This window comes from Aegilops tauschii, chromosome 7 (genome assembly GCF_002575655.3).
Source record: "Aegilops tauschii subsp. strangulata cultivar AL8/78 chromosome 7, Aet v6.0, whole genome shotgun sequence".
Classification (NCBI taxonomy): domain Eukaryota; kingdom Viridiplantae; phylum Streptophyta; class Magnoliopsida; order Poales; family Poaceae; genus Aegilops; species Aegilops tauschii.
In genome coordinates this window covers 647,906,213-647,978,301 of record NC_053041.3, presented here as the reverse complement: position 1 = coordinate 647,978,301, position 72,089 = coordinate 647,906,213, and the positions used below count along the sequence as shown (strand labels likewise).

Genomic DNA, 72,089 nt, shown 5'->3' with positions numbered 1-72,089 from the left:
TCCCCCATCAATGCATTTCACTCTTCCGTGCAACGCACGGGCACCTTACTATAGATTAGTACGACCAAAAATTGAACTAACATTATATATAGTACGATAAATGATGATCCATGTCACCTAAAATTATAGGAGTATCATTGAAAACTATGTTTAAATACGAATCCAACGATATTGTTTTTGTTGACATGCACTAACATTTTGTCAGTTAAATCTTCAGTCAAATTCAATGGGGGATAAACCACGACCGATGTAGTCGTACTAGTGTAGAGGGCGGCGCTGCACGGGAGTCTCACCCTGCTCGTGGCGCGGCAGTAAAGCCGTCATATCACAAAACCCAACCACTCCCAGTAATAAGTGGCCTGGTAAAATAAACGGACAAGCAACCATCACATCCCTCCGTCTTTTTTGCATTTCATCTCTCTACATTTACTTTCTCCGGTTCATCTCGCACACTCGATCCCTAGCTACTACTCCTAGTATCCCTAGCTACTACTCCTAGGGCCAGTTCTTTTGGCGGCTTCCCCAGCTTTTCCCATAAGACTAGTCACAGTGGAGAGTAACATTAAGGCGCCTCACTCATTTATTTGGGCTTCTAAACTACTACTAGTAGTACTACCTCCGTCCTGGTTTATTCCTCACCATTGTAATTTGTGCTAAATTTTGACCAAATATTTAGCTGATAAAATGTTAGTGCATGTGACATGCACTAACATTTCATTAGTTATATTTATGATCAAAATTTGACACCGATTACAATGGGGACCAATAAACCAGGACGAAGGTAGTAGTTATGGGATTACTAATCTAGAAGCCTAAAAGAACTGGCCCCTGGTACTCCTACTAGTAGTAGTACTCAAGTTGGAATTCAAATTGCATGGCACAACTTGTTAGGCAAAAAATTCGATACAGGGTGTAGGAAGCGGTTTGGGAATTTGCATGCCTTTCCGACAAGTGAGATACTCCGTACAAAGTACGACAGAGAAATAACCACAGAGAAGGAAGCTAAAAGTAAAGAATCAAACGAGCATTTTTGCATTTGTTTTGCATTGAATCGTTTCACAAGCTTGACTAGTGCTGTTTTTCTACTTTTACAAAAATCGCATCGTAATGTTAAAACGTGCATTTGCACGTACATAAGTAATAGTAGTACTCCCTCCGTCTAGGTGTATAAGTCTTCCCTCCTTCTTGGTCATGGTGCACAATCAAAGATGACTTATTGACCTGGACGGAGGGAGTAGCACAGTCTGCAAGCATATATAGAGAGAGACGTGTAGTGCGATAGTATATTGTAAAGTTTGTGCCATATGCAGGTACTTGCAAAATGCGTACGAATACACAAGGTTTCCAAACTTTCCCTTTTACATACTTAATTAAGGACGCTAATAATTCCTGAACATTCGGGATTTGTCATTTGCATCCCAAAACTAATGAGATCGCCTTACGAAACAAAAATTATACTCCTACTAAAAGCCATGGCGCTCGCAGGAGCGCTTGCGGCGTGCCACGAGTGCCCTGGTGCGCGGCCGTTTCCCAGCGTGCCGACACAACGCCTCTTCCTCAGCCTCGCAATTCGCGAGGTGCTGATTGGCGGCTTGCCGGCGAGCGAGCACGATCTCACCGTTGTGGTGATCCGGCGCTAACAGGTACTCCTCCTCGCTGGAAGCGTGCACCCGGTCCACGTACCGCCAAGCATAGATGAGGCGCTTGGGCCCGACTGCACTCTGAACATCGACACGGGCGTCCTCCGCCACCCTCATGGCCCTCGCACGAGCCTTCTGCGAAAGAGCCAATTGCCTGACTCTCTCGGACGCGACATAGGCCTCCCAGGCAGCTTGTTCCGCGGTGCACTTCTCTTCCTCGGCCTTCTTCTCCGCCTCTATTTTGGCGCGCCCTGTTGGAGGCAAAGCCTCCCACAAGACGACATCCATTTCTTTCCAAAGCTCCTCAAGGCTGGGGGGGGCGGGCTCGGTGGGCGGCGGGGCGTTCTCCTCGTAGCGGGGAGCCGACGCGTCCTCCGACGCACGTGCTGGCGAGATTGGGAACGCCTACGTGTCCACCTCGACGCGTCACGGCGAGGAGCGGAACGCCGACGCGTCCTCCTCGACTAGTGGCGGCGAGGATGGAACGGCGACGCATCCACCTCGACGCGTCGTGGCGAGGAGCGGAACACCGACGCGTCCTCCTCGACTAGTGGCGGCGAGGAACGGAACGGCGACGCGTGACCGTCCGCGCGGTGCAGCGAGGGGCGCCTAGGGCTTGGGAGGGGCGATGCCATGGTGGTAGACGTGAGAGGGAAGGGGAGGAGATAGCGATGAACGTGAACGTGAAGGGGGAGGAGATAGCGATGTTGTGGGAGGCGCTGTATTTATAGCGAGCAATGGCACACCTACGTAAGATATGGACTGAGCTGCACTGACTTAACTGCAGGTCCTGTTGCGTCACTGACATGTGGGCCAGACCCCTGTTGGGCCCATATGTCATTGACCCAATGCACCTACTGTTAAGTAACAACTACGTGGGCATATTTGTTGGAGTAAATTACGGGGGAGGGAAGGGGAGGAAATATTGCTGGTCACAATGGATTGGACGAGCGCAGGGGGAGGAGAGTCATGCATGCAGATTTTTTCCACACGGGGTGGAGTGGTGGGACCGCAGGAGGGAGAAGGAGAGTCTGGCAGGCATATTGTTTCCACACATGGAGAGGAAAAGATTTGGAGACGAACGGGCTTCCTGCAGGTATGGGGAACGGTGCATAATAAGTCCCATCTTGCATGCCGGGCTAGGTATAGTCTCAAGTCATTAAAAACATACACGCCCCACACATGTTCATATTTCAAGGTGCACTAAATTATTGCATGCGATGATTAAGGCTGGCCATAATGGTGGTATCTTAGCTGGTATCATGCACACAGGAATAGCAAACATGCTGATGTGGCAAAGAATTAAATAAGAGAGGGGGGTTAGAGTAACTAGTGTTCATGCATGCATTGGTAAACACATTTTTTTGTGAAGAACTACAAAAACTATTCCACCGCCTCTATTTTGCTAAGAGTAGGTGAAATTTTTGAATCAAGCCCTTTAAACTAGAAGGGAGGTATTAGTACTCTAATAGCTAACCTTGGCCCTATTTGGATCCATGTGTTAGAGTTAGTTTGGGTTAGTTTGAACTGAACTAACCCAAAAAAAATCTAACCCACCCAAGAGGTGCTTATTTGGGTTGCTCCCTCCGTCTAGGTGTGTAAGTCATCTTACGTTGTGCACCGCGACCAAGGCGGAGAGGAAAACAAGAAAACAATGTCTCTTTGCTAATTAATAGCATTGCATGCAATGCACTAACCACTGCATGTCATGTTTGGCAGTCTCAAGCCATTGAAAGCATGCACGGCCCACATCTCTTATTGGTTGATATGTCACAAAACAAGAAACGAGGAGGGAGTTAATGTACGGTGCCTAAGTGTTTTGAGATTATTTGCTTTTCGTAAGGTGACTTACACACCTAGACGGAGGGAGTAGTTCTTCTCGGGACACTAAAAACACATTTTTCTCTCGCTCTCCCCGTAGCCGATCCCTCCCCACTTCCTCGAAGCTTCTCGTCCTCTCCCTCCCTCCCTCCCTCTCGCACCGCCCATGAAGGCACCTCACCGTATCCGCGCTCCATCTAACCCTGTCATCCAAACACCTCTTTCGCTAGAGTTACTTCAGGGTTAGTTCAGGATTAGAATCTTTAACTCATCTAACTCATCTAATAGTAGTTCTTATACTCATTATAACCAGTATTGTAGATATTGATATTTTTAGTATAAATTTGGTCAAACAGTTTGCAAACGGTTGACGGAAGTAAAAAGGACCAGAGGGAGTATCTTGCATGCGGAGTAGGCAAAAACAATTGCTCATTTATAGCCGGTCGAAGTCTCAAAGGGCGCGACCGCGCGAGGGAGGCGAAGGCCATGGGAGGCGTGACGGTTGACGAGTGAAGTTACCCACGCGCCGCCATGGCGTGCGAACAGGTAGTAGCTATACCGTCAGGCCTATGATATGGGTCTAGTAGACATGACATCTAGTGGGCCCCGCATAGTTCTCGAGAACTCTTCGGGGGCTTGCAGCCGTTTATCCACCGGGCAAGCCAGCAACCCCACGCCGTTCGCACACCCTACTCGTCCCCATCTTCTACTAGTACAGTACCTTACAACAGTTCGCTCCCAGTCGTCCCGTCCCAAATCTCCATGATCGGCGATGAGTACAACGTTAGAACCATCACCGGCGATGATTTCGACGTCATCTACACCCGTTCTTCCGCAACGGTGAAAGAATGCCTTGCTCGCTTCAAACGCATGTTCGAAAACTCAAATGATGAGTGGGTCGTTGGGCTAGATGTTGAGTACACCACAACGAGAAGAAACTAAAGGTGGCAGAGAAGAAGAAGCCCACCGTGATCCAGGTTTGCGTGCATGACTTATGCTTGGTCTACCACATATGCCATGCCGACGTTGAGTGCGAGGAATTTAAGAAGTTCCTCAAGGGCGGCCGAGTCAAATTCGTTACTGTAGACTTTAGGAACAACAAGGAAATCCTGGGTCGAATAGGCCTCGTTGTAGGCCAGCCCTTCGATCTCCAGAAGGCAAGCCTGGTGTCCTCCGCTCAGCCTTCAATGCTGACCCTGGCAGCAGCCATGATTGATTGTTCGTACGCTAAACTGAAGAAACCTCACCACGAGTTTCATCATGCATGGGAGTCGAAGACATTAGATGAAGATCACATCCTGTACACAGCAATGGATGCCTACCTTTGTTTAAATATCTACAAGGGTTGGATGAAGAAGCAGAGCCCAGTGTCCGGTTCAAGCAAAGAAGCGTCGGCGGAGAGGAAGAGGAAGAGGAAGAGGGACGAGGACGAAGTCGAGGACGTGGACTCAGACTCCGAGTAGGTGGCAGTGCCGTCGCTCATGCTGGTTCTACTGAAGTGTCAAGCGGACTAGTTGCTTAGTTTATTTTCAAGGGTGTGTTGTGCTGAGGCCCCAGCAGAACTATGTTTATGTTCTTTCTGGTTATTTGAACTCTTTAGAACGTATAGTAGTACTAGCACTATGTCTTACTACTGTTCTTCTTGCAGTTGGTACTACTGCTCGTATCTTCGTGTTCCTACTGTAGTTAATACGTTCGTACTAGTAGTATAATTTGGGTCAGCCGATTTGTCAAAGAAGTTCGACGGAGTGAAGGAAGAAGACGGCAGGGTGCCCATGATCTATCTTATGAGTGTTGGGTGTGGAATGCAGTTCGCCGGAAAAAAATGGATCATGCCCGGGGTTAAACAAATGGCGGGGGTGGGGGGAGCATGGCGGTGGCAGGCGGTTCAGGGGAGGGCGCTGCGGCGGCGGCAGGCGGTAGGCGTGTGGCGGGCTGAGAAGATGAACCGTGCATCTGTTTCGGAGGTTGAAGAAGCCCTTCTAGCCATCCATGTTGCATCAAATGGCTCACAAGAGTAGACTGACCCAAATTGCTCCTTCAGATTGCAGGATCCACGTGGCATTCAAGGTCTCGAAGGTAGATTCCGCGTCCGCACCCGGTTTGCGGGCTTGACGCACGCGCGACCAGCTTCCGCCTCGACAGCCACCATGCGCGCCTCCTCCGCGCGGGCGGAGACCACAATGACACGCTAGTTCCTCCTCGCCGGCGTGCTGGAGCACGTGCTCGTCCTCCTCTTTGTACGCTGCGTGCATAGACGCGTCTCCACCAGCTGCTCGCGTGCTTGGCAGCGCGGCAGCATCGCGAGGAGGGACTGCAGACGAGTGAGCGAGCGAGCCTTCGGCTTGGCGGCGACACGGCGGTGATGGGCGAGAAATTGTTGGCCGGGGAAGGCGGGCGCCGGCATGCGCAACGGCGGCGGCGGCGTATTGATGAGTGCGTCTATGGGAGCTTAGTTTAGTTTTATATAGGGTTGGTCAAACTTAAAAGAAAACCGTACTAGTACACGTAAACATTAGACTTAGGCAGCGCTTTTATTAGTTACCACAGCCACGATATGGAATCCTGTGCAAGCGCGTGAACCGCGGCCGTGCGGTCGATCGAACGGTGCGTCACCATGTCGCGCTCGAAGGACATCCACCGAACCTTTTTGTGTGTGTGAAAACAATCCCCGAATATTACTCAACTTTTTTCCGGGAAAAGTTCTTGACGCTACAATATTTCCATATATTTGAATTTAGCTCTAGTTCGTGTTTATTTGGATTTGGACGTTTTAGGTGCGCCCTAGTTTTTTTTTAATACTGATTTTGGGGCTGTTTGGTTCCCAGCCACCGTTTGCCAAGCCAAAATTTGGCAGCCACAGTTTAGTTGGCATGTGTTTGGTTTTTGCCACACTTTGGCTTGCCACACTTTATTGCCCCTATGGCCCACTTGTCATAGAGACAATTTTTTGCCAACTTCTGCCAAAGTTTGGCGTCCAAAGTGTGTGTGACTGAGAGAGAACATGTGTATGTGTCCATATGTGTGTTGTGGCGGAAGGGCAATGTGGAGACGGTGTGCGTGTGATAGAGACATAGAGAGGTGTGAATGTGCAAATGATCATGCATGAGTGAGACATAGACAGATGCCGATACGTTGTGTATACATGAGAGAACGGTCTTCTATTTTACTTGTGTGTGTGTGTGTGAGAGAGAGAGAGAGACAGAGGAGCATCCGTAACACAACAACCATCTCTCTCGATTCGCCCGTCCCTCGCACGATCGCATGTAACACATGCATCAATGCACACATTTTGACACCCTCACCCGGCCCCTGCCCACCTCAAGGCCCGCACATCGCTCTCTATCTCGCACGCACAATATCTTCGTGAATACCCTGTTTAGCAAGTAGCTTTCCGTCACATACACACACATTTCTCTCCTTAGGTTTGTTTTCTCTCAATATCTGACACACACACACACACACATACACACAGCACACAACACACACACACCCCCTCCCCCGAGCACACAATTCATCCCCATCCAAGGTTATATGGCGACCACTCTCGCTTGTGCTTCTCTGCACCCCAGCATGCACAACACCTCAATCTTCAAAGAGGGCATTGAGGAGATCGAAGACGGCAACCACACTGCGCTAGAGAATGCGGGGCCATTTGGAAGCAGGATGATGTGACGATGGCTGACTGACTCCTCCCCCACCCTCTCTCTCTCGCACAAAATTACCAATCCCTCTCTCCCCCGCACAAATTTATCAATCCCTCAACCCACGAGATCCTTCCCCTCTCGTCCATGTTTTTCCAGCTCTCTCATCAAACCTGTTGTCTCTTCTCCTTCCACATGTACAGAATCCAGATACACACGCATCTCATGTATATTACATGTCTCCATCTTTCTCATAGACCTAACTTCTTCCTCTCTCTTTCTCTCTCTATCTCCCTCTCTCTGTTTCGTTAGGTTTGTCTCCTACTCTCTCGTCCACATACATACAATCTTTCCCGCCCTATCTGCTCCATCTTCGCAAGCTCTCTCTGCATGTTTCATTCACACATTGGGATATGTTCAAAATGTTGCTTTTATAATGGCCGATGTAGAGTTATTGTTGGTTTTGTTGCATCCTACAAAGTAATAACTATGAAATGCATTTTGATTGTCATTTGACTGGGATTATGCGAGTTTGAGCATGTTGTGATGTACTATAGACCTCGTATACATCTTGGAATTCGACAATGATTGTAACTATTGAATTGTATAGACCATTACATTCGAAGTCAGTAGCCTAATATATCTATTTCACAATTTCAACAAATGATTAATTCACTACATACTAAGAAAACAAATGTGTACACCCTCCATTTTTATTTAAGTCTGCGTATTAGCATTGGTCAAAGTCAAGTTTTGTAAACTCTCAGAAAGTTTATAACAAAAAATATTAACATATATGCTTCCTCTTGAGCACTGCGTTGGTTTTTCCCTTGAAGAGGAAAGGGTGATGCGGTAAAGTAGCGTAAGTATTTGCCTGAGTTTTTGAGAACCAAGGTATCAATCCAGTAGGAGACCACGCTCAAGTCCCTCGCACCTACACAAACAAATAAGAACCTTGCAACCAACGCAATAAAGGGGTTGTCAATCCCTTCATGGTCACTTACGAGAGTGAGATCTGATAGATATGATAAGATAATATTTTTGGTATTTTTATGATAAAGAGAAACAAAGATGCAAAGTAAAATAAAAGGCAATAGAAATAGCAAAGTGTTGGAAGATTAATATGATGGAAAATAGACCCGGGGGCCATAGGTTTCACTAGTGGCTTCTCTCAAGAGCATAAGTATTACGGTGGGTGAACAAATTACTATCGAGCAATTGATAGAATTGAGCATAGTTATGAGAATATCTAGGTATGATCATGTATATAGGCATCACGTCCGTGACAAGTAGACCGACTCCTGCCTGCATCTACTACTATTACTCCACACATCGACCGCTATCCAGCATGCATATAGAGTATTAAATTCATAAGAACAGAGTAACGCTTTAAGCAAGATGACATGATGTAGAGGGATAAACTCATGCAATATGATATAAACCCCATCTTGTTATCCTCGATGGTAACAACACAATACGTGCCTTGCTGCCCCTGCTCTCACTGGGAAAGGACACCGCAAGATTGAACCCAACGCTAAGCACTTCTCCCATTGCAAGAAAGATCAATCTAGTAGGCCAAACCAAACTGATAATACGAAGAGACTTGCAAAGATAACCACTCATACATAAAAGAATTCAGAGAAGATTCAAATATTGTTCATAGATAAACTTGATCATAAACCCACAATTCATCGGTCCCGACAAACACACCGCAAAAGAAGATTACATCGAATAGATCTCCACGAGAATCGTGGAGAACTTTGTATTGAGATCCAAAGAGAGAGAAGAAGCCATCTAGCTAATAACTATGGACCTGAAGGTCTGAGGTAAACTACTCACACATCATCGGAGAGGCTATGGTGCTGATGTAGAAGCCCTCCATGATGGTTTGGGGGTACGTAGGTATATATAGGAGGAAGAAGTATGTCGGTGGAGTAACGTGGGCCCCACGAGGGTGGAGGGCGCGCTTGGCGGGTAGGCGCCCCCCTGCCTCGTGCTCTCCTTGTTGCTTTCTTGACGTGGACTCCAAGTCCTCTGGATCACGTGTGTTCCGAAAATCACGTTCCCGAAGGTTTCATTCCGTTTGGACTCCGTTTGATATTCTTTTTCTGCGAAACACTAAAATAGGCAAAAAACAACAATTTGGGCTAGGCTTCCGGTTAATAGGTTAGTCCCAAAAATAATGTAGAAGTGTATAATAAAGCCCATTAAACATCCAAAACAGAAAAATTATAGATACGTTGGAGACGTATCAAGCATCCCCAAGCTTAATTCCTGCTCGTCCTCGAGTAGGTAAATGATAAAAACAGAATTTTTGATGTGGAATGCTACTTGGCATAATTTTCAATGTAATTCTCTTAATTGTGGTATGAATGTTCAGATCCGAAAGATTCAAGACAAAAGTTTAATATTGACATAAAAATAATAATACTTCAAGCATACTAATTAAGCAATTATGTCTTCTCAAAATAACATGGCCAAAGAAAGTTATCCCTACAAAATCATATAGTCTGGCTATGCTCTATCTTCATCACACAAAATATTTAAATCATGCACAACCCGATGACAAGCCAAGCAATTGTTTCATACTTTTGATGTTCTCAAACTTTTTCAATCTTCACGAAAATACATGAGCGTGAGCCATTGACATAGCACTATATGTGGAATAGAATGGTGGTTGTGGAGAAGACAAAAAGGGAGAAGATAGTCTCACATCAACTAGGCGTATCAACGGGCTATGGAGATGCCCATCAATAGATATCAATGTGAGTGACTAGGGATTGCCATGCAACGGATGCACTAGAGCTATAAGTATATGAAAGCTCAACAAAGCAAACTAAGTGGGTGTGCATCCAACTCGCTTGCTCACGAAGACCTAGGGCATTTTGAGGAAGCCCATCATTGGAATATACAAGCCAAGTTCTATAATGAAAATTTCCCACTAGTATATGAAAGTGACAACATAAGAGACTCTCTATCATGAAGATCATGGTGCTACTTTGAAGCACAAGTGTGGTAAAAGGATAGTAGCATTGTCCCTTCTCTCTTTTTCTCTCATTTTTTTATTTGGGCCTTTTTTTATGGCCTCTTCTTTTTTTTAGTCCGGAGTCTCATCCCGACTTCTAGGGGAATCATAGTCTCCGTCATCCTTTCCTCAATTGGGACAATGCTCTAATAATGATGATCATCACACTTTTATTTTCTTACAACTCAAGAATTACAACTCAATACTTAGAACAACAATATGACTCTATGTGAATGCCTCCGACGGAATACCATGATATGCAATGAATCAAGAGTGACATGTATGAAAGAATTATGAACGGTGGCTTTGCCACAAATACGATGTCAACTACATGATCATGCAAAGCAATATGAGAATGATGGAGCGTGTCATAATAAACGGAACGGTGGTAAGTTGCATGGCAATATATGTCGGAATGGCTATGGAAATGCCATGATAGGTAGGTATGGTGGCTGTTTCGAGGAAGGTATATGGTGGGTATGATACCGGCGAAAGGTGCGCGGTATTAGAGAGGCTAGCAATGGTGGAAGGATGAGAGTGCGTATAATCCATGGACTCAACATTAGTCATAAAGAACTCATATACTTGTTGCAAAAATCTACAAGTTATCGAAACAAAGTATTACGCGCATGCTCCTAAGGGGGTAGATTGGTAGGAAAGACCATCGCTCGTCCCCGACCGCCACTCATAAGGAAGACAATCAATAACTAAATCATGCTCCGACTTCATCACATAACGGTTCACCATACGTGCATGCTACGGAATCACAAACTTTAACATAAGTATTTCTCAAATTCACAACTACTCAACTAGCATGACTCTAATATTACCATCTTCATATCTCAAAACAATTATCAAGCATCAAACTTCTCATAGTATTCAACACACTCATAAGATTTTTTTTTACTAATCTTGAATGCCTATCATAATTAAAGCAAATTACCACGCTGTTTCTTAGGACTCTCAAAATAATCTAAGTGAAGCATTAGAGAACAATAGTTTCTATAAAACAAATCCACCACCGTGCTCTAAAAGATATAAGTGAAGCACTAGAGCAAAAACTATATAGCTCAAAAGATATAAGTGAAGCACATAGAGTATTCTATCAAATTCCGAATCAAGTGTGTCTCTCTCAAAAGGTGTGTACAGCAAGGATGATTGTGGCAAACTAACAAATAAAGACTCAAATAATACAAGACGCTCCAAGCAAAACACATATAATGTGGTGAATAAAAATATTGCTCCAAGTAAATTTACCGATGGATGAGGACGAAAGAGGGGATGCCTTCCGGAGCATCCCCAAGCTTTGGCTTTTAGGTGTCCTTAGATTATCTTGGGGTGCCATGGGCATCCCCAAGCTTAGGCTCTTGCCACTCCTTGTTCCATACTCCACCAAATCTTTACCCAAAACTTGAAAACTTCACAACACAAAACTTAACAGAAAATCTCGCGAGCTCCGTTAGCGAAAGAAAACAAAACACCACTTCAAGGTACTGTAATGAACTCATTATTTATTTATATTGGTGTTAAACCTACTGTATTCCAACTTCTCTATGGTTTATAAACTATTTTACTAGCCATAGATTCATCAAAATAAGCAAACAACACACGAAAAACAGAATCTGTCAAAACAGAACAGTCTGTAGTAGTCTGTAACTAACGCAAACTTCTGGAACTCAAAAAATTCAGCCAAAATAGGAAGACCTAAATAATTTGTGTATTGATCTGCTTCAATTGGAATCAATATTTTATCACGTTCTGGTAATTTTGAACAATTGTTTTCGTGAACAGAAAGTTTCTGGAATTTTCAGCAAGATCAAATAACTATCATCCAAGAAGATCCTATAGGTTTAACTTGTCACAAACACTAATTAAAACATAAAAAAAATATAACCTGAGGCTAGATCAAATATTTATTCCTAAATAGAAGCAAAAAGCAAAAAAACTAAAAATAAAATTGGGTTGCCTCCCAACAAGCGCTATCGTTTAACGCCCCTGGCTAGGCATAAAAGCAAGGATCGATCTAGGTATTGCCATCTTTGGTAGGCAATCCATAAGTAGCTCTCATAATAGATTCATAAGGTAATTTAATTTTCTTTCTAGGGAAGTGTTTCATGCCTTTCCTTAATGGAAATTGGAATCTAATATTCCCTTCCTTCATATCAATGATTGCACCTTTCATACCTACCCTTCAAATTTCCTGGGTGCTATTGTTCCCGTAAAAGTAATTGGTTATAGCCTCCATTGTCCAACAGAATATCAGCTTGTAATTGTGCGTCGCTCCTGTATCGCGCTTTTCTTGGGTAGGTATTTCATCTGCAACCAGTATTGTGGCAAATGATGGATAGCAAGATGCCCATGCGTTGCACGCATCAAGATGCATTTGTATGAGTAGTTTATCTTGTGGGAGAAAAGGATGAACGAGGGAATGCCTTATTTGCAAATGCGGAGAGGGGTGTGGGTATCGTTTTGCAAAATTGCCACAGTTTCCTTCCTATCCGTCGGATATAAATCGGATGGCCTGTATTGTAGGATGGCAGGAACACCATCATCACCAACTCTGTTTTTTATAAGAATAGGGAAAAAGTAGAGTAAAAATAGAGAGTAGAGAAGTAGAGATAAATATTAAATATAAAATAAATATAATAGTAGAGAAGAGAGTAGGGATACCAGAGACGTCGGGAAAGGATTGCGCGCGCGCGGGAAAAAGCAGTCTTGCGTGCGCTAGTTTTGGCGCGCGGCGTCCGGCGCGCTTTATAAAATCCAACGCCCTCCCACCGCTCTGTGCCTTGCCACCGCTCTCTCCCCGCTTTGTGCCTCGCCACCGCTCTCTCCCCGCTCTTTCTCGCCTCGCCGTCGCTGCGCCACCATGCCGCCGCGTGGCCGGGAAACTTGGGGATACCGCGGCGCCCGCGCGCGCCCCTCCGACGGCTTCTCCGCCAAGATCCGGTTCCGCGGGATGCGCCTCGGCCTCGGCAATTTTGACACGGACAACGAGGCCGCCCCCGCGTACGACGCGGCGGCGTGGCGCCTCCGGTGCCCTCATAGAACATTGAACTTCCCCAACGTGCCGACGCAGGAGCGGGCACAGGAGCTCGCGCCTCTGCCACGGCTTATCACCGACGAGGATCGTCACGTGTACCGGAGGCGGGAGCACCGTCTCGGCATCGCCGAGATGGACGAGGAAGCCATGGCGCTATGGCGCCAACGCTTCCCGCAGGACATCATCAACGAGCGCGAGTTCTACGAGCAAAGGAGGGCGGAGAGGGATAAGAGGAGGGCGGAGCGAGCCGCCTATCGTGAGGACAAGCGTAGGCGAAAAGCGGACGCTCAATTCAACATGAGGCTAGGAGCAGCGTCGCCCTAGGAGCAGCGTCGCCCTCGCAACATGAGACGACGATCGGTATCTTCACGCCTACAGTCAGACGTCGGCGGAGGACATCACCGAGGAGGAGTCGGACGACGAGGAGTAGTTGAATAATCTATTTTTTTATCTATCTATGCTGAGAACTATCCTCTACTCTCTATCTCTACTTCTCGATCTCAGCACTGTAAACGTTTTTTTAAAGCGCCGCGCATTGCGATTCTGTTGGAGATGCTCTAACATGGCAGACGAGTGCTTTAATGTTGCCCACAAGATGCGCGAGTATTACTAGTAGTATATTTTTCTTGCCATGTTGAGATTTTAAAACCACGAGTGCGAACATGCAGAGGAGCAATGAAAACCAAACATGAGATATTGGGGACATCTTCAAGGAGCGTGTCAAGTTAAAGAGGAGCTGCACCGAACCTGTAAAACGAGCTTTGGTAAGTAACACCCTTTCAATTACTTCCGTTTAGCCTCGTGTTCTTCGATGTGTATATGTTGTAGTTTCTGTTTCTCTTAAGCCTCGTGTACTTCGATGTGTCATAAAAAGAGTCTTAATCGTCCTAATGCTTTAGTTTTTAGCTTGATGTAGGAAGTGGGTGGTCTCACCTTGTAGTCTGTTTTTATATTATTTTTTTCCTTTTGAATTCACTTCTCCCAGTTCTGTTTATCTGGCTTCTACTAAATGGATCTGGGTTGCTCTGAGTAATTATCTAAAAAATAAGTAACTTCATGTCAGGATGCAGTTCCTGCGAGGAGGGAAGTATGGTCAACCTTGAGATCATGTTTCTAGAATGAGGATGGATTACACACAAGGTGCCAGTTCGCTAATGATGCTGGATTAGACACAAGGTGCAAATTCCCAGATGATGTTGGATTACACACAAGCCAGGTGGAGTCGTCAGTTGTTTGTGTCCTCGTGGCTCTAGTAAAGGCTAAAAGAAAGCATGCAGCAGCCCTTGAGAATGTAGCTGAGTTCCTGAAGAAGCGAAAAGAGCAATCAGATGCTCTCTTCACCCATGCCAAAGAAGAGATGGAAGAAGCCAGAAATAAGCTAGCAGACGCAGAGCAGGCTAGGCGTCTCCTGCTATCTAAAACTGTTGTCAATACAAAATTTCCTTCATAGTAGCTAGGTTCAAATGTTTATCCAGTCAGCATGCCTGTTGTGATGTCCGTGCATCTACTGATGTGGCACAAAATATTTTTTTTGGGGTCATATAATAACAATAATTACTTTCCAAACAATAACAGACGAAGCATTGGACATGGTATAGTTCACGCGCAAGCCCGACATTCCAAGTTCAACTTCCACATCAAACACATGTTCAGAGATATCTCCACATTCATACATAATGTCCACAACCATGATTCACTTGAAAGCCAAAAAATTGAGTAGAGTTATGAATAAAGAAAAACCTCTAGTTCCTGCTACCAGTGCGAGCACAACAAGTCAAGACCATGCGAATTAATTATATTTTGGTCACTTTTTGTGTTCTAAAATGCGGGCCGGCTCGCGGAAGGACGTGTTGCTGGCACATGCGCGGATTCAATGAAGGCAGGCGGGGCAGTCGGTTGCATGCGGCTAGGAGGCGTGTTCAGCCGGGCCTGCAGTGAGTGGGGCCCTCTTGGCCGGCGCGCCGGTTCAATGCCTGCGCTATGAGAGGTTGCGTCCGTGTCAGAGCAATCACTCCCTCCAGTCCTTTTTTGTTTGTGTATAACAAAATCTCGTTTTCCATTCACATTATAATTCGTGGACAAACTTTGACCCAAAAAACGATGGGGACTAGTAAACCAGAACGGAGGTAGTAGTTTTTTTAATCAAAGAAGGGTTTCCCCCTTCCGATTTTCATTACTGAAAACCAACATCTAAATCTAAACATAGTATTTGCCCTAGAACTACTAGGTTCAACATCTCGCAACATAAACCCATACAACCATACGCCAAGGAGGTACATAGTACAATGAATTCCATTTTCGCTCCATACCAATCGTTCTAAAAACTACTTAGTACTTATAACGCGCCATTGAAAATCGGAACTCTTAACCCTGCTAAAAAAATGATATTTTAAACGTGGCTACTCGATCTGTGGCAACTGGCGAGCCACCGCCTCCAAGTCGTTCACCTGTGGTCCCGACCATCAACTCCTATGGGTCAAATTATCACGCGAGCCGACTATTCCTACAAAGGATACCCGCGAATGCAGCAATCGTGCACCTATGGTTTTAGGGTTTATTTGTTAACGTTGCCTTTACATAACACTCATGTGTGCGAGACAGTGAGAGACCAACTGCGTGCGTGCGCCTCTTCTCTTAGTATATGTACTCCACCGTTTTTCTGGTGTCCAAAAAATTATAATAACTACTAGCAATGTGCCAATGCGTTGCCACACGATCAGAGTAGATTAATACATATTCACCGTTTTGATAGAAAAAAAGTATAGTTTTGAAATACGTATATCACTAAAAAAATGTTATGTTTCACTCAAAATATATTCCTTTGGCGGTTTTGATGAGATAAGGGAGTAATGTTATTGGTTTCAAGATTCGAGAAGTGGTATATGTCTAATTTCTACTCTTACTAGCAAGATGCCCGTGCGTTGCATGGAACATCAAGATCTTGTGGGAGAAAAGGATGAACGAGGGAAGGCCTTATTCTACAAATGTGGAGAGGAGTGCGGGTAAATTGCCATAGTTTTGTTCCTATCCGTCAGATATAAATCGGACGGCCTATATTGCAGGATGGCAGGCCCACCATCATCACCAACTCTGTTTTTTATCCCTACTCTTATAAAAAGCATAGTCGGTGATGATCGTGTGTCTGCCATCCTGCAATATAGGTCGTCCAATCTATATCTGACTGATAGGAAGGAAACTATTGCAATTTTGCAAAAAGATACCTACACCCCTCTCCACACTTGCAAATAAGGCCTTCCCTTGTTCATCCTTTTCTCCCACAAGATAAACTACTCATACAAATGCATCTTCATGTTCCATGCAACGCATGGGCATCTTGCTAGTTGTTGCAAAAAGCCCACGTGTGTGAGAGAGAGGGAGAGAGGAGGAGGACGGAGTGCATGTGTGACAAAGACACAAAGAGTGTGTGTGCGAGAGGTATCAGCTTAAAATGAGGCGATAGTGTGTGTGTGTGCACGATCGAGATGGCGTGTCTCAAGAAGGGAAGAAAAATCTACATAGATACAAGGAGCGGGAGAGAGACATGTATGCGATAGTGGAAGCACGAGTGTGCGGGTGTATAAACCTATCTAGAGGCTAGTCAATAAATGTTTGTGAGAGAAATACGAGTCGGGGGTGCGAAAGCGAGAGTTTTGTGTGTGAGAGAGAGAAGGTAGTCGGGAAGGGGAGTGGAAGCAGGAGTTGTGTGAGAGAGAGAGAGAGGGGGGGAGTTTGTCTGGTCAGTAAACAAATGAATAATGCCAGTCTGGGATGGAGACGAAAAGGAGACCGCAACAAATGTTGTGTCTACAGGGGAGAGAGAGAGAGAGAGAGTAATTTTAGTGGTATGATTCATATCTAGAGACATATAGGGTGTGTGAGAGAATCACATAGAGAGAAACACAAAGTGAAAGACGAGTGGAGACTGTGTGTGTGGCGGTGAAAAAGAAAGCTTAGGTACCTAGTGATACGAGAGAATGGTAGAGACGTGAGAGATAATGAATACCGTGTAATGTAAATGATAGGGAGAGTGTGACACTTCTCAAGGGAGACGTCGAGAGACCATGTTTGCGAGGATAGGAGAAACATGAAGTGAGCGTGCGGGTGAGCTGGAGAAAAGAGAGTGATAGCTACATGAAGGAGCATGCATGCGAGAGAGATGGCCATGAGAGGAGTGAACATAAAAGGGATTCAAATATTTGAATTTGAGGTGATGATACATGTAATCCATACTCGAACCAAAATTGATCTATCAAACACGCATACTCATATGAATTCACGCGCATCTATGTTATTTAATATGTAGATATTACTGATCCATACATTTTAGTAGAACATAATTTGGTTTAATTTTTTGAATTCAACCTTATGATTTTGAGATCATTGTATTTGTAAATCATATTATACATATAAAGGAGTAGAATTCTTTGTTGTGCTTTTGAAAGTATATATAAAAAAATGATGTATATAGAATTTTATTCCAATCGAAAATGGATCCCGCCCGAAAAAGAAGAATACAAACGGGATTCGAATTGAGTTGGCACGGTAAACGTGCACTCTGCAAAATTTGAACGAAGCGGGGAAAGTCGCAGTAACCGCCCGAAACCAAAATATGCGAGATGGAAATTACTACTGCCTATCCATGCCACGCAAAGCCTATCTGCTCGATTTCTATAGGTTTCGATAGGGGTAGGTTTGTAATTTCACTCAAACATGACATAACCGCCTCTCACCCGGATTCATACACGGTGGGCGCCAAAACACAGTGTGTCCTCGGCCGAAATCGACTCCCTCCCCGATTCATACATGGTGGGCGCCAAAAACAAACTCTCATCAGCAAATATTCGGTGTATGCGAGACTACCGTCCTATCCCCAACCGACTAATATTGCTGTGATGTAGAAAATTTGAAACGGGGGCTAGGTTTGTAAATTTCCTTGCATTTGAGACAAGCGCGCCCTGAAGACATGGTTCCCCCCTTCCTCTCCACCCCAGCCTCCTCCGTCCGCCACCCCATCCACCGCCGTCCTCCTCCGCCATGTCGGAGCTGATACCCCGACACCGCCGTCCATTACAAGAGATCGACCTTTCTCATCCACGGCTTCATACCGGGATCCTTGCATCCCGTCCTCTCGTTTCATCCCCGTCGTCGTCCACCTTGGCGGCGCCGCTCCTACGAACGTCTCGTCCACCGCGCCCCGCCGCCACCGTCTACCCTCCTAGATCTGCTTCCACGCCGCCGACAGCCATCGCTACCGCAGCACCGTCAAACTCTCAGCAGATGCATACACGGTGCCGCACCAGTGGCGGTACTCTTTCGTATCTGCTCAACTTATTTGTCGCAGCAAGAAAATAGATCGCCACTGTTTTACTCTGATTTCTTGTCCATCACTTACTTGCTAGTTGAGAGCAAACATTGGTTGCGAAGTTGCCTTTGTCCGGTTTGCACCTTCAGATCCGCCATGGCACGCTCAACACTATACTCCCAATGCTTATGGTTTTCCCCTTTTATATTCCACACTAGTTAAATCACAGTAGACTAAATTTCAAAATTGGGTCAGTCGATTTTCCAGAGCTCGCTGGAGTTCGCCGGTGCGAACGAAGGGGCTCGGGTGGGGACTTTGGTTGTGTGGGGGGTGGGGGTGGGGTGGTGGAGGAACACAGGCGGTGGGGGCCGATGGTCCGACCGGCGGCCCGTGCGGTGTTCTGTATGGGAAGAATCAGAGACGAGGAAGAAGAAGGGTTAGGAGACGTAGGGTCTTCATCCAACCGCCTGAAATGGTCGACTGACCCAAATGCAGAAATGCCTTTATATTCAGTACCATCATCGTACCTGCTTAGCACTGCTCCTGAATCCATCAAGCTAAACAACGTGCCACTCATAATTCCAAACTTGTTGCTCAAGTACGAAACTAATATGATGCTGATATTACTAAAATAGATAACATTTAATTGGTCAGCTAATGTTCCTACTTTACTTTCGAAAAAGCACGTGCACCACATATAGAGAGACAGCAGGGAGTTGCTTTCTTAATGCGCTCTAGTTCGTCATGTGTGGGCAGTGCGCAACGAACATTTTATTATCCAAAATCTGCTTGCTCTTCTTTAGCATGTTCCTCTTCCGTTCTTCTTTAATAAGTACTCTCTCCGTTCCTAAATACAAGTCTGTGTATAGATTCCACCATGGACTACATATGGAGCAAAATGATTGAATCTACACTCTAAAATGTATCTGGATACATCTGTATGTGATCCATAGTGGAAATCTCTACCAAGACTTATATTTTGGAACGGAGGGAGTATGATACTAGTATAGTATGTTCTTTGTAGTGAATATGAGCAGGGACATTTGCAGTGTAGAGGTCTATACGGTCGGTTGGTATGGATACTTTGAACTCGTCGGGCCTCTTTGATTCGTAGGATTTTGTAAACATGGGAATAGGATTTGTAGTGGCCTGCCCACTTGAATCCTATAAGAATAGCACGGAAATGCGGGGAGCTGTGTCGCCTTTGAGAGTTACACTGATATTAACAGTACCGCACCTTTAGTTGAAGAGAGCTGGCATCCGAAGCCTTTCTAGCCGTACCGGCAATACTAGCACATATATTCCAGCAAGTTCCACTTTGCTGATTTTACTCTGATGCTTACGGTTTTCTCGTTATATCTACACTATGATCTGTGTAGCTAATTTGTGTCGCACTAGCAGCAGTCCACTCTTGAAGCTAAATACCGCAATGACTTAAAAAATTGGCACCAAGGCATTGAGTGCCATTCTGGATGCAATGAAACTCATACGCTCACCACCTGTTGATTCTTGTTTAGAATATGATCCTAATGACTATTCTAACCTCGAGGAGTCAAAGGCAGATGGCCTGTCCTGTTCACCCATCAAGGTGCATGTTCTAATTTGGCAAGGTTTTATTGATTGCGCGTATCTTGCATATGTTGTCTTGCATTTCTTCTACTTTTTTGCACCGCCATCTGCTTAGTTTACTCATCATATATGTCGAGATGCCATCCCATCCATTATCAATACATATACCATCTGTCATCATACGATGTTTTTCCACTCAAATGCTGTCCTTGTGCATCAGACATCAAAAAGGAAGAGGGTGATTGCTGAACCTGAAGGAGCACCAGCAAAGTCCTTGAAAAACGTGGTTGTGCCGGAGAAATCAGACAGCACCCCACTTATATTGGCTGTACAACCAGTGACACAAAACGTAGGACCGACTCCAGCAGACTGTACCCATACTTCACTGGCCACACCACTAGCCGCACCACACAGGACCTGCACTCCAGCAAATGGTATGTCGATTTTAGTTGCCATAGCACCAGCCGTACCACAGAAAAATCCCACTCCAGCAAAAAGTACAGCAAGTCCACCGGCCGAAGACCTATCCCAACTGCAGAGACGGCCAATTCTTGCAGATTGGAACCCCATTCTAGTTATTCCCAGTTTAAAAGACAATGCTTTCAATGTTGTTAGGGACGACGTGCATATATTCCCATCATGGGAAGATTATAGTGAAGACAAACACCATTTTCACATCTTCATGTCCGACTTACGTGTAAGTGCTATTATTCATGATGATTATTTTCATGTTTTCTGCTGATTGAACACATCAATGATTTACATTACATTGTTGTAAGTAGGCGAGGGTCAATCTGGATAGTCATGACGAGCAAAGCTTGCTTGCGCATTTCAAGGAAGCATTGCAGCAGTATTGGTGTTACCTAAGGAAATCACACTTTGATGGCAAGTCTATAAACGAATTTCTGGTGAAGTCTCTTGTGCTAAATTTAGAAGACATTGAATGGAAAAACCTTTTTATGCACTGGTCTCGTTCCGAGGATGAGGTACTGTCTATGATATCGCATGACAATTTGAACTTCTACTTTTTCGCATGTGCCTTATGGATCTTTTTTGCAGGAAATCTGCTCGAAAAAGAAATCCGGTTTGAAAAGAACGACAGGATATCGCAAATATGCTGCCCGCTGCTTTGCTCTTGTTAGTACTTGTTGTCCTGTATCACTGTACTTGCATACATACCTGGTTCATTATGTGACAGCAGTATGCATGATAGCTTGCTTATCAATTGTTCGCTCCAAATTATCTGATCTGTATGAATGGTTACATTAGTGTAGAATATATCCAATGCCAATGATTTTTTTAGCTCTGCATTGTTCTTGTAAGTACCTGCTGTCCTTTATCAGTGTACTTATATTGACAGGTAGTTGTTCATCTACCATCACTCTGCAGCTTATTTTCCTTTGCCCTCCATTTTCTACACATAAGATCTATATTTACTCTTACTATAAGGTTGGATAACACCGACAGAACTGAAGAAGTTTAGCTCTGCGTTGCTCTTGGCTGTACCTTTTGCCTGTATCACTATACTTACATTTATAGCTACTTGGTTATATAGCATCACTCTTCATGTTATCTTAAATATTCTCCATTTTTTCTTATATTGTCATATCTATATTTACTCTTAACAAAATGTAGAATAAAGGCAATGCTTATGAAGAAGATTATGTGGTAAACTTCTTGAATTGCCCCCCCCCCATCAGCATGGGCAAGGGCTTTATAGAGCCTGCCTTCACCAATAATGTAAGTTTGTCCTTCTCAAGCCTTCAAACTTTGTTGTGTATATTTGGTTAGGCATGACTGCAACAGCTGTTTATTTTTGGTGTTTGCATTAAATTGCATGTTTAAAGTTTACTATGTAGTTCATAAACAAAATTTTTTCCTTATCAATTTAAGTTTTCAGTTGTACAACCAAGTTCCTTCTTCATACCATGTAAATTAAACTATACAGAGCAAGTGATCTTCTTTTGCACTGCATGTATGCTTCTGTTCTTGATCCGTAATCCAGTGGTGTGGTGAACCTACCCACTATAGCAATGTCATATTCTGCAATGTCTTAACTATGAACAATGTCATATCAGTCTACTATTATTTAAACCGTCTCTTTATTTTCCAATCTGAAATGGGATAAATTGACAACACACTAACAATTGATACTTATGAGTTCTTGATCTGTAATCGAGTGGGGTCGTGAAGCTGCCAACTCCTTCACAATGTCATTTCCTGCCATGTCTTAACCTGAACAATACCATATTGTGTTAATGCAATTTTAAACTGTGTCACTTTATTCGTCAGTAAGAAATGTGATGAATTGTCAGCACTGATACTTTTATGTGCAAAACATGTCATCTGTCTGCTTGTTTATCTTTCAGAGTGAGGAGGATATAAGTGTTAAACAAGCACAGTCTCATCAGCTTGCTCAGCTGCTTGTGCTGCAGCTCCCCAGCAGGGCTAACCTTTCTTGAACTCTATTGAAGTGCTGTCGGTTTTGTATATTATTTTGTCGGCGTGTTGAGTTGCACCGGTGGCGATCTTTGATACCCCGTGTATGTAATCTGTTATCTGCTTGTGCTTTATTATCATAGTGGCAAACTTTGATGCCCAGTGGATGTAATATGCCGTAATGTCTTTATTGTATAGTCTAGGTTTTTTCTTATTCACGATGCTGCAGTTATTTTACTGTATATATATCATGTCTTCGCAGTAAACCGGCCAAACCGTAAAATTACGGTACATAATCGGGCCGTCATGCAATCACGATGTATGATCCGCATCATGGGCCCCGTCATCTTGATCTGTTAGAAGGCCTAAATGTAAACTGGCCCACTAGTAGAGTTAGTCCTTTAATAGGCCGAGTAAACCGCCGGCCCTCTTTTCGCAAGAAAACTCAATGGGCTTTTAGGAGGCTGAGAAGTAGGTTGTGCGTGAAACATGCCGAACAGCTCACGGGCCGGCAGAAGCCCGAAATGGACCCCGGCCCATGATTGTGCCAATCAAATCACGGGCTTTTAATAGGCCAAAATTGTCTCGATCCTTGTTTGGCCCAATCAGATTATCAGCTGCAAGCAGGCCGGATGCAAACCGGGCCGTAGTTAGGCTCAACTATATGACGGACTTTTAACAGGCCGAAATTAATATAGGGCCGAAATGTTAAACGGGCCCTTAATAGGCCGAAACTAATATCAGGCCGAACTACTAAATGAGCCTTTATCAAGTGGGCCCAAAAGCATAGCGTCCAGTTGACGGGCCGAATCTGATATGGGCCATAATTTAGCCCAAAGCCTCTTAAAGGGCCAGACCTTATCTGGGCCGTAATTTGGCCCAGAGCATGGTAGGCCTTTAACAGGCTGGATCTCATATGGGCCATAGTTAGGCCCGGAACGTGGCAGGACATTACTGGACCACGTCAAATATGGGTCGGCATTTGGCCCAAAACATGGCAGCCAGTTAATGGGCCGGCCTACTAGGATCCTCAAAATCTTGTGGGCCTACAGCTGGGCCGGCCCATTAATGTCGGCGAAATCTCGTGGGCCTTTAGCTGGACCGGCCCATTATGGTCCACAAAAATCTTGTGGGCCTTCACCTGGGCCGGCCCATTATGGCCCGCAAAAATCTTTCGGGCCTTTACCTGGGCCGGCCCATTATGGCCCGCAAAAATCTTGTGGGCCTTTAGCTGGGCCGGCCCATTATGGTCCGCAAAATCTCGTGGGCCTTTAGCTGGGCCAGCCCATTATGGTTGGCAAAATCTTGCGGGCCTTTAGTTGGGCCGGCCCATTAAAACTTTATGGGCCACTTTTGGGCCGGTTCACGTGTCAACATATCATAGGCGCATCTCGTCCATTGGATGAGTGACACATGTGCCAACGCGGAGCTGACACGTGTTTCCGTCAGCCAATCAGAATTTTACACGTGGAAAATCCCCATTGGTCCAGGCTGTTAACGGGTTATCGGATCCAAAACCTGACCCGATAGCTTAACGGTGTTCCGTTACGGTGGATGCCACATGTCGGTCACCCTTGACAAAAGCACTTCTGTGACGCGCGATTAATCGTCATGGAAGTGGACACTTCCCTGATGATAATTTTGGTAATGTCATGGAACACTTCTACGACAGCACAGGTATGACTATCTTGATTCTGTCATAAAATTGTCATGAATGTATATGCATGACAGAAAACGTGACCTACTATGACAAACAAGTATCATCACGGAAGTGTATTTTTTTTGTAGTGACTCGAAAGGGAGAATACGGTGAGTCACTTGGTGACCCCCCGGAGCTTTGTCTTTGGCACCGCTCTAACGGAGATTAGCACTCTCACGAATGTGAACCTTGGGATAAATCCGTGTCCCCAAATCACTTGTGGTTATCTCATACCCACACCCTTTACTTTCCGCAATTCATACTTGCTCATATTGATATATCTTGTGCTTGTTGAATTGCTTAGTTGTTCCTACATTTCCATATCTTGTGATATAGTTTGTGCTTGCTAGTTTCCTTGAGTGCCTATCTTGTTTAGCATAGGTTGTTGGTGCACTTAGTTGAGCCTAGCATTTTTAGGATTTGTGCTTGAAAAGTATCCATCTATATCTATACTTATACAAATTACAGACTCTCAAGAAATTACCACATTAATTAGATTTTACAAGCCGTTAATCTCGTGGGACCGAATTATTACGGTGGAGATCTACCCATGTCTATACGTACTTCTGTATCTCTTATTACGGTGGAGATCTGCCAATGTCCTCACGTCTATCTCTTTGAACGAAAAAAAAGATCTCCATCTCTTTGAATGAAAAAAACAAAAAAAAACAATATATCTCTCCCCTCCACGGACTCTTCCTATCTAGAGACTCCCAACAAACCTCCATGTTGATCCACTTTGAAAAACAGAATTTGCACAACACGGGATAGCCTCTCCTCTTTGAAAAAAAACCTGTGACATATCGACCAAGAGGTTACCTCTAATTTCCACTTCCGAATAAACAGAAGCCTTGCAAATGCAGGTTCCTTCTCTTCGCTGCTCCATCTCCTCGAGCCTATTGTCGAGTGACCCAACGTGTGGCTCTTCCTCCACATCACCACATCGTCTCGCCGCTATCGTAATCTTCAAAGTTATATCCAGAATCTGGAGGCTGCAGTTTCTTAAGAAAAGGTCATGATCCAATCCGTCCTCAACGCAACCCCTTCTTTCACTGAATCCAAATTTCCACTAGATCTTTTCAACATCAAGTAGTGAGCACGCTGCAGTACAGATCATCCTTTTTAGGGCAATGAACTAATCAGATGTGAGAGTGCGGCGACTGAGTCTTGAGGCACTTCTGCAATTCTGCAGTGTCATCGTTTGCCAGGCTGCAATTGAGTGGAGGAAGTGCCTCGGATATAGCAGCTTACCATGTTTGAGTTCAGAGGAAAGTAATTCTTTTAATCCTGCTCTATTCTCCATCTGTTGAATTCATTGAAAAGCCCAGTAGATTGGTTTGATCTTTACTGTCTCATCAAGTACAATTTGGTTTAGTAGAGTAGAGATTGACGCTCTTGACCCGATTATGCACTCTAAAGAGTGCAAGATGGTCTACGTTGCCTTCATTGGCAGCACATAATTCAAACAATAGCTCTCCATTCACCATATCAAATCAAAAGGCGACCATACAATCAAATTTATTATATCTAGCAGGCATAATTGTAGATGTTTCTACATGACCGACACAATCAGTTGTATTTTCTATGCAGATATATGATTTTTCTTCTAAGTACACCCCAAATCACCAATTATTTTCATTGTGTGCATCTGATTATTTTTCCTTCCAGCATTTAGCCAAGGTATGATGTGACTACAATATTACTTCACGTACCAACTTCACATGTTGAAGATCATGACTAACACAGTAACCTATCAAATGTCCATGCTTTGTGTCTTTGTATAATTTGATTGTTAATCTTTTCCTGATCCAAACATTAATTAAACAGTACATGAGCTGAACTGTTTGTGTCTTTGTATAATTTGATTGTTAATCTTTTCCTGATCCAAACATTAATTAAACAGTACATGAGCTGAACTGAACTTCTAAGCTTTGTAATTTATCTAAACACAATAGTACAATAGTAGTTTTATCAGGTAAGGCTAAGGAAAAAAACAACTCGGTCATGATTGTTTTTCTACTTAATTGATATACGTTATTTGAATTTTTATTTTCCCCAGATTCTCTCCAGTATAAAACAAATGTGCCACCACAAAAGTTGATCATTGAGCTACCATTGGCGGTCTGTAGAGTTATCGCCTAAGTCTGTCGGAACTTACAGGTGAAATCATCAGCTGTGCCGCATCCAAGGTCCATATTCAAGACCCATAGAACGAGATGTAAGCAACAGTTTTCCGTCGTAAGATGGATGCACAGATAAGCAACTAAACATATGTTGATGCATAATATTTCATAGGTGTCGCCATAGTTGTTCAAGTCATACAATATCACTAGACGCTTTATTTCCATGGTCCTTTATTCCTTTCTCTCCTCCACCCCCTATCAAGAAGATGTCACGATGATATACAACGGCACACACAAGACATATACTACACTGGGCCACCAAGGACAAGCATATGACTTGGTGATGTTGGACGCAGGATGAACTACATGTTCGTGTTTAAAAAAATAATGGGTCTGTAGTGAGCTTTCTTTGTCTTTGTATCACATATATAAATATAAGTAGAAGCACTTGTATGATGAAACATCCTTTCCAAATGAGGTTTTATTTTTATTTTTTGGATCACATATGCATGTCTATGATGACTATTAATACAAGGCCAAGGTTCAACATTTATTCAGTAGGTTTTAAGTTCAATTATTATGTTGTACCAATTGCGGACTGCCCAAAATTTCAGGATGGAAATGACAGGGCCCTATGAAATCTCCCCGATTTAACCAGTAATTATATTATAATTCTAGAAGAAGAAATGTAGTGAATAATTTAATCAACTATTTTTTAACACAGTTGAAATACTACCTTTTACTATGCAGGTAGACAAGGAAAAAATTGACATCAAATATGCAGTACAATACTATCTAAAAATAAGTGTATAAATACAATTCTTAGATGTACATATTGATATTTGAATATGTGTTGCAATTGCATCTGATGCGATCTGCTTTTATTATAGGGGTTTTGCCTTGATGTTTGACGTAACCTACCCATAAGTTGTGGTGTTCTCTTACTTTGCAGTTTCTCAAGTTGTGATATCATTTCATTCTAATTTATTTGTTGCGTCATTACTTAATTGGCGATTATTTACTCACTTGACTAAGATACATTCTTTACCAACTTCTTTCCTCTCAATTATTTAAAAGAATATAGAGTTTCAAGAAAGATAATTTACTTTTTCTCTTACTATTTTTGTAGAAAACAACAAAACTTATGACTAAAGTACCAAAAAATAGGACAACATGATATTTTTAAATAATACTCCCTACATGTCACATATAAGTAATATTTTGCATATCCCTTTGGTGAAACTTACTACACTTTTAGAACGTATATTATTATAATTATTCTTGATAGCATATGTGTAATTTTGTCTAAAAAATTCTTCTAGAATGTTATATATTATTTTATTTAATACACATATAACAATGGAAATTAGTGCCCATGGACTAACAAATGATAACTGTTTGAATACTTTGCACAGACATAGAAAAAGTTACACGCCCAAAGGCCAAAATAAAAGAAAACTAATTACAAGGGGTTGAAACATACAGGCCCACCTGATGGTTTTGAAATGAGGAAAACAAATGTAATCTTAAGGTGACAATTCATGCATGAAATGGTTTCTTGGGTTCATTATTTTTATTCATTTATGAAAATAGAAACGATATAAAGATATGATGGCACTCTATCTCAAAACATATATTTGTTGGTGCCAATTTTGATTATGGTAAATCCAACGTACCCAGAACTTATTGGCAAAAATACATTCCTTTATTAATTGTTTCATATCCTTTAGATTCAAATGATATGTCACAGCAATACAACATATCATGTAGGTTCGAATGATATATCACAACAATATAGTTGTACACAACACATCCCCATCTTCTGTAATATGGTTCTAACATAATGTTATGTAATTATGCCGTGCGAATGCACGGGTTGACGACTAGTTTGTTTAATTCCAAAATAGGATAAAGCCAAATCCGTAAAAGTTATAAAACGCCTATTCACCCCCCCCCCCTAGTCGTCATCTTGATCCTTTCACTTGGTATCAGAGCTTTGGTCTCTCCTTGCTAGGCTTCACCGCCTAGAGAGTAAAGATGTCGACTAGTGGTTTAGTGCATGATGACACTTTTGTTTTAGTGGCACAAACTATCACTTGTGGAAAATTCGCATGCTTTGTCATTTCCTGACCATGGGTCCAAATTTTGCGCGAATTGTTCTTGTAGGGTCTTCTCCATGGAAGGATGGACTTTTTCCAACTATTGAGGAAAATGATGATATGCTTTGTGGGTATGGTGCTAAAAATGCCATAATCCGGTCTATATCCCTCGAAGTGTTTGAGTCAATCATGACTTGTGTGACGGCTCATGAGATGTGGACCAAACTTGAAGAAATATATAGTGGGTCCAATCTTGGTGAGGTTCATCATATTTTGGAGGAGTCAATTGAGGAGTTCTCCACATCTACAAATCATGAAGAACTCCATATTGCTTCTTCCTCCGTGTGTTTGGACATTTCTACTTCTTCCACCTCACCATCATATGGCATGTCCCAAGGTAATGACATGGTGAGTGGAAATATCATTTGTGATGATGTTGTGCTAAGCATTGATGATCTTTCATGTATACATGCTAGTGTTGTAGCTTCTATGGACTTGAGCATATCTAGCAAAAATGACATACATATCGTTTAGAGATTCCTTGAATACTTTTTGTTACGATATGCTTGATACTCCTTGTTGCCATGATCCCTATGCTTCTATTTCCTCTAGTTGTTCTTTGACTAACCATGTAGAGGAAAAAAGAGAAAGTAGTGCACACAACACTAATGGAGACATGGCTAGAAGAGCAAAGAAGGAAATCACCATGTTGGAGAGGAAATGCTATGTGTGTCAAGAGGATGGTCATGAATCTCCTACTCTTGTTTATGAAGAATCTTCCTCTCCAAAAGAATCATCAACAATCTCCAATGTTTATATGTGCCTCATGGCAAGAAGTAACACTGAGGTATCATCTACTCTGTGTAATGATATTGATGAGAGTGATGATGAATGTGAAAGGGATGTGAGTCAAGAAATATATAAAATTGGTAATTCTCTTTGTGGGGTAAATAAGGACACTTATGAGATGTTTAAAGATCTTAGTACTCGTTTTGAAAAGTGTTATGATTTACTTCACGAAGAGCAAGAACAAAATGAAAAATTTGATTGTAACCTTCTTGATGCACTAGAAACTCTTAGAGACTTAGAATCATCTAAAGAAGAGATTGAAGTTGCTCATGATCAACTTAAAGAGGATTTTGAGCACCTTGACCTTAGCCACAAGAATGCCAAAGGAGAGCTGATACGTCTCCAACGTATCTATAATTTTTGATTGTTCCATGCTGTTATATTATCATTCTTGGATGTTTTACAATCATTTAATAGTCATTTTATATCATTTTTGGTACTAACCTATTGACACAGTGCCCAGTGCCAGTTGTTGTTTTCTGCATGTTTTTTACATCGCAGGAAATCAATACCAAACGGAGTCCAAACGCAACAAAACTTTTTGTGGATTTTTTTGGACCAGAAAACATCCAGTGGGCCAAAGAAGTACCGAAGAGGGGGCCTGAGGTGAGCACAAGACACATGGGCGCGCCTGGAGGCCGAGGCGCGCCCTGGTGGGTTGTGCCCACCTCGGTGGCCTCCCGCACCGCCTCTTTGCTCTATAAATACCCCAATATTCTAGAAACCCTAGGGGAGTCGACGAAAATCATTTCTAGCCGCCGCAAGTTCTAGAAACACTAGATCCAATCTAGACACCATCACGGAGGGGTTCATCATGCCCATTGGTGCCTCTCCGATGATGCGTGAGTAGTTCTTTGTAGACCTACAGGTCTGTAGTTAGTAGCTAGATGGCTTCCTCTCTCTCTTTTGATTCTCAATACAATGGTCTCTTGGAGATCCATATGATGTAACTCTTTTTGCGGTGTGTTTGTTGAGATCCGATGAACTTTGAGTTTATGGTCAGATCTATCTTTTTATCCATGAAAGTTATTTGAGTCTTCTTTGAATCTCTTATATGCAAGATTTCTTATAGCCTCATATTTCTTCTCCGATATTTGGGTGTTGTTTTGCCAACTTGATATATTTATCTTGCAATGGGAAGAGGTGCTTTGTGATGGGTTCGATCTTACGGTGCTTGATCCCAGTGACAGAAGGGGAACCGATACGTATGTATCATTGCCATTAAGGATAACAAGATGGGGTCTATTTGTACAAAAATAGATCTTGTCTACATCATGCCATCGTTCTTATTGCATTACTCCGTTTTTTCATGAACTTAATACACTAGATGCATGCTGGATAGCGGTCGATGTGTGGAGTAATAGTAGTAGATGCAGGCAGGAGTCGGTCTACTAATCTTTGACATCATGCCTATATAATGATCATTGCCTGGATATCGTCATGATTATTTGAAGTTCTATCAATTGCCCAACAGTAATTCGTTTACCCACCGTTTGCTATTTTCCTTGAGAGAAGCCACTAGTGAATCTACGGCCCCCGGGTCACTTCTTTATTATATTTGCCTTTGTGATCTATTTTTATTTGCTTTTATTTTCAGATCTATTAAACCAAAAATACAAAAATACCTTGCTACACTTTATTTTATTTGGCGATCTATCTATCAATCTATTACAACTTTGTCCCATCTACTTGCCAATTTCTGGCGCCGTTGCCCGAAAGGGATTGACAACCCCTTTAACACGTCGGGTTGCGAGTATTTGTTATTTGTGTGCAGGTGTTGTTCACGTAGTGTTGCGTGGTTTTCCTACTGGTTTGATAACCTTGGTCTCATCACTGAGGGAAATACCTACCATTGCTGTGCTGCAACATCCCTTCCTCTTTGGGGAAATACCGACGTAGTTCTAGCAGACATCAAGAGCTCACCAAACTCTCTAAGTCTTATGAGGAACTTCAAGCTACTCATGTGGAGTCTCTAGTTTCTACCAGCTCATCTCATATTGTCAATGATGCTTGTGCTACTAACTCTACTTCTTGTGAAGCATCTATCTTGAAGGAGAATGTTGAGCTAAGGGCTCAACTTGCTTTTCTAACTAGCAATTATGGAAAATTAGAAGAAAGACATGAAAAGCTCTCAGGCTATCATGATGACCTTATAATCTCCCATGCAAGGCTTAAGTTAGCTCATGAGGCTATTTTGACTAAGGTAACATCATGTGAGCCTCATGCGGACATTGGCACTATTTCTACTCAAAATGCTTTGTTGACACGTGCTAGTCCTTGTGATTCATCTAGACATATTGTTGCAAAATCTTGTGATGAATTGCTCTCCTTGTCTTGTTGCTCTAACAATGAAGCTTCCTCTAGTACTTTTGTTGATACTAACCTTCTAGAGGAAAACAAAGAGCTCAAGTCCCAAGTCACGAATTTGAAGAAAGACATGGAAATGTGTCATGAAGGAAATACCTCTCTCAACACTAGTGTTCAAAAATCCCCTCATGACAAAGGCGGTCTTGGTTTCATCCCCAACAACAAGAAGTCCAAGAAAAACAAGAAGGGACAATATCAAGTCAAGAATTCGGCCAACATTACATGCTTCAAGTGCAAGAATGTTGAACACCATGTGAGATCTTGTCCATTGAAGAAGGCTTCAAATCTGAAGCAACAACGGAAGCAGCCTCAAGTTCAATCTCAAGGTCAACCTCATGTTGAAGACAGGCCACTACCAATGATGAACAAAGATAATGCTCCCCAAGTTGAGAAAATAAAGAAGAATAGAAGGGGGAGCACATATTGCTATAATTGTCGTGAGAAGGGACACATATCCTCATCATGTCCCAATGGTAACATCCCTAAGCCTCCTCTAGTCAATGATCATTATTCGCTTAGGAAGGATGTTGTTGGCAATTTGTTTGCCAAGTTTGTTGGTGCCCAAAGTGGTTTGAAAATGGAAAAGACCATTTGGGTTGCCAAGCCTATTGTGACTAACTTCTTAGGACCCAACTTGCTTGGGGACCATCAAGCTCCAACTTGATCAATAGGTGTGTGGAGGACATTGGAGATTTGGCTAGTTCATGAAGAAAAGGATATCCACCATTTATTTGTTCAGGCCAAGTCATGTGGATTATCTTCATATTATCTATCCAATGTTCCTCTTTCCGGTAACTTGTATTTATATGGCTTACTTTGAAAGTTACTCTCCCCTTGCTTGCTTAGGTTTTGTATCTAGCATGTGCATTTTGCATTGCACATCATATAGTGGTGTTTGTTATCTTGAGCCTTTAGTGTATCATATTTGAATATTTTTGGGGGCTTTTGTGAGATATTAGTGGGTCATCACATTATGGGGGAGTGTTATGTTTTGTGCACATCACAAACCCAAAATGTGAATATGAAAAATACCACCTAGTATTGATATTCAATATTATCTAGTCACTATGTGGTATGTCAAGCTCATTTGAAATTCAAATTATCAAAGTATCCATTAATTATCTCTTGTTTATTTGCCTTCATAGCGTGCTTGCCATGGTATCCAGGAAGTTATAACAGGAAAGTTCTGGATACCCCGTGCGCACGGGGTCTTCTGACGCCCGTGGGTACGAGGTACTGCGTAACTCCCTAGGGACTCCGTGCGCACGGGGTCTTTTGACCCCCATGTGCATGGGGTCCAATTGGTAGAAATGCACACCCGACCAAGTACACTATGGAACTCTTTTCTTATGCTTTCGATTATGACTTTGACTTGTGCATCTTTGGAATCTACCACTGAGTGTTAATTCCAAATACCATTGTTATTCTCTTACAGTTGGTATTTCTTCATGTGGTGCAACTTTATGATCATCTTCTTCTCGGCTCGTGCTTCAACTTTACTTATCTCACTACTTGCACTATCTATTATCTACTTTGGTGAGACAAGCCTTCGAGCATGTGTGTAGTGTATATCCTATGCTCTTGGTTTTTGCTTAGTTCATATGTTGTTCTTTGTGTGCGGTCTTGTGTGTGGACTCGTTACTTTGATATAATTTGGGCAACTTGAATGCTTTGTGATATTAGTGGTCCATTCATCGTGTATGTGTTCTTTTGTCCAAATTGTATCTCCTTGGATCTTGGTAGGCTTGTGCATGCATATTTATTTATATACTTCTTCTTGCCTTGCTTGCTCTACTTGATCCTTTATACAGGGTAAACTCCATAATATCCTTAATGGTTAAAGATGTGCATGAATGTAGAGTTCATATCCATATGCACATATTTAATGTGGAGTTTGCCCTATGTATTGTAGTTGGTTTAACTTCCTCGAACAATAAAGTTTGGGGACCAAATTGTAACTTAATGTGTTTTAGGTACTTTGGAGAAGCATTGGATGCTTGGCTTATTCATGAGGAAGGTGGAGACACCGTGGAAAATTTCTAGAGCCAAGCTTAGTTGATTCTTTGATTTGAGGGAGAAGATAATTAAAAACCTGGTTCGGTTGTAAGTGTTTCATTCTCATCATGAAAACCCGGTTAACTAAAATTTGGGTCAATTTTTTGGATATGCATCAAACTCCCACACTTACCGTATTCTCAATAAATCCACGAGATGTACTGAGGTAACAGTGAATGTGGAGGCTTCCATGCGGAGCAATTTGTTTCAAGTGTTGTAAGTGATGAGGCTCCTTCCCAAGCTACAAGTACAATGGGGATTGATCATATTCTTCCACAAGAAACACCCCATTCCCATGTAGAAGAAGAAGGAGTAAGAGCCCCTCTTGTGGATCCACCACAAGGGAAGTCATCACTCCCAACACAAGAGCAAAATGCTATGGGAGATCATGTACCTATCCAAGAACAAGATCAAGTCCCTCATGTTCACGTACTAGATAAAGGGCCCCTTGAACCGATGCTCTCTCGGTAACAAGTACTCACTTCATGCATTTATTTAAATTAGAGTCAACATTGTGTATGTTGCATCTTAGCATGATTAGTACTTGTTGAGTTTGTGTTTCTTGCAAAGTCTTAAACCTCCTTTTTGCATCTATGAGCCATTTGAGAAGGAGCATATCATGGGGATCAACCATGCTCATGGTTCACTTATCCCAAATATGTCAATTAAGAAATGTATTGCATACAATTCCTCCAAGTGCTCTTATGTGCAATATTGATAAACTTGCAAAAACACTCAATTTGGTTGTGGTATTTTCTCTCATGCATAGTAATTCATTTTTATGCAAATGAGATCAGTTTTCGCCATATGCCATGTGCCATATGACAAAGCTCTTATGCTAAAGATCAAGTTTGTATAATAATGGATTCATTCAAGGATATCATGTTCTTATCTTTTGTATCTTTTTTGTGTGTGCAAGTTTCTTTGTGGATGCTCATCTTGATGATTATTTTCCACATAAGAAACTTATACACGTGAGAAAGTGCATATCTTTCTTTGATATATGTTCGTTTACTACCGGTCCATGGGATTCTCTCCTTTTGATTCTTTGATGGATCCAGTAAGAGGATGAGTAGTGAGTGCTTGTATGTAATTCTTATATCTTTGCACTTATGAGTTTTTGGATATATTTTGGACCCATTCTTAGCATGATTATCCTATTGGATACTTCCCATATATCTTGTCAAAAATATGTTCTTTGGATCTTTTGAATGTGTGATTCTCTTGTTTTATCTTCTTGTTGCATTCTATGGATCCCCAATATAGTTTGAGCTCCTCCATGTATTCATAAATGGGTATGTGCATTTGATTCCACTCACATATGAGAAATGCACAAATTAAGGAGGACCTCAAACTATATTGGACCTCCAGACTTTTCTTCCATTTTGGCATTTGTTGCCAATGGGGGAGTAGTTTAGAGGGTTTAGGAGAAGTGGGCTGGTTCTTGTTATTCATGCATATCTACAATTGTTGTGTTTGCTTCTTGCATGGATGTGCATATAGAGAAAACTCCACCAAGTTCTTTCACGTGCATATATTGTGGGGGGAGTTTGCTCTATATAGTGTGGTTCTACTAGCATCAAATTCTTGTGTAGTATTTTGATGCTAGTACATCTGGTTTTGATAACATCAACTGTCTTTGTGATATTTGAGGCTATCAAAACCACCTCAAGTATAAAATTTATTCCCGGATAGATTGCATACTTGTTTTAAATTCATATATAAACCCTCTTGTTGAGATTGTAATCAATTACCAAAATGGGGGAGATTGAAAGGGCATGTAGCCCCTAAGTGTGGTTTTGGTAATTAATGACAATCTCTATGGACTAATGTTTTCACTGAGATATATTTGAAGGTATTCTACATATATGGTGCATCATGGATATTAGATGGAATCAAGGATGAACTCCATATATATGAAGATATATTTGCTCTAAGCTTTGGAATTAAATGACAATTCCTATGGAGCATCAAGTGCATTGAATCTTATATGAAGATATGTTCCATAGTGATGCATGAAGCATGTTGGATTTATGTGGGAAGAGTGCCATTAAAACATCTAGAGAAGTCCTCATGGTATCCTTCTCTGGATACCCCGTGTGCACGGGCCTCCTGACCCCCGTGCGCAAGGGGTCGAGTGTCAACTCTCAGGAGGCCTAGGTTTTTGGCTCTCGAGGTCCCATATCCAGTGAGGTTTCACGTTGGTCTTTTGGGATTTATGTTGAAGCCATCAAGATTGATGTTAATGTCTAACATAATATGTTCAAGGTGGAGTTCGTCAGAGGATCTCAAAGATTGACATGTGTGGGCTTATAAGAATCAAGAGCATGAGAGAATAATCAAATAGAAGAATTCAAGTTATGGTTTCAAGACAAAATATCATGGTGAGCTCGTGTGTTGGGTTTTCCGTTGATCAACTCTTGAAGCAAGCACGTAGAGTGAATAATTCATTATACCTCTCAAGAGATTATGATGGAGTTTTTAGAAGAGAAAATGAGGACTAATATGATATTCCTAGTGAAACTTGATATTGTCATGAAAGAGCCTTTTGGTGATATAGTCTTGAAGCAATGAAGGGAAATGAAGAGTTCATTATGGCTTTCAAGAAACCAATATAAAGCATGAAGTAAAGATGTCGGTTGACCAAGATGAAGCTTGAAGATTATCTAGATGGTCAACTCACAAAGTGCAATCTTTGTACCACGTGGGATCAAGTGATCTAGTGGTATGTTAAGTAATTGTGAATTGTGCTTTGTTACCTAACCGGTACTATGTGTTTGTTATTTCTATGTGGGTTAGGTGTTTCTCACGGGCGTGCATCAAAAGGAAAGATTTCAAGTAGCCTATGTGTGGATGACATCAAGTGGTGATGGTCATCGGGTTCGAGGAGTCCAAGTGCAAGATGAGGAGCCGGAGGTTATATTCTTTCAAGCTTGCGGTCTACATCATGATAATGTTCATGTGAAGATGGGCTTAAGTTAAGGCTTCCATCATTGCAATATGAGGAAGCATTTCGAGTATCTTCACCAAGTGTTTGTGGACAAGAAAAGGATTCCAACTTGAGGCAAACATTAAAGTCATCATCAAGCTCAAGTGGAATGTGCAAGGCAAAGGTATAACTTAGCTAGGTTTTACTAGTTTTGCCGGTCTCATGGTGCTTGGAGGGAGACTGGATTATAGGTTTGATAGCCGTACTATCAAGAGGGACTTTTGGGCAAGTTGCTTGATCACGTCGCATGTAGAGAGATCAAACCTTTTCATGATTTGCATCATCATTTCTTATTGATCTTGGGTGGTTCTCTATGTGAGGACCTTGGGCTTTTCCATAGCTTTAAAACGAGCCCAAGATCATCGAATTCGGAGTTCGTATGCCAAAGTTATGCATGTTTCAGTTTCCTGCTCTGGGCTGTTCCTGGGTACCTCGTGGGCACGGGGTTTTGAGGCCGTGGGCATGGGGACCCCGTGCACGTAGGCTTGTATCATGGACATGGGACCCCGTGGGCACGGGGTGCCTAGGAAGTGTCGGTTGGAGCCCCAACAGCTAGATTTGGAAGTTGGCTATAAAAGAGCCCTTCCTCCCCACCGGTTTGGGGGTTGTTCATTCACATTTTAAACATCACTTTGGGCCTCTTACCGCCTCTCCCAAACCTTATCTCCATCTATGTGAAGGGGGATTTGTGGATGGATCTTGGAGTCATTTGTTGATTTCCTCCATTGCATCCCTTCTCTTCAATCTCCTACTTTCTTGAGTTGCATCTTGTGAGATTGAGAGAGTGAGTTGAGCATTCGTTGCTTGACCTTGCATTGCATTTGTTGGTTTGGTTTGAGCTCCCCGCATCGATTTGTTTGAGTGAGAGCCCCTGAGTTTATTACTCTTTGAGACTTCCGCCTCCTAGACGGTTTGGTGATATATTGAGGAGTTTGTGAATAGGCCTATGTGGCCAAAGTTCCTCCGGAAGCTTCCTTTTGTGGTGTGCCCGGGGGAAGGGTGTGAAGTGGCCTAGGTGGTCAAGTTCCTCCGGAAGCTTCCGCGGTTGTGGTGTGCTCCGGAGAAGATTGTAAAGGTGTGGTGGTCGCCTTCAAGACCAACCCCGAGTGAATCGAGGCTCACCGTTGGGGGTGACTCGATGAATATGGTGAGTCACTTGGTGACGCCTCGGAGCTTTGTCTTCGGCACCGCTCTAACGGAGATGAGCACTCTCACGAGTGTGAACTTCCGGATAAATCCGCGTCCTCGACTCACTTGTGGTTATCTCATACCCACACCCTTTACTTTCCGCAATTCATACTTGCTCTTATTGGTATATCTTGTGCTAGTTGAATTGCTTGGTTGTTCCTAGATTTCCATATCTTGTGATATAGTTTGTGCTTGCTAGTTTCCTTAAGTTCCTATCTTGTTTAGCATAGGCTGTTGGTGCACTTAGTTGAGCCTAGCATATTAAGGATTTGTGCTTGAAAAGTATCCGTTAGTTTAATTCTGCATTAGGATAAAGCCAAATTCGTAAAAGTTTTAAAACGCTTATTCACCCCCCCCCCTCTAGTCGTCATCTTGATCCTTTCATCTTTGTCTCTCATTCGGTTGAATTATGTCTATTCACCGTCGGTGATTGTTCTATCTAGTTTATTCCACTGCTGTGTTTGGGTTTGGTTCAAAGTTTCGGAAGAAAGTTTGAATCTCCCATTCACCTGCCCTCTGGTTGATATACTCTCAGTCCTAGTTCCTGGCTTTCCAGAATCACCATAAGAAAGTGAAAATATTAGGAATATAAGCATTCGAATGATGGAAATTAGAGAGAGCAAAAATAATGTCAGGCATCATAGAGAATTGTGTAACCAATGAATCAGATCGAATATGCCAAGGACTTGGAAAGCAAGTTGTTCGAGCAAAGGAACAGAGAAGAAAAGGTGGATCCCATCCCCCTCCAAGTTGTAACTAGTACATGTAGTGCTAATGTGGACCGAGTACTTACCATCCCTTGCGCCAGTAGGGAGGGCACATCAAAGAAGCCTCCGATCAAATGTTTGAACGCAAGGCTCCATGTGCTTTTGCTTCTAAACCTGCTGCAATAAATTGGTGATGTTTGGAGGTACCTGTCTTGGCTGGTTATTTTGCACCGCATGGATCTGCTACAAACAACAGAGCATATAAGTGCTTTTTGAGTTGCATTTTCATGAAGGAGTGAGGTCCCAACAAAGAATGTCCCTGCAATTATCAATGATAACAGGAGTAACAATAATACCAGTAACAATAGGCTCTTGAAAAAGGGTAGAGATGAGATGCCCATTCCACGCCTTTTGTTCAAGAAGACCGGTGATTGAATCGTTGCATGAAAAACAAAAACAAAAAATTCTACAGATTAACCGAAGATCTAATCTACCAGATGCTAGCAATGAGAGGGAGTGTCAACATAACCTGATAGACCGAAAGCGGAAACATTGGAGAGGGTGGATAGGAAACAAAATGTATGTTTTTTGTAGTAAATACAACGTTTTCATTTAGAAAGAAGAAGAAAATGTATTTTATTCTCTCCTAGCGAGACAAGCCTGGCGCCTGTTAACTAATCCCAATAGCTTGTGTGCGCAGGTTCTAAAGGCGCGGTACTACCCAGAGGGACGCCTCGATGACACGGTCTTCTCGGGGAATGCATCCTCGACTTGGCAAGAGATTCAGCATGGCCTTGAGCTCTTGAAGAAGGGCATCATATGGCGCATCGGGGATGGGCGAAACATCTGCATATGGAGTGACCGGTGGCTACCCAGGGAGCCGTCGCGTCAACCCGTGTCCCCGCAGGGCACGTGCCGCATCAGGAGGGTGGCGGATCTCTTGGACGGCGACGGGTCCTGGCGCATGGACCTTCTTCATCGCTACTTCCTCCCGGCGGATATCGACGTCATCACCAACATTCGTACTTCGCCTCGCATCCCGTACGACATCATTGCATGGGCACCAGAGAGGAACGGTATCTTCACCGTTCGGTCCGCCTACCGCCTAGCCATGGACGAGCGCGAGCGTCCATTGGCATCCGCCACGAGCAGGGCACCGGATGGTCGTCACGCCATCTGGAAGATCATATGGGGGTGCCCTGCTCCCCCGAAGGTACGCGTCTTCGCCTGGAGAATCGTCACCAACTCACTTGCTACTTGGGCCAATAAATTCTCACGGCATCTCGAGCTTACTGACATATGCCCCTCTGTGCTATGGAACATGATGACAGATTCCATGCGTTTTGCAGGTGCCCCTTGGCAAGGGAGCTCTGGCGCGTCATGGCTTTGGACTGGAACATCCCCAAGGTGGAGTCCATCCACGATACAGGCCCGGAGTGGGTCTTCTCACTGTTGGACCCCTTGGACGACACGGCAAGACTGGTGGTGCTCATGACCATGTGGCGAATATGGCATGTCCGCAACGAGATCACTCACGCCAAGCCGCCACCCCCTGCCGAAGCTTCTAGGCGTTTTTTGCGCGGGTACATCAACTCACTTTTGTGCATACAGCAACATCCTACGGGTGATCTAGTGAAGGGAAAGATGGTGGTCATTACATCAGCCCAATGCGCCCAGGTGCGCAGGGAGACCAAAGCAGTTGCGAGCTTGGCCCCCCTATGCCGGGCTAGGCAAAGTTGAACACAGACGGGAGTTATATCGCGGCAACGAGCGCGGCGGGTGGTGGCATGATCCTGCGAGATGATAGAGGTGACATCATCTATAGCGCATGCAGGGAGCTCCGCACATGCGATAATGCCCTTGAGGCGGAGCTAGCGGCGTGCAGAGAAGGCCTAGAGTTGGCCTTGTATCGGACGAACCTACCGACCGTGGTCGAGATGGATAGCACAGAGGCGGCGGCCATGCTTACAGGACGTCCAGCGGGATAGATCGGTTCATCATGCACTAGTAGAGGAGATTCGCAGCATGGCTAGTCTCGCTACTAGGGAGATCTCTTTTATTCACTATAGCCGCTCTCAGAACATTGTTAGTCATGAGCTGGCCGCCTATGGCCGTAACACCCCGCGTACAGCAGTATGGCTTGCTGCCGGTATGGACTTTGTTGTAAACTTGGTTGCGGCTGAAAAGCCCCCGTGAGCTTAATGGAGATTTCTTTTCACCCTGCAAAAAAAAATGTTGCCCAAAAAAAAAAGCCACACCGCTTATCATTCAATTTGCTCAACAAAAGAAAAGAAAAAAAAAACACGATAATGATAGAGCAGAGCTGAGCTCACCTCGCCTCCTCTTGTTTGCTCTGCTCCGCTCGAACCCACCGCAGACCGGAGCCACGCTCGTCGGCCGGGCACCACCTCCGCCACCGCCGCCCCAATCCCTCCCTCCAAGCGTCCATCACCAACCAGTCTCCCGCCGTCGCGCTGCCGCGGTCGAGGGGCTAGTCTGCCTTTCCTGCCGCCGGCGAACGGAGCGGACGAGGGAGGCGCCGCCTTCGCTCGAGCCGTACGCCGACGCCGGTGGCCACTCCGGTAAGCGCGCGACTACATGGTCCTTGGCTACTCTTGTCGATCTCATCTGCATTATATGCAGGTGTTCCCATGACTCACACTTTGTCTGAGAACATCAAACAATTGTAGCACAGCATAGCATCGACTTACTCACTCTGAATCTTAAGACGAAGCCAAGGCAAGCTTGCTTCGAGTAATTTATATGCACTGGGATCATTTGTCTGCCTCCATATAGGGCTTAGCTGTGCCAATCTGCAAAAAATGTCTCCTTGCTGAAGGGTGAAGGCAACTGTCAGAAGAAATTAACTGTGATCCTATTCCTATCTGATAGGCCCTCTGCTTTATAGACACCAAAATTCCACAGCTGGGTACTCCAGCAGATGCATGTAGCATCATCACAGACCGACACCTATACAGCAGATGGGTATTCCTATCTGATGGCACACACTGATGAGCAACTGAACCTCCCTGGAGTTTGTTTTTCGCTGTCAGACATTGCCCCCATACAGCTTTGCCGGTAAGGGTGGCATGGCCACCGTGATAACAGAGCAATCTGATGGCTTTCTTCAGTCTAGGATGACTCACGGATACGGAACTTCTGAAAATTGAAGATCATCGACGTGTTATAAGCTGAGCTTAGTCCGCCCGCCCCTGGTCCGTTCGAGTTGTTTTATAGTATGAACTTGACTAATTTTTTGCTGATTTGATTTGATCATGCCCGGTGGTCGGGGAAATCGCAACTAATTGGTAAGGTCACATTTTTCTGGTTCTCTCTTCTTTAATTTTAATCGCAAATAGGAAGTGTGAGTGCTAAAGGCCGGCTTCGTGCTTACCTTTCTTCTGTCAAAACATGAACCACTCATAAAATGAGGCTATCTGGGTGATTCTTGTGTTTCATGAAAATTTGACTTGTTCATAAGAAAATGGTCCTTTAGATGTTCCAGTCACACGAAATTTCATCAAGTCTGTTTCCTAAATGGAGTCCCAGCATTTCACCCTCTTGAGATCTTTGCAACTGTTAAGCTACATATAACTGAACACTATGTCTTCCTTATTGCAGCATTATAAGCTCAAGTGCATTATTTGCATACATATTTTTTTTTTTAGAAAAGGAGGATGACCCCCGGCCTTGCATCTGGAAGATATGCATACATATCTTTGGAGAACCTGTTGCTATGCAGATTGAACGAGCAGCTTTACTCCTGCTGACAGTGCTTGTTTTTCTTTTCTTGAAAGGGTCAGTCTAGGACACATCTAGATGTGACATAGTTATGTCACATCTAAGCTGATGTTCACTTTGTTTGTGGTCTATTTTTTTTGTCCTAGTTTTTTTTAATTTCTTGTTGCTGCATTATATATTTGTGCGAGCTTAGATGTGACATCTTTAAAAAACATCTAGATGTGAATTAGACAAACTGTTCTTGAAAAGGCGCTGACAAAGCTCGTGCAGCAGCCCTGCTGAACCCAAAATGGCGGCCTTGCCACTGGCCACCGCGGAGGCCTGCGACGCGAACTCGCACATGATCACCAGCGGCGAGCTCCGCGCGCTGCAGCCCGTCTTCCGGGTCTACGGTGGGCGGCGGCTCTTCGCGGGCCCTGTGGTGACGGTCAAGGTGTTCGAGGACAACGTCCTGGTCCGTGCCATCCTGGAGGAGAAGGGCCAGGGCAGGGTCCTGGTGGTGGACGGCGGCGGGAGCCTCCGCCGCGCCCTCCTTGGGGGCAACATCGCCATGCTGGCGCAGAACAACGGGTGGGCCGGCATCGTGATCAACGGCTGCGTCCGGGACGTCGACGAGATCAACGAGTGCGACATCGGCGTGCGGGCTCTCGGCTCGCACCCGATGAAGTCGGACAAGAGGGGGGTGGGCGAGAAGCACGCCCCGGTCACCGTCGCCGGCGCCAGGATCTGTGATGGTGAGTGGCTCTACGCCGACGCCGACGGCATCCTCGTATCGAAGAGCGAGCTCAGCGTGTAGTGCAGGGCTCCCCAGTTGCCTGTGATGTTCCCCTCTGTGTATGTATTTTCTGGCGTGTAAAATGATGTATGAATGCATGAACTGGGCAGTTGCTCCTTCAGAACAGAAGCTCTGATATCTGAACTTGAGATGTCATGAGCTCTCAACTGAACATGTAAATGATAATGGCAGGCTTGTCTTGCTTGATCAAAAGGAATGAACAATGGGGATAATAATACTTAGGCCCTGTTCGGTAATGGTCCGCTCCGGAAATCTACGGAGCGGGTAAATGGCAACTCCACCATTTTAACCGACAGCTCCGCGAACTCCGCAACCGGAGCTGCGGAGCTGCGGAGCAGAGCAATGCCGAACAGCCCCTTATTGGATGCCTTCATTGCACTGCCAAGTTTCTGTATTATGTCGTGCTGAATGAAGCTTAATTATTCAGACTGATAATGATAAGATTGTATGCACATGTGTTCTATTCTATGGTGGAGCAAAGTGAAGCAGATCAAGCAATATGGTTATGCTAATCTTGATGCAAATCCTAGATAGAAAAACCTAATGCCCATCTTTTGGTAGTAGTAGATGTTTGCACTGCACTGTCAAAATGTGTTCTGTCAGCAGTCCGGTAGTGAAGCAGAACAGAGCAATACTCTGCTACTCCACCAACCAAACCCCTTCACTCCCCCCACACCCACGCCGCCCCGTCCCAAAGCGAATCCGGCGGCGGCGCTGGCCACCGCTCCACGGCTCGTTCCAAGCTCGAGCGTATCCTAGGGGAAACCGCCGGCGGGCGTCAGAAAAAGATGCTTTTTTAGGGCATCTCCAATGGTTGTAAGATTGTTGTTGGTAGACTTTGCCACATAGAGATATAATACTCTTTCCTTACAACTTCAAGTGAGTGTTACTGTCTTGTGCATATTCGGTTTCCCTTATTAGTCGAGGTTATAGTAATGTAATTGATGAGTTATGTATGCGTGCGCAGCATTCATTATATTCTCCTAGAGATTAAGCTTGAGCAGGAACTAGTAACCGTCTTAGACTCGAGACAAAAAGATCTCCAGGAGTATGCAGACATGACTGAAATGCTCGAGAAGTAAGTTAAATCGATCATTATCGCACCATATCGGCAACTTTGTTCATTTCCTGATATCAAGTAATTGTTTTCTTTTTCTAGCAGGGTTTGGAAAAAATTCATCGCAAAAGCTCCGGGACTGCCGGGGAAGCTGTGATTTACACACCCGAAAGTAAGTACTAATAGCTAGTTCCGCGCATCTCCTAGTGATTCAAGCGCTAGTTTTATCAATGCCATTTAGCATGCTTGCTTATCAGTTTGATTGAGCTCTATTTCTTGTAAAGTGGTTGTGGCAGGAACCCGGGAATAATTACTATGGATACTACGTTTGCGAGTCCATCCGCCACACGACCTGTGAGCGGGGCTACTCTAAAAAACAATATGAAGTGCGTAAGCAATAATTTCACAATTTTATTTTATTACCATCATTTTTTTTGTTGAGCCCCTTCTTCAAATTAGATGTTTCAGATGCGGGATGAACTCCTAGCACAAGATCACATGTGAGCAATTCAAGAGGAACTGGCGGGATTTTTTCTTGACCACGTGATCAATAAAGACGGAGAATACCATGTGGAAGTTGAGTTCAGATATTAGGGGATTATATTGTAAGAGATCTTATATTGTATATATGTAGCCAGTAGCGTCGGATAGATATACGAAAACTTGTTGTTCGACCAATCTCTCGGAGAAGGAGAGGTCGATATCACTTCTCTCTGTATGCATATGTTCATGACGATCTTCTGTACTTAATGGTTTCCTTCATTTGCTTACTAGCTAGCGTGTCGAGTCCTCTCTATACGTATAGTACGTAGCGTCGACCAAGCACGGAGATGAGAGAGGACACTTCTCTCTATTAATTAGCTAGCTAAAACAATATATGAAACACCTAAATTAACCCTACAAAACCCCCCAAACCCCCACCCCCTTTCAAAAAAAAAACCCCCAGCCCCTGTACTGCTGACGCGTGGATGCCTTTTAGTCACGGTTGGTGCTACTAACCGGGACAAAAGCCCCCCCCTGCCTGGGTACGCCGCAGCGGCCACGTGGAGCCCCATCTGTCCCGGTTGGTGTAAGAACCGGGACTAAAGGGGGGGCCCTTTAGTACCGACCCTTTAGTCTCGGTTCCATAACCGGGACTAAAGGCTCTTATGAACCGGGACAAATGGCCTTTTTTTTACTAGTGATATTGAAATCTCTGAAAAGGCTTATATTTAGAAATGGAGGGAGTAGTTGGTAAGTAGAGAATCAGCAAATCGTGTATGGCCAAAAACAATGTGCCTCAAGTACAGTGGGAAAACCTAAATATTTTAACAAGTTGCTGGCTAAAGTCAAATTACATGTTCTGATGTCACATGCATGGGTTACATTATTGGGTTACGCCATGCATAGCCATTGTGGTGCTCTTCACATCATTTGGGTAGAACAAAAGAGGCTTGCAAAAGGTATATTTTTCCATGCAGGTGTACTGCACTTTTTTATGCTTCTTTTCAGCCTGATGGTGATTCTCCTTATTTATTTCATTTAGGGCCATTACATGGTTCCTGAATTATCATTTGCTGAACTTTATTTCGTAAGTTGTTACTCCCTCTGTTCCAAACTGCACATAAATTATTCCTTTGTAAGTTTGACCAAGTTTAACTATTGAGAGAAGTATCAACATTAATAATGCCAAAAAAATCAATAATTAAGTTTCATGATGTACCTAATGATATTTCTTTGGTATTATAGACATTTATATTTTGTTCTCAATAAACTTGGTCAAACTTTTACAAAGATTGATTTTTGAATTAAAAAAATCTATATTTTGGATGGTGGGAGTATTCAAAAGCTAATGCTCTTATTGGCAACAAGATTGTGACCTAAGAAACTCTCAACATATGTTTTTTCATGAAAAATATTTCATGATTATGTAAGAAAGTTTAACTTGTGCTGACATATTCGTAAGAATAATTTCAAAGCTGTAAACATCAAGATTGAGTCTTTATGTAAAACAGCAAATATTGTAGAGTGGAGGGAGTTGTTTCTAGCGAATATCGGTTTGATTTACTTTACGCAGAACCAAATAGTAAGAAATTAGGCTCAGACACTAAGATCAGTACGTATGCAACACACAACTTATCTTTTTTTTGGGGGATTGGATGATTTGCCCCACTTTATAAGGGGTTTGATGATTTGCCCTTTGATTGTCTCAATGACAGTGGCCCCGGGCCCCGCCCGGTAGCCTCTCAGGGGGGTGGGGGGGGGGGGGCAAATGATCAAATGAAGAAGTAAAGTGGGGCAAAAGATCCAATTTCTCCTTTTTCATTTCCTATTGTTTTCTGAGAAGACTCTGTGGTAGTCTTTTTTTCACGGAATTGCGCAAAGAAGCATGTTAGAAGTGAACATGCATCACACATTCACGCTGTCAAACAGTTGACCCAGCCTGTCCTGTCCATTATTGCCAATTCAGTCGCTTGTTTCTTATTTCAGGAGAAGACTTGAGTATGCCATCTCATTTTCTAGGACTTCGCGTTGGTTCCTTTTCTTTACGAAGTGCACATCTTGTCCTGTTGGAGTTGATTATGAAATAAACTGAAGCATGTAGCACCAACTATATATACTGTTGAGATACATGATAAAATTTGAGTACCAGCGTTCATGCAGCAATATATAGCAGCGAGAGAGCTCAAGCTTGGCAGCTAATACAGTTATCCAACTCTTGTATGCTCTTCCACAGAATTTGCCTTGTGCCAGCAGCTCATATCGCGCTTAATAGATACTAAGTTCATATGTACCTTTTGTAACGTAAGTCATCCTTTTTCTTCCTCTGTTTTTTTGTTGACATCATAGAATTTTTCGCATCAGACTTTTAAAAGTTTTGGCTACCAGCAGATTCAAAAGCACAATCTAGATGTGTAAACATTGTATCATTAAATTTAAATTTATCATTAAGAAGTATATTACGATTTTAGTATATGTAGTACATTTTGTAATGCTTAAAGTAACAATCGGGCGACTTTAAATTAAGAACATCAAATAAGAAGGTAAATTCACTTTGCTAACATGGTTTAGTTGTTATTCAGCAGACAGACAGGACAAACATTGAAGGCAGGGAAGTTACCTAGAGGTAGCAATGGCGGTAATAGAAGGGGGCCGGCTTTTGCAATTGTGGAACGAATGGGGGATCCAATTCTTGGTCCTCCTCAGCTTCACATTTCAAGTTTTCCTCTTGTTGTTTGCCGGGATCCGCCGGCGTGGAGGCTCCACTGTGATGAGGCTCCTCCTCTGGCTGGTGTACCTCCTGGCAGATTCCACGGCAATATACGCGCTTGGACACCTATCCGTGACCAGTAGCACATCACGGGGGCACCAGCTCGTGGCTTTCTGGGCACCATTCCTGCTGGTGCACCTTGGTGGCCCAGACAGCATCACCGCCTACGCCCTTGAGGACAGCCGGCTCTGGCTCCGGCACTTGCTCACTCTTATCGTGCAGGCCCTTGCAGCTGCTTATGTCCTCCACAAATATGTTGCTGATAGTGGGATCTTGCTCCTCCGAGCCGCCATCATGGTGTTCATCGTTGGTGTCCTCAAGTATGGCGAGAGGACATGGGCACTCAAGCATGGTAGCATGGGTAGAATCCAGAGCGAGAGTAGAAGTAGTCATGATATTGTTTCTGAATTTGATATGCCGAATGGTCTGGCAGATCGAAGAGATAACGAAGAGGAACTTCTGATTGCTGCTTACAGCATGTTCCCGATATGCGTGCACCTCTTTGGCGGTACCATTATTGGGCCTAATGATTTAAATAGGTTGCTGCGGAAGTATCATCTCGGTGGAGAAGACTTGCACAAGTTGGTAGAGATGGAGCTGTCCCTGATGTATGACACCCTGTACACCAAGGCAGCGGTAATCCACACATGGTACGGCTTCTGCATTCGTATAATTTCTCTGGCCTTAACCATCGCTGTATTCCTGCTGTTCAAATCCAGCAACAAGTTGGGTTACAGCAGAGCTGATGTTGCCATCACCTATGTTTTGGTGATTGGGGCATTGGTCATGGATATCATATCAGTGTGTGGGATAGTAGGGTCATCCTGGATTTGCCTACACATTCGTCGGCGTCTGCATGTAACAAGAAAGAGAAGGTGGTCGGGCTCCATTGGGCAGTATAACTTGCTCCACCTGTGCACCCATGACCAGACTGATCTAGGCAGCAGGCTGGCAGAAATGGTGGGGCTCGAGGACTGGTGGAGCAGACTGCATTTCTCGGGCACCGCCGACATCTCGGTGACAGATCTTAAGGATCTGCTCTTCAAGACATTGCCAGACATAGACTCCAGGAACTCAAGAGGTGCCAACATACTGAAGAACAGGGGATTAAGCAAGGATCGTGCAGAATGGTGTCATTGGAGTGTGAACATTGACCTCGACCGGAGCATCCTTATTTGGCACATTGCTACTGATATCTACTTGTGTAGATCCAAAGTAAAGCATGCGGAAAAGCTTGCTGAGGCAGTGAAGGTGCTATCCAATTACATGATGTTCTTGCTGGTGGCAAAACCTGCTATGCTGCCTGGCCTTATTCGCCATGCCCTGTATGCCCAGACCCGCAACAATTTGTACTGCAATTGGTCTAGGCATTTATCCGGTGGATGGGTTGTGCCCTCACATCAGTTGCAGGTTGTATCACCCAAAAAGAGCTGGCTCTGCATGGTCAAGGAATTATTCCACCACGAGGGCCCCAATGGCCCGTGCAGAATCATACAAAGGGAGGAACTTGCTCGATCTATGCTGAAGGGAGAGGTATACACTGATTCTACTTAAATTTAAGCATTTAGTAAAATTCAAATTTTACCGACAATTACAATAATAATGCACATATTACTAAAAAAATACAATCTAAATTCAGTGATTTATTCGTTTTTTCTAAATCACGCGGGTGCTTATATCTATCTACTTACTATTGGTTTCAGTTCTCCCAAGTTAGCGGAAAAGCACAGACTGCTGGTTCTCGTGAATTTGCTATTGACTACGCAATTGACCTTGCTGCGGAGCTTGTCATCTTGGAGTCAAGCAAGCCTGACTTACTAGAAGTTATCTTTGGGGTGTGGTTGGAAATGTTGTGCTACGCCGCCCAGAACTGCAGTCCGGATTCCCATGCCAGACAGCTCAGCAATGGCAGCGAGTTCATTACGGTCGTGTGGCTTCTAATATATCATGTTGGCAAATCAGGGGACGACAGCTCAAGCCTCGATGTTCCGGCACCGCCAATGCGCAGGCCAACACGCAGTTGGCCTTGATCTGCATGATATTGATATGATCAAGACCTCGTGTAAGATGCGTGTTTATAATCTATCTTTATCTCAACTACTATCTATTGGTGGCCCAGTTCTAAATGTCTTTTCCTTTGACCAAATTATGCTTCTAGAAACCCAGTTCTACGTAACCCTTGTGTCTGAACTTACACAATCTGCACTAAATATGCACTTGAAACGGTTACGTTGATTTCGAATATCTACTGTAAACCATGCTCTCTTGTAAATTGTGAGGATAAAGTTACTGTTTTCATAGGCCAAAGTAATCCATATTCTTGAAAGATAAGTCTCCTTTGTTGTTCGTATTTCTTTGGAACAAATCATATACTTGGCTGGTACACAAATTTGTCAAAGGAAAACTTGGAGTATTTTATATGCACTAATATATTCGTCTCAACAGTGCTTAGATGTTAATTGTAAGTTGTGACAATCTGCAAATTGTTTCCTTGCTATAGGTAATTGTCAGAAAATAACTGCATTCATGTCTAATGCCTGTCACCGTAGGATGAATTAGGTATATGAAATTATACTGAACCTTAGATTCTGATGCTCTGAATAGGCTTGAAGCTGGAACGAGCTGGAGTGTGGGTAGAACAGATGGCGAGTGAGAGTCCCATGAAGATATTGTAGAACATAAAGGAGATTACTGTAGTGGACCTAAGTGAGTGCTGAGACGAACTGACTTACAACGTAAACATGATAGGAAATATCTAGGCGAGTGATAGCTGGATTGACAAGAGTCACAATAGGACTAGACAGGACGTTGAGCTCCATCAGAGTGTCAGCAGTGTGCTCATCAGTAGGAGCATCACGAGCAAGAAAATATGGATATCTCACTTGAAATATAAAGTAACCATTCGGATGTAGAAGAAACCTCAATCCCGAAAAAGTAGCAATGAGGCCAAGATCAAATGTAGGAAACAGCTCGCTAAGATGATCATGTCGTCGACATATAGAAGAAGAGCCCGTCCACGAGATGAAAGGTGGACAAGTAGCGTGGGATCGTGAGCACTCGTTGAGAAACCAGCATCAATGCCCAATGAGGCGAACAGTCAAACTATGTACGAGGAGCTTTCTTATGGCCATAGCGAGAGTGGTGAAGGTGACATTTTTTTTGGAAAAGGAGGATGACCCCCGGCCTCTGCATCTGGGAGATGCATGCGGCCATTTTATTGATTATTCTCGAGGACCTTATAAAGTAGAATAACAATATATATGCCTGAATCCGCCATCTTGGCAACATCTGCCGCTACTCCTATCCAAATGATGAAAGGGTGCAAGCTGGGCCACATACCCAGACCTCTCACCTAAGCCTAACATCTAAAGCCGGAGGCCCCGACCAAGCCATCTGCAGGGTCCGGGGCTCAAACTGGTCCGACGCACTCACATATGTCGTCGCCGCCATCTTCCACTGGTCCATCTTCAGAGCAGATTGAGGTGACAACCTTGGCAGGTCCTCCGCCATCGACGCCACCACGACGCCAAACGACGACCTCCACCTACGCGAGCCATGGCAGGTCCTCCGTCATTGACGCCACCACGACGCCAGCCGACGACCTCCACCTACGCGAGTCCATCTCCAAGCAACGGACGTAAATCCATGCTAGGATAGGGCCACACTGCCGCCATCGCCCACCACCCACAAGCGCCACTCAACCCCAAGGTTCCCAAAGTGGCGCCTTAAAGAAGGGAACGGCATCGTGAGCGCCGCCGCCGCCCAACAAAGTTAGGGCTTTCGCCCGGGAGACCTAGGGGAAGGTGAAGTGAGGAGATCAGCCCATACCGACGCCTCCAAGGAGGGGGACGGCGCCCTCAGGCGTCGCTATCGGCGCGGCCGGTCATGGCCGGCCAGGGATTTTGCCCGAACTAGATCCCCGCCACCAGCAGCGCCTCCTATACAGAACCGGCGACCAAGAGGAAGCGCGGCCCGATCAGGCTGGCCCGCACGCCGAACAGGGGAGGAGGGGAGGCGCCAGATCGCGGGCACCGACCGCCGCAGAAGCCGCCGCCGGCCGCCAACGACCACCGGATCCCGTCGCCCGCGCGGCCGGGACACCAGATCCATGGCCCGCATGGCTGCTAGCCGGCCGTGCCTTGCCAATGGAGCCGCCGCTCTAGATCCGGGGTTCCCCACGCAGATGCAGGGCAACCGAGGCCCCGCCGCCACCATCCTTGGCGCCCCGGGCTTGCCCGGCGGCTGCCTCAGGCGGCGGCGAGGAAGGGAAGAGGAGGGGTGTGAGGAGGAGGGGTGGCTAGGGTTGGGAGGAGGAGCGGCTGGGGTGGGAGGATAACTAACCTCGTGTTGGGCAGGATAACTAACCTCGTCAAAAAACATAATACCCCGATGGAGGTTGCATGTGTTGGGAAACTTTGTATGGAGAACAAAATTTTTTCTACGCACACGCAAGATCTATCAAGGAGATGCATAACAACGATAGGGGGAGAGTGTCTATGTACCCTCGTAGACCGTAAGCGAAAGCATTTGACAACGCGATTGATGTAGTTGAACTTCTTCGTGTTCCAACCGATCGAGCACCAAACGTACGACACCGTCGCGTTCAGCACACGTTCAGCTCGATGATGTCCTCCGCCTTCTTGATCTAGCAAAACGGCGAGGTAGTGGATGAGTTCCGACAGCACGACGGCGTGGTGATGGTGATGGTGAAGCTATCTCCGCAGGGCTTTGTCTAAGCACTACGAAAATATGACTGGGGGTGTAAACAGTGGAGGGGGTGGCGCACATGGCTAGGCAATTGTCTGTTGTGTGCCAGGCACCCCCCTCCCACATATATATAGGTGGGAGGGAGGTGGGAGCAGCCAAGGGGGGCTCCCAAGTAGGGGGAATCCTACTTGGGGTCTCTCCCAAGCCGCGCCCCCTTTCCTTATTTGGAGCGCGGGAGGAAGGAAGGAAGGAGGTGCCCCCCCTTTCCTTTCTCTCCTGAGGAGGGAAAGGCAGGAGGGGCCACCCCTCCCCTTTCCTTCCCCTTAGGGCCGACCAGCCATGGGAGGGGCGCGCCAGCCCCCTTGTGGGCTGGTCTGTCCCCTCCTTTGGCCCATAAGGCCCATATCTTCCACGGAGGGCGCGGGGGGGGGGGGGGGGGTGTGCCCGGAACCCCCTTCCGGTGACCCAATTCCTTCCTGGTATGTCCCAAAACACTTCCTGTGTCCAAATACCATCGTCCTATATATCAATCTTTACCTCTCAACCATTTCGAGGCTCCTCGTCATGTCTGTGATCTCATCTGGGACTCTGAACAACATTCGGTCACCAAATCATATAACTCATATAACACTATATCGTCAACGAACGGTAAGCATGTGGACCCTACAGGTTCGAGAACTATGTAGACATGACCGAGACACCTCTCCGGTCAATAACCAATAGTGGAACCTGGATGCCCATATTGGTTCCTACATATTCTACAAAGATCTTTATCGGTCGAATCGTTATGATAACATACGTAATTCCCTTTGTCCATTGATACGTCCATTTTGCATCATGCTTTTATATCGATATTTATTGCATTATGGGCTATTATTACACATCATGTCACAATACTTATGCCTTTTCTCTCCTATTTTACAAGGTTTACATGAAGAGGGAGAATGCCGGCAGCTAGAATTCTGGGCTGGAAAAGGAGCAAATATTAGAGATCTATTCTGCACAACTCCAAAAGTTCTGAAACTCCACGAAAGTCAGTTTTGGAATATATAAAGAATATTGGGCGAAGAAAGCACCAGAGGGGGCCACCCACCGTCCACGAGGGTGGGGGACGCGCCCCCTTTCTCGTGGGCCCCCTCGCAGGCCTCCGGTGCCCATCTTTTGCTATATGAAGTCTTTCGCCCTGGAAAAAAATTAGAAGGAAGCTTTCGGGATGAAGTGCCGCAGCCACGAGGCGGAACCTGGCGAAACCAATCTAGGGCTCCGGCGGAGCTGTTCTGCCGGGGAAACATCCCTCCGGGAGGGGGAAATCATCACCATCGATCCTCTCATCGGGAGGGGGTTAATCTCCATCAACATCTTCACCAACACCATCTCCTCTCAAACCCTATTTCATCTCTTGTATCCAATATTTGTCCCAAAACCTCAGATTGGTACCTGTGGGTTGCTATTAGTGTTGATTACTCCTTGTAGTTGATGCTAGTTGGTTTATTTGGTGGAAGATCATATGTTCAGATCCTTTATGCATATTAATACCCCTCTGATTATGAACATGAATATGATTTGTGAGTAGTTACGCTTGTTCCTGAGGACATGGGAGAAGTCTTGCTATAAGTAGTTGACACGTCTTCGTCGTATCTATAATTTTTGATTGTTCCACGCCAATATTCTACAACTTTCATATACTTTTGGCAACTTTTTATCCTATTTTGGGGACTAACATATTGATCCAGTGCCCAGTGCCAGTTCCTGTTTGTTGCATGGTTTTTGTTACGCAGAAAATCCATATCAAACGGAGTCCAAACGGGATAAAAACTGATGGAGATTTTTTTGGAATATATGTGAATTTTGGGAAGTGGAATCAACGCGAGACGATACCCGAGGGGGCCACGAGGCAGGGGCGCGCCCCAGGGGGTAGGCGCACCCCTGACCCTCGTGGCCACCCCATAAGGCGGTTGGTGCCCTTCTTTCGCCGCAAGAAAGCCAATATCCGGTTAAAAATCGTGTCCAAATTTCAACCCAATCGGAGTTACGGATCTCCAAGAATATAAGAAACGGTGAAAGGCCAGAATCAGGGAACGCAGAAATAGAGAGAGACAGAGAGACAGATCCAATCTCGGAGGGGCTCTCGCCCCTCCGCCGCCATGGAGGCCATGGACTAGAAGGGAAACCATTCTCCCATCTAGGGAGAAGGTCAAGGAAGAAGAAGAAGAAGAAGGGGGGCCCTCTCCCCCTCTCTTCCGGTGGCGCCGGAACGCGGCTGGGGCCATCATTGTCACCGCAATCTACACCAACACCTCCGTCATCTTCACCAACATCTTCATCACCTTCCCCCATCTATATACAACGGTCCAATCTCCCGCAACCCGCTGTACTCTCTACTTGAACATGGTGCTTTATGCTTCATATTATTATCCAATGATGTGTTGCCATCCTATGATGTCTGAGTAGATTTTCGTTATCCTATCGGTAATTGGTGAATTGCTATGATTGGTTTAATTTTCTTGTGGTTATGTTGCTGTCCTTTGGTGCCCTTCATATGAGCGCGCGCGTGGATCACACCATAGGGTTAGTTGTATGTTGATAAGACTATGTATTGGAGGGCAAGGGTGACAGAAGCTTCAACCTAGCATAGAAATTGATGCATACAGGATTGAAGGGGGACCAATATATCTTAATGCTATGGTTGGGTTTTACCTTAATGAACGTTAGTAGTTGCGGATGCTTGCTAATAGTTCCAATCGTAAGTGCATAGAATTCCAAGTCAGGGATGACATGCTAGCAGTGGCCTCTCCCACATAAAACTTGCTATCGGTCTAGTAAAGTAGTCAATTGCTTAGGGACAATTTCGCAACTCCTACCACCACTTTTCCACACTCGCTATACTAACTTTATTGCTTCTTTACCTAAACAGCCCCTAGTTTTTATTTACGTGCTCTTTATATTCTTCCAAACCTATCCAACAACACCTACAAAGTACTTCTAGTTTTATACTTGTTCTAGGTAAAGCTAACGTCAAGCGTGCGTAGAGTTGTATCGGTGGTCGATAAAACTTGAGGGAATATTTGATCTACCTTTAGCTCCTCGTTTGGTTCGAGACTCTTACTTATCAAAAGAGGCTACAATTGATCCCCTATACTTGTGGGTTATCAAGACCTTTTTCTGGCGCCGTTGCCGGGGAGTTATAGCGTGGGGTGAATATTCTCGTGTGTGCTTGTTTGCTTTATCACTAAGTAGTTTTTATTTTGTTCTCTTGTTTTCTATCTTTAGTTATGGGTAGGAAACGCAAAATACCAAAAAAATTAGTTGTACCTACTACAACAATGGTTGAAAGAACCACTCAAAATCTATCACACTACTGAAGCTTTTTACTTGGATCATCTTCGATCCCTATGTGCTCAGGCTGAAACCCCAACTAGGTTAGTTGAGGGCAAATCTTTAGATGAGCATGCTTGTTATGTGCGACACCGCATATCTAAAAAAGGGAAACTTTTACTGGATGAAATTCATCGTTTGCAGTGCTATGCTTGGAATTTATGTGAAATATATGATTGTACTTGTTGTTCTAAAGACCCTAAGAAACACCTTCCTTACCAATGTGAGTTTAGTGATAATGGAATAGTATCTTCGTATACTAAGGGTGTTTATAATTACTATGATGTTCAACAAATTGAAGAATTTGTTGCTTTTAGGGGTACTTGTGAAATTGCTTCTTTTATTGAAGAGTGTGATACTACTCTCTACAAATCTAAAAATTTGGCCATACTTAAATATTGCTATGATAATTATGCTTCTAATCCTTATATTAAACCATATATTGAGGACTCCTCTGCTGTCCAAGAAGAGACTAATATTTTGCAGGAGTCTATGGAAGAAGAAATTAATGACATTGTGAGCTCATTGGATGAAAAAGATGAGGATGAGAGCGAAGAACAAAAGGAGGAAGAGTGGTTTACCTTAATACTTCTTTTGTAGTTGTGGATGCTTGCAATAGGGGTTAATCATAAGTGGGATGCTTCTTCAAGGAAGGGCAGTACCCAAGCACCGGTCCACCCACATATCAAATTATCAAAGTAACGAACATGAATCATATGAGCGTGATGAAAACTAGCTTGACAATAATCCCCATGTGTCCTCGGGAGCGTTTTCCTTTATATAAGAGTTTGTCTAGGCTTGTCCTTTGCTACAAAAAGGATTGGTCCACCTTGGTGCACCTTGTTTACTTTTACTACTTGTTACTAGTTACAAATTACCTTATCACAAAACTATCTGTTACCGGTAATTTCAGTGCTTGCAGAGAATACCTTACTGAAAACCACTTATCATTTCCTTCTGATACTCGTTGGGTTCGACACTCTTACTTATGGAAAGGACTACGATAGATCCCCTATACTTGTGGGTGATCAAGACTCTTTTCTGGCTCCGTTGCCGAGGAGTGAAGCGCCTTTGGTGGTGGAATTTGGTAAGGAAAAATTTATATAGTGTGCTGAAATTTACTGTCACTTGTTACTATGGAATATTATCCTTTGAGGGGCTTGTTCGGGGTATCTTCAGCCCGGCCAGTAGAGCAAAGAGTTGCTCCTCAACCTACTGAACCTACTGAAAATGTTTACTTTGAAATTCCTTCGGGTATGATAGAGAAATTGCTAGCTAATCCTTTTACATGAGATGGAACATTGCATCCCCATTTGCACCTAATCTATGTGGATGAAGTTTGTGGATTATTTAAGCTTGCAGGTATGCCCGAGGATGTTCTCAAGAAGAAAGTCTTCCCTTTATCTTTGAAGGGAAAGGCATTGACATGGTTTAGGCTATGTGATGATATTGGATCATGGAACTACAACCGATTGAAATTGGAATTTCATCAGAAGTTTTATCCTATGCATCTGGTTCATCGTGATCGTAGTTATATATATAATTTTTGGCCTCGTGAAGGAGAAAGTATCGCTGAAGCTTGGGGGAGGCTTAAGTCAATGTTATATTCCTGCCCCAATCATGAGCTCTCAAGAGAAATCATTATTCAAAAATTTTATGCTCTGCTTTCTCTCAATAACCGCTCCATGCTCGATACTTCTTGTACTGGTTCTTTTATGATGAAGACTATTGAATTCAAATGGGATTTATTGGAAATAATTAAACGCAACTCTGAAGACTGGGAACTCGGCGAAGGTAAGGAGTCAGGTGTAACACCTAAGTTTGATTGTGTTAAATCTTTTATGGATATCAATGTTTTCCGTGAATTTAGCACTAAATATGGACCGGACTCTGAGATAGTAGCTTCTTTCTGTGAATCATTTGCTACTCATGTTGATCTCCCTAAGGAGAAGTGGTTTAAATATCATCCTCCCATTGAAGTAAAAGTAGTTGAACCTATTAAAGTTGAAGAAAAGACTATCACTTATAATGTTGATCCTATTGTTCCTACCGCTTATATTGAGAAACCATCTTTCCCTGTAAGAATAAAGGATCATGCTAAAGCTTCAACCGTGGTCAACAAAAGTAATATTAGAACACATACACCCCCTGAGAAAATTAAAGTTGAACCTAGTATTGCTATGGCTAGGGATCTCTTGGTCGATAATATTGATGGGCATGTTATTTACCTCTGTCATGAAGCTGCTAGAATTGCTAGACCCGATACTAAAAATAAACATAGACCTGTTGTAGGCATGCCTGTTATTTATGTGAAAATAGGAGATCATTGCTATCATGGTTTATGTGATATGGGTGCTAGTGCGAGTGCAATACCCCATTCTTTATACCAAGAAATTATGCATGATATTGCACCTGCTGAGTTAGAAGGTATTGATGTTACAATTAAGCTTGCCAATAGAGATACTATTTCACCAGTTGGGATTGTAAGAGATGTTGAAGTCTTGTGTGGGAAAGTTAAATATCCTACTGATTTTCTTGTTCTTGGTTCCCCACAAGATGATTTTTGTCCCATTTTATTTGGTAGACCCTTCATGAATACTGTTAATGCTAGGATAGATTGCAAAAAGGATATTGTCTCTATTGGATTAGGGGATATGTCTCATGATTTTAATATTGCTAAATTTCGTAGACAACCCCATGATAAAGAATTGCCTACTAAATATGAAATTATTGGTCTTGCTTCTACCGTGCCCCCTAACGATCCTTTAGAACAATATTTGCTAGACCATGAAAACGACATGTTTATGAATGAAAGAAGGGAAATAGATGAAGTATTCTTTAAACAGGGAGCTATTTTGAAACACAACATGCCTGTTGAAATTCTAGGGGGTCCTCCTCCACCAAAGGGTGATCCCGTGTTTGAGCTTAAACCATTACATGATACTCTTAAAGATGCTTATCTTGATGAAAAGAAGATATATCCTTTTATTATTAGTGCTAACCTTTCAGAGCAGGAAGAAGAGAAATTATTGAAAACTCTGAAGAAGCATCGTGCTGCTATTGGATATACTCTTGATGATCTTAAGGGCATTAGTCCCACTCTATGCCAACACAAAATAAAATTGGAGAAAGACGCTAAATCGGTTGTTGATCACCAATGATGGTTAAATCCTAAGATGAAAGAAGTGGTAAGGAAGGAAATACTAAAGCTTCTAGAGGCAGGTATAATTTATCCCGTTGCTGATAGTTAGTGGGTTAAGTCCTGTCCATTGTGTCCCTAAGAAGGGAGGTATTACTGTTGTTCCTAATGATAAAGATGAATTGATCCCACAAAGAATTGTTACAGGTTATAGAATGGTAATTGATTTTTGTGAACTAAATAAAGCTACTAAAAAGGATCATTACCCTTTACCTTTTATTGATCAAATGCTAGAAAGATTATCCAAACATACACATTTTTGTTTTCTAGACGGTTATTCTGGTTTCTCTCAAATACCCGTGTCAAAAGAGGATCAAGAAAAGACCACCTTTACTTGACCTTTTGGTACCTTTTCTTATAGACGTATGCCTTTTGGTTTATGCAATGCACCTGCTATCTTTCAAAGATGTATGACTGCTATATTCTCTGACTTTTGTGGAAAGATTGTTGAGGTTTTCATGGATGATTTCTCCGTGTATAGAACTTATTTTGATGATTGCTTAAGCAACCTTGACCGAGTTTTGCAGAGATGTGAAGAAACTAATCTTGTCTTGAATTGGGAGAAGTGCCACATTATGGTTGAAGGTATTTGCTTGGGGCATAAAATTTCTGAAAGAGGTATTGAAGTTGATAAAGCTAAAGTTGATGCTATTGAAAAGATGCCGTGTCCTAAGGACATTAAAGGTATAAGAAGTTTCCTTGGTCATGCCAGTTTTTACAGGAGGTTCATTAAAGACTTCTCAAAAATTCCTAGGCCTCTGACTAATCTCTTACAAAAAGATGTTCCTTTTGTATTTGATGATGATTGTGTAGAAGCATTTGAAATACTTAAGAAAGCCTTGACTTCTACACCTATAGTTCAGCCACCTGATTGGAATTTACCCTTTGAAATTATGTGTGATTCTAGTGATTATGCTATAGGTGCTGTTCTAGGACAAAGAGTTGATAAGAAATTAAATGTTATCCAATATGCTAGTAAAACTCTAGACATCGCCCAGAGAAATTATGCTACTACTGAAAAAGAATTTTTAGCAGTTGTATTTGCTTGTGATAAGTTCAGACCATATATTGTTGATTCTAAAGTAACTGTTCACACTGATCATGCTGCTATTAAATATCTTATGGAAAAGAAAGATGCTAAACCTAGACTTAATAGATGGTTCTCCTACTACAAGAATTTGATTTGCATATTACTGATAGAAAGGGAGCTGAGAACCCCGTTGTAGACAACTTGTCTAGGTTAGAGAATGTTCTTGATGACCCACTACCTATTGATGATAGCTTTCCTGATGAACAATTAGCTGTCATAAATGCTTCTTGTACTGCTCCATGGTATGCTGATTATACCACCAAGTTTCACATACCAGCAAAAGAAAAAGTTTTTCTATGATTTAAGAAATTACTTCTGGGTTGACCCACACCTTTATAAAGAAGGAGTAGATGGTGTTATTAGACGTTGTGTACCTGAGCATGAACAGGAACAAATCCTACACAAGTGTCACTCCGAGGCTTATGGAGGACACCATGCCGGAGATAGAACTGCGCATAAGGTATTGCAATCCGGCTTTTACTGGCCTACTCTTTTTAAAGATGCACGTAAGTTTGTCTTGTCTTGTGACGAATGTCAAAGAATTGGTAATATTAGTAGACGTCAAGAAATGCCTAGGAACTATTCACTTGTTATTGAACCATTTGATGTTTGGGGCTTTGATTATATGGGACCTTCCTTCCTCGAATGGGTATACACATATTTTAGTTGCTGTTGATTACGTTACTAAGTGGGTAGAAGCTATTCCAACTAGTAGTGTTGATCCTAACACCTCTATTAAGATGCTTAAAGAAGTTATTTTTCCGAGGTTCGTAGTCCCTAGATACTTAATGACTGATGGTGGTTCACATTTTATTCATGGTGCCTTTCGTAAAATGCTTGCTAAGTATGATGTTAATCATAGAATTGCATGTCCATACCATCCACAATCTAGTGGTCAAGTAGAACTAAGTAATAGGGAGATTAAATTAATTTTGCAAAAGACTGTTAATAGATCTAGAAAGAATTGGTCCAAAAAACTTGATGATGCATTATGGGCCTATAGAACTGCATATAAAAATCCCATGGGTATGTCTCCGTATTAAATGGTTTATGGAAAAGCATGTCACTTACCTCTCAAACTAGAACATAAGGCATATTGGGCCATTAAAGAGCTCAATTATGATTTCAAACTTGCCACTGAAAAGAGGCTATTTGACATTAGCTCACTTGATGAATGGAGAACCCAGGCCTATGAGAATGCCAAACTATTTAAAGAAAAAGTTAAAAGATGGCATGCCAAAATGATATAAAAGCGTGAGTTTAATGTAGGTGATTATTTTCTGCTATAAAACTCTCGTTTAAGGTTTTTTGCAGGAAAACTCCTCTCTAAATGGGAAGGTCCTTACGTTATCGAGGAGGTCTATCGTTCCGGTGCCATAAAAATCAACAACTTTGAAGGCACAAATCTAAAGGTGGTGAACGGTCAAAGAATCAAACATTATATCTCAGGTAATCCAATAAATGTTGAAACTAATGTTACTGAGACCGTAACCCCGGAGGAATATATAAGGGACACTTTCCAGAACGTTTCAGACTCCGAAAAGGAATAGGTATGTGGTACGGTAAGTAAACCGACTCCAAAACAGTTCTAGTGGTATTTTTTCTCCATTTTGGAATATTTAAGAAAATAGGAAAATAAGAAGTTGTCCGAAAGGGGCACGAGGCATCCACGAGGGTGGAGGGCGTGCCCTACCCCCTGGGCGCGCCCCCTGCCTCGTGGGCACCTTGTGTGCCCACCGGACTCCGTTTTCTTGCACGATAGTTCTTTTGGTCAGTAAAAATTCATTATATAATCTCCCGAAGGTTTTGAGCACGGTACCACGACACAATCCTCAGCTTTTGTTTCGAGCTGTTTTTCGGACAGATCTAGATCACCATGACGTCTTCAAGCGACCCCAAGGACAAATTCTTCAAGAAGTTCATCAACCCCTACCTCGCGGAGGTGCTGCAACACCCTCAAACCATTGAGATGCGTGAGGGGGTGCTGCACATCCGCGATGTTGAGGGACCAAGGAGGACCGGAAGCGTGGAGACAAGACTCAAAGCAATGGAGCAGCAAGTTTTCAAGTGCCAAGGGATGGTGGAACGCGGACTCGACGCCAACCACATGATGATCGCGGAGTTCACCAACAACCACAAGCTGGATGCCAAGAACATTGGGGAGGCCATCTTCAAGCTTCACGAGAAAATCGAGCACCTCCAAGCCCAGATCTATGACCTGCAAAACCAAAACTGTGAGTATGAATATAGATTCAAGAGGATGAGTTTGGCTGCAGATTTGAGGATCCCGGAGACTCGATCATCTTTCTATGATGGTGATCCTATGCCTTGGAAGAAGGACGACAAGCCTACATCATCAACAACTCCATCATCACCACCTCCAAGGAAAGAGAATTGAGTATTGGGTATGGGCACTCCCTTTGGCAACTGCCAAGCTTGGGGGAGGTGCCCCGGTATCGTATCACCATCACACTCCTATCTTTACCATTTTTCTTACTTTGATCCTTTTAGTAATATCTTGATTTAGTAGAATAAAGTTTTAGTATGATCTAGTTTTGAGTTTTGCTTTATGATCCTTCTATGTAACCGAGTCCGTGAGCTATATATAATAAAGATTAGTTTTGAGTCAAGGGCTTGATTATCTTACTATGATCTTGAGGGAATAAAATAAAGAATAAAAAAGAATTAAAGAGATCATATTGATCTTATGGAGAGTAATGACTTCACATATAAAAGAGTATGATGAATAAAAGTTGTTGAGAGTTGACAAACATAGTTTTGGTCATCGTTGCAATTAATAGGAAGTAATAAAGAAAGAGAGGTTTTCGCATATAAATATACTATCTTGGACATCTTTTATAATTGTGAGCACACATTAAAATATGACATGCTAAAAAGTTGATGTTGGACAAGGAAGACAACGTAATGGGTTTTGTTTTCTTATATCCGAAATAAAGTATATTGTCATGGATCATCCAACATGCTGAGCTTGCCTTTCCCCCTCATGCTAGCCAAATTCGTTGCACCAAGTAGAGATACTACTTGTGCTTCCAAATATCCTCAAACCCGGTTTTGCCATGAGAGTCCATCATATCTACCTATGGATTGAGTAAGATCCTTCAAGTAAGTTGACATTGTTGCATGCAATAAAAATTGCTCTCTAATTATGTATGATTTATTAGTGTGGATAAAATAAGCTTTATACGATCTTGTGATATGGAAGCAATAAAAGCAACAGACTGCATAATAAAGGTCCCTATCACAAGTGGCAAGATAAAGTGACGTTCTTTCGCATTAAGATTTCGTGCATCCAACCATAAAAGTACATGACAACCTCCGCTTCCATCTGCGAAGGGCCTATCTTTTATTCTTGTCTTATACCTTATACAAGAATCATGGTGATCTTCACCTTTCCTTTTTACATTTTATCCTTTGGCAAGCACATTGTGTTGGAAAGATCCTAACATATATATCCAATTGGATGTAAGTTATCATAAACTATTATTGTTGACGTTACCCTTGAGGTAAAAGGTTGGGAGGCAACACTATAAGCCCCTATCTTTCTCTGTGTCCGATTAAAACTCCATACCCACAAGTATTGCGTGAGTGTTAGCAATTGTGAAAGACTAAATGATAGTTGAGTATGTGGACTTGCTGAAAAGCTCTTATATTGACTCTTTCCGATGTTATGATAAATTGCAATTGCTTCAATGACCGAGATCATAGTTTATTAGTTTTCAATGAAGTTTCTGATTCATACTTGACATTGTGAATAGATTGCTACTTTAGCATAAGAAATCATATGACAATATATATACGTTGCTGTTTTAAGATTGATCATGATGCCCTCATGTCTGTATTTTATTTTATCGACACCTCTATCTCTAAACATCTAGACATATTTTTCGATATTGGCTTCCGCTTGAGGACAAGCGAGGTCTAAGCTTGGGGGAGTTGATACGTCCATTTTGCATCATGCTTTTATATCGATATTTATTGCATTATGGGCTGTTATTACACATTATGTCACAATACTTATGCCTTTTCTCTCTTATTTTACAAGGTTTACATGAAGAGGGAGAATGCCGGCAGCTAGAATTCTGGGCTGGAAAAGGGGCAAATATTACAGACCTATTCCGCACAACTCCAAAAGTCCTGAAACTCCACGAAAGTCAGTTTTGGAATATCTAAAAAATATTGGGCGAAGAAAGCACCAGAGGGCGGCCACCCACCATCCACGAGGGTGGGGGGTGCGCCCTACGCCCTAGGCGCGCCCCCTGCCTCGTGGGCCCCCTGGCAGGCCTCCGGTGCCCATCTTTTGCTATATGAAGTCTTTCGCCCTGGAGAAAATCAGAAGGAAGCTTTTGGGACGAAGCGCCGCCGCCACGAGGAGGAACCTGGCGAAACCAATCCATGGCTTCGACGGAGCTGTCCTGCGGGGAAACATCCCTCCGGGAGGGGGAAATCTTCACCATCGTCATCACCATTGATCCTCTCATCGGGAGGGGGTCAATCTCCATGAACATGTTCACCAGCACCATCTCTTCTCACACCCTAGTTCATCTCTTGTATCCAATCTTTGTCCCAAAACCTCAGATTGGTACATGTGGGTTACTAGTAGTGTTGATTACTGCTTGTAGTTGATGCTAGTTGGTTTATTTGGTGGAAGATCATATGTTCAGATCCTTTATGCATATTAAAACACCTCTGATTATGAACATGAATATGATTTGTGAGTAGTTACGTTTGTTCCTGAGGACATGGGAGAAGTCTTGCTATAAGTAGTCATGTGAATTTTGTATTCGTTCGATATTTCGATGAGATGTATGTTGTCTTTCCTCTAGTGGTGTTATGTGAATGTCGACTACATGACACTTCACCATTGGTTGGGCCTAGAGGAAGGCATTGGGAAGTAATAAGTAGGTGATGGGTTGCTAGAGTGACAGAAGCTTAAACCCTAGTTTATGCGTTGCTTCGTGAGGGGCTGATTTGGATACATATGTTTCATGCTATGGTTAGGTTTACCTTAATACTTGTTTTGTAGTTATGGATGCTTGCAATAGGGAATAATCATGAGTGGAATGTTTGTCCGAGGAAGGGCAGTACCCAAGCACCGGTCCACCCACATATAAAATTATCAAAGTAACGAACGCGAATCATATGAGCGTGATGAAAACTAGCTTGACGATAATCCCCATGTGTCCTCGGGAGCGTTTTCCTTTATATAAGAGTTTGTCTAGGCTTGTCCTTTGCTACAAAAAGGATTGGGCCACCTCGCTGCACCTTGTTTACTTTTACTACTTGTTACTCGTTACAAATTACCTTATCACAAAACTACCTGTTACCAATAATTTCAGTGCTTCCAGAGAATACCTTACTAAAAACTGCTTGTCATTTCCTTCTGCTCCACGTTGGGTTCGACACTCTTACTTATCGAAAGGACTACGATAGATCCCCTATACTTGTGGGTCATCATCCATCGGTATGTGTTACTTGCCCGAGATTCGATCGTCGGTATCTTCATATCTAGTTTAATATCATTACCGGTGAGGGAGTCCTGGATGAAGGGGTCTTCGGACAGCCGGACTATATGCATATGCCGGACTGTTGGACTATGAAGATACAAGATAGAAGACTTCGTCCCGTGTCCGGATGGGACTCTCCTTTGCGTGGAAGGTAAGCTTGGCGGTTCGGATATGAAGATTCCTTTCTCTGTAACCGACTCTGTGTAACCCTAGCCCCCTCCGGTGTCTATATAAACTGGAGTGTTTAGTCCGTAGGACAACAATAATCATAATCATAGGCTAGCTTTTAGGGTTTAGCCTCTACGATCTCCTGGTAGATCAACTCTTGTAATACTCATATCATCAAGATCTATCAAGCAGGAAGTAGGGTATTACCTCCATCGAGAGGGCCCGAACCTGGGGAAACATTGTGTCCCCCGCCTCCTGTGACTATTAGCCTTAGATGCACAGTTTGGGACCCCCTACCCGAGATCCGCCGGTTTTGACACCGACATTGGTGCTTTCATTGAGAGTTCTACTATGACATCGAAGATAGGGTTGATGGTTCGCCTTGTTATCAAGGACAACATCACCTCCGGGGGAGCTCTGGCCTCAGGCCAAACCCTCCGGCTGGGCGGCTTCGTCTTGATCGCCCGTTCGGCCGTCGGGCCGACAGTGACTTCTCGGGTCATCCAAAATCGTCTCCACGTCAGCTCGGAATACGCGCAGATGGATCCAACGGGGTTATCGTCTCTAAACGGGCTCCTGGATCGCATTGCCGCTTTGGGAGTCGCTTTGGACTATGATCAGATTGGGCTTAAACCCGATCAGAGAGAGATTGAATCTCCGCCGATCACCCATCAGATAGCGGTGGTGGGGGAGCAATGCAACAACTCTTCCCCCTATATTGAGGACGAAATATGTCCGGATTCCGAGCTCACCGAGCCGGATACCTGCCCGCGCGAAGACGTGCCCCGAACTCCAAACTTAGTATCGGACTATGGGTCAGAAAAATTGGTTGACATCCTGGAGCCCGAACTATTAAGCTCGGAAACTCCTCAAGCTCTGGGTCACAGATCGGATCAGGGTTCGGACATAAATCCACCAACCCACCCAGACTCAAGCGATCTTTCTCGCATCAGACAACAGTCCCGAGAGATGGTACATCACTTTTGGGGCAGATTCCTCTTTGTCAAGTACAAGGTCAAAGACTATTGCGATGAAGACGCAATCTCATTATTCTGCAAAAATTGCACGGACAAGGGACTCCTTAACGCCATAAATCGCCATCACGTATTACGCTTCGATGACTTGGCGATCATAGTACAGAAGTACTGCGCGATGGAAAGCGCCTGGAAAACTCAGGCAGGCTTTTGGGATCCACTGTCTCTCGCTAAACCCCTCGTCCGAACAAAAAGGGTGTACCCTTGTAGGTCGCCCGATCCAATCACGAAGAAATCAAAGCCCACTACAGGGCGCACAACCGTTTTGGAGGGATGGCTCGATAGGCCATGCAAAATACACACCAAACCGGATACCGTACCAACACACAACCTTAGAGCATAATGGATACTTCAGCAGGTGGCCAAGAGCGGCGAGGATCTCCTCATAAAAAACACCGCAGAGCAACATCCCACAGAACACAACACTACAGTATTGACAGGCTTTGAGACTTTCGCCTCAGGTAACAGGCGCAAGAGAGCACTCCACGGCCTTGCCGAAGTTTGCCAAGTTGCAGCAATAAACCCCTGGAACGACACGGCCATAACTTTCAGCGCCAGTGACGAACCGCAACTCAGAACAGTCCGGGCACCTGCTGCTCTGGTCCTCAGTCCAATCGTGGACGGCTTCCGGCTTACCAAAGTGCTCATGGACGGCGGTAGCGGACTAAACCTCATTTACGAGGAAACTCTCAACAAAATGGAAATAGACAGGAGCCGCATTGAGCAAAGGAGCACAACCTTCCGAGGAATTATTTCCAGCCGGGAGGCACGATGTGTGGGAAAAATCACACTCGATGTGGTATTCGGCACGCCGGACAATTATCGGTCAGAAGAGATAACCTTCCATGTGGCCCCTTTCACTAGTGGATATCATGCCTTGTTAGGGCGGGATGCGTTTGCGAGCTTTCAAGCTATACCCCATTACGGGTACATGAAGCTCAAGATGCCTGGGCCCAATGGAATTATCACTCTCGCCAGTGATCTGGACATAGCACTCCGCGCCGAAAATAAAACAGCCGCCTTGGCCCTCGAAGCATTGTCCAAAGCCCTCGCGGCCGAAGAATTAACTGCATTACGCTCCACAGTGGATAAGGATGATGTGATACTCGATAAGCGATCCAAGTCCACCTCCTTTAAACCAGCGGACGAAATAGTCAAATTCCAAGTCCACCCAACGGACTCCACAAAGACAACATCCATCGGGGCACAGCTGGACCCCACAATCAACGCCGCACTGCGGGCGTTCCTACGCGAGAATTGGGATATCTTCGCCTGGCAACCTTCTGATATGCCGGGGATCCCACGCAGGCTGGCCGAACACAGCCTCAACGTAATGAAGGGATATAAGCCAGTCAAGCAAACACTACGACGCTTTTCAGAACCCAAACAACAAGCTATGGGAGAGGAACTAGCCAAATTACTTGAAGCCGAATTCATCGGAGAAATAAAACACCCGGATTGGCTAGCAAACCTCGTGATGGTACCAAAGAAGGATAAATCCTGGCGCCTATGTGTCGATTTCAAAGACCTCAACAAGACTTGCCCTAGGGATCCCTTCCCTCTCATGCGCATCGATCAGATTATCGATGCTACCGCAGGACATGACTCATTGTGTTTCCTCGACGCATACTCCGGATACCATCAAATTAAGATGAAGGAGTCCGATCAATCCACAACGAAATTTATCACCCCATACGGGCCTTTCTGCTTCAACACTATGCCTTTAGGGCTCAAAAACGCTGGTGCCACCTACCAACGCATGATTCAAACATGCCTAGAGAAACAAATCGGCAAAACAGTTGAAGCATATGTTAACGACGTAGTCATCAAGACCAGACATGCCGAATCTTTAATGGACGATCTAAGGCTCACATTCGATAACCTCCGAACATATGACATTAAGCTCAATCCCGAAAAATGTGTTTTCGGTGTTCCCGCCGGAAAGCTGCTGGGCTTCATCGTTTCCAATAGAGGAATTGAAGCAAACCCAGCTAAAATCCGAGCTTTGTCACAGTTGGCTACACCAACGGATCTCAAACAAATCCAGAAACTAACTGGGTGCGTGGCAGCTTTAAGCCGCTTTATCCCTAGATTGGGAGAAAAGGCATTGCCACTTTATCGCCTTCTTCGACGAACCGAACACTTCGAGTGGACGGACGCGGCGACGGCCAGACTAGAGGAAATAAAGGCTCTTTTAGCAAGCAACCCAATCCTGGCCGCGCCGAATGTTGGCGAACCCATGTTGCTATACATAGCTGCAACACACCAAGTTGAGAGTGCGGTGCTCGTCGTCGAACGAGAGGAGGACGGACAAAAAATTTCAGTTCAGAAGCCGGTATACTACGTATCTACTGTCCACACACCATGCAAATCCCGGTACCCACATTATCAAAAAATAGCATACGCGGTCTTCATGGCATCCCGGAAACTACGACACTACTTTCAAGAGTGTTCAATCACAGTGGCCTCTGAAGTACCACTTAATGACATACTAAACAACCGCGATGCCACGGGCCGGATTGCCAAGTGGGCCATCGAGCTCCTCCCATTCGACATCACATATAAACCACGACGAGCCATTAAATCCCAAGTACTGGCGGACTTCGTCGCCGAATGGACAGAGGCCGAACTCCCTAAAGAGTACGACACATACTCCAACTGGATCATGCACTTTGACGGCTCTAAAATGCTGGCAGGACTGGGAGCAGGTGTTGTCCTCACATCCCCCACTGGAGATACAGTCCAATACGTACTCCAAATATTATACACAGACTCCAACAATGCAGGCGAATACGAGGCTCTATTGCATGGTCTACGGATGGTCGTCTCCATGGGCATTCAATGCCTAGAAGTGCGTGGGGATTCAAACCTCGCAATATCTCAAATAAATGGAGACTTCGATGCCAAAGATCCGAAAATGGCGGCCTATCGTAATGCCGTCCTTAAGATGTTAGCTCGGTTCGAGGGGCTTGAATTTCATCATCTGGTTCGAGAAAACAATCAAGCGGCGGATGTCCTCGCCCGCATCGGCGCTAAACGCGACCCCGTCCCACCTAACATCTTTCTGAAAGGTTTTTCAACCCATCCGTGGTGTGGCAAGGGGAAACTGGCAACATCAGTCCGGATCCGACCACAACCCCAGATTCTGAGCACACTGACATAATCGGGGGCTCTGCCACCGAAATAACACCTTCGGCCCATCTCATCATGGTTGTTATCGCCCCATCGACTGAACGCTTCTTGGCCTACCTTAACAGGCACGAACTCCCAGAGGATCAAAATGAGGCACGCTACATTGTGCGGTGCTCTAAAGCCTACAAGTCCATGAGGGAGAGCTTTATAAGAAAGCGCTACCGGGGTACTTCAAATATGTATCTCCGAGGAGGAAGAGCGGCAGCTCTTGGCTGAAATTCATGCTGGCCTCGGCGGTCACCACGCGGCAGCTCAGGCCCTTGTAAGCAAGGCCTTCCGTACAGGTTTCTACTTGCTGACGGCCCGAGCAGACACACAACACCTCATCCAACATTGCGTCGGATGCCAGCTTTTCGCCATCCAAAGCCATATGCCACCCACCGCCCTACAAACAATACCCATAACTTGGCCCTTCGCGGTCTGGGGGCTTGATATGGTTGGACCCCTTAAAGGAGGAAGCCATAAGAAAAAATACTTGTTGGTCATGGTGGATAAGTTCACCAAATGGATAGCAGCCAAACCAGTTAAAACGGCCGAATCCGGACCCGTGATAGACTTCATATCGGGTGTTGTGCACCGTTATGGTGTCCCCCATAGCATCTACACTGACAACGGCTCCAATTTCACAGCCGATGAGGTGAAAACTTGGTGCGGCAACATGGGCATTAAGCTCGATTACGCCTCCGTCTATCACCCTCAAACAAACGATCAAGTCGAACGAGCCAATGGTCTTATTATGAGCGGCATCAAACCTAGACTAGTGCGATCCTTAAAAGAATCAGACATGCCCTGGGTTGAGGAGCTCGACTCCGTACTCTGGGGGCTGCGGACCACGCCAAATTGCACTACCGGATACACACCCCTCTTCATGGTGTACGGTGCAGAGGCTGTGCTGCCCTGTGATATTATTCATGACCCACCTCGAGTGCGCATGTACAAAGAGAGAGAGGCCGAGCTCGATCGGCAGGACAGTTTAGATGCCCTCGAAGTGGAGCGCGATGTCGCAAAATCCCTTTCCGCATTCTATCAACAACAGGCTCGTAGGTATCAAAGCAGAGAAGTACGGGCCAAGACTTATAATATTGGCGAACTCGTTCTACGTCTACCGGAGAAGAAGAAGGACAAACTTAAGCCCAAGTGGGATGGTCCCTTCATTATTGACAAAGTTCTCACCAGAGGAGCGTACCGACTGCATGATGCATCCGATAATCGCCTCGAGCCGAACCCATGGAACGCGGCCAGACTCCGAAGATTCTACGCCTAGCACCGAACTCCCTGTTCGTCTCCTTCCCTCCGTTCCTTTTTATTTAATTTTTAGCTCTTTTCTCGCCTTTTCTTTTGAAACTCTATAAAGATTTAGTATGGCTAGACTACACACTTGTGACGCACTAATCTTCAAGTATGTGCGCTCATTATACCTGGGGGCTTCTTTTACAGAAGCTTAATATAATTATCTTCCGGGCATTGAGCCCACTGCATATGCGTCCCTTTTTCATATGTACCTTTTCTTCGCCATTATATGCATCGATATGACTTATGTTTTGGCCAAGCTGGGTTGACTGGCTCCTGTGCTTATGCCCTACGTTCCCGTTAGTTCGGCTAGGGCATAAAGGGAGCACCTCTGCGATTGTTACTGCCGGGTAATCCGGACGTGTACCTCAGACTGGGTGAAGCCGAAAGCTAGCGTTCTTAAGGGAATACTCGGTCGGTGGACTAAAGATGTTTTTACCTATCACAATATAAACCCCCAGATGTTACATATACTGCGCTTTTTGATCGCAGTTCGGACATGCACGTTAATGCATGCATACCCAGGGAAAGGAACCCTTCACGGAACTATTCTCTCTGGAAGATGTTTCTTACTATCCATGTAATATAACATAGCTAGTTGGGTACTTGTCTGTTCAAGCAATTATGACCCCTACGCCTGGTTTCCACGCGTACCCCGGTTTATATTATTGAGCGGGTATTCGGAAACACTCCGGACTGTCGGGTCTAGAGGCTGAAGCAAAAAGGTCCGCCATGACAAATGTTTTACAATCCGGCTAGGGACAAATATGTGAATTGAAGTACATAGTCATTTAGACTCAAATGCTTCTTCTTCTATACCATCCAACAGGTTGTCTAGCTTACAATCTTGTTGGGAATATTTTGCGGCTAATCCTACCTGGTCATATACCAGACTAACGGGAAAGATCCTAACATATATATCCAATTGGATGTAAGTTATCATAAACTATTATAGTTGACGTTACCCTTGAGGTAAAAGGTTGGGAGGCAACACTATAAGCCCCTATCTTTCTCTGTGTCCGATTAAAACTCCATACCCACAAGTATTGTGTGAGTGTTAGCAATTGTGAAAGACTAAATGATAGTTGAGTATGTGGACTTGCTGA

The 72,089-nt window shown here is 44.0% G+C and overlaps 2 protein-coding genes across 4 annotated transcripts; both read left to right on the top strand.

Annotated features, from left to right (window-relative positions):
• The first annotated feature begins 40,840 nt into the window (after positions 1-40,840).
• Positions 40,841-43,313, top strand: LOC109779287 (putative 4-hydroxy-4-methyl-2-oxoglutarate aldolase 2). 3 transcript variants are annotated; one of them, XM_020337884.4, is made up of 2 exons: positions 40,841-41,141; positions 42,574-43,313. In XM_020337884.4, exon 2 carries the CDS (start codon positions 42,590-42,592, stop codon positions 43,094-43,096), a length of 507 nt encoding a protein of 168 aa, XP_020193473.1. In that variant the 5' UTR covers positions 40,841-41,141; positions 42,574-42,589; the 3' UTR covers positions 43,097-43,313. The 3 variants fall into 3 exon arrangements, with proteins under 3 accessions (XP_020193473.1, XP_073361689.1, XP_020193472.1); XM_073505588.1 differs by having other exon boundaries at positions 40,842-41,141; positions 42,550-43,313; XM_020337883.4 differs by having other exon boundaries at positions 40,847-41,141; positions 42,571-43,313.
• Positions 43,314-47,026: 3,713 nt separating this feature from the next.
• LOC109779286 (uncharacterized) lies at positions 47,027-49,433 on the top strand. The gene is made up of 2 exons (XM_020337882.3): positions 47,027-48,936; positions 49,107-49,433. The coding sequence occupies exons 1-2, from the start codon at positions 47,266-47,268 to the stop codon at positions 49,431-49,433; spliced, it is 1,998 nt and encodes a 665-aa protein (XP_020193471.1). The 5' UTR covers positions 47,027-47,265.
• The last annotated feature ends 22,656 nt before the right edge of the window (positions 49,434-72,089 follow it).

Coding starts and splice junctions, on each gene's coding strand:
- LOC109779286 (XM_020337882.3), top strand. CDS start 47,266: ATGGCGGTAATAGAAGGGGGCCGGCTTTTGCAATTGTGGAACGAATGG. Junction 48,937..49,106: donor GATCTATGCTGAAGGGAGAG/GTATACACTGAT, acceptor TATTGGTTTCAG/TTCTCCCAAGTTAGCGGAAA.
- LOC109779287 (XM_020337884.4), top strand. CDS start 42,590: ATGGCGGCCTTGCCACTGGCCACCGCGGAGGCCTGCGACGCGAACTCG.